The 72,089-nt window shown below is 33.5% G+C and overlaps 4 protein-coding genes across 4 annotated transcripts; 2 read left to right on the forward strand and 2 right to left on the reverse strand.

Moving 5' to 3' along the window:
- The first annotated feature begins 3,335 nt into the window (after nt 1–3,335).
- Nucleotides 3,336–4,957, forward strand: LOC149943799 (uncharacterized). The gene is made up of 3 exons (XM_090176202.1): nt 3,336–3,421; nt 4,569–4,725; nt 4,810–4,957. The coding sequence occupies exons 1-3, from the start codon at nt 3,373–3,375 to the stop codon at nt 4,955–4,957; spliced, it is 354 nt and encodes a 117-aa protein (XP_090032328.1). The 5' UTR covers nt 3,336–3,372.
- Nucleotides 4,958–10,793: 5,836 nt separating this feature from the next.
- On the forward strand, nt 10,794–11,377 carry LOC149943800 (uncharacterized). The gene is made up of 2 exons (XM_090176203.1): nt 10,794–10,983; nt 11,037–11,377. Exons 1-2 carry the CDS (start codon nt 10,794–10,796, stop codon nt 11,375–11,377), a joined length of 531 nt encoding a protein of 176 aa, XP_090032329.1.
- A 105-nt stretch (nt 11,378–11,482) lies between these two features.
- LOC149943801 (uncharacterized) lies at nt 11,483–12,980 on the reverse strand. The gene is made up of 2 exons (XM_090176204.1): nt 12,886–12,980; nt 11,483–11,741 (listed from the first exon to the last, which is right to left on the reverse strand). Exons 1-2 carry the CDS (start codon nt 12,978–12,980, stop codon nt 11,483–11,485), a joined length of 354 nt encoding a protein of 117 aa, XP_090032330.1.
- Nucleotides 12,981–30,577: 17,597 nt separating this feature from the next.
- On the reverse strand, nt 30,578–32,942 carry LOC149943802 (uncharacterized). The gene is made up of 2 exons (XM_090175131.1): nt 32,442–32,942; nt 30,578–31,594 (listed from the first exon to the last, which is right to left on the reverse strand). Exons 1-2 carry the CDS (start codon nt 32,463–32,465, stop codon nt 30,722–30,724), a joined length of 897 nt encoding a protein of 298 aa, XP_090031257.1. The 5' UTR covers nt 32,466–32,942; the 3' UTR covers nt 30,578–30,721.
- Between the last annotated feature and the right edge of the window lie 39,147 nt (nt 32,943–72,089).

A 72,089-nucleotide genomic window follows, 5' to 3' on the forward strand; every position in this document is an offset into this window, starting at 1 on the left:
GTTTTTACTATCCAAATTTCGACTACTATGTACATATATGATAACATTTTTATGGGACAAATTTGGGCTACTTTGTCCCTTTTCGTACAAGCAATTTGGTGGTGCAAATTCGGAGTACTAAGTCAATTTTTGTACACTTTTTTAATAAGGAAATTTTGGGACATCTTTTTGTATGGTGCAAATTTGGTCTACTTTAAGACATCTTTTTTGATATGCTCCAAATTTGGTCTACTTTAAGACATCTTTTTTGATATGCTCCAAATTTGGACTACTTTGTTCATTTTTAGACATTTCTTTTGGTATGATCTAAATTTGGAATACTTGATCTAGTTTTGGACACTTTTTTTTCTGTGGTCCAAATGTGGACTCCTTTGTACAAAGTTGGACACGCTTTGGCCATATTTTTCTAACAGTGTGACTCATAAGTTAAAATCCACTGCATACACTACCAGCAAATAAGGATCTATAAATAAACCAAGGTTTAAAAGATAAGATTCCCTATTACAATTTATTTTCTAAGAGTGAATGGCTTATTTAGTAATACGTAATTTGTAACGTAAAGCGTGATTGTGGTTCGGCCTTACCTCTGACAATAATTTGACAAAAACATTTTTTAGAAAGCGATATTGAGCTAGAAACTCAAATTTTTATAATTTAAAAGATTCTAACCTATCATGTTGTATTATTTCTCTTATTAAAGTTGGTAAAAGCGTTTACTTTTCAATTTATTTCCGAGCTCTTTGCGTACTACAATCCACCATTTTTTTGCAAGCTTTTCGGCGGCTATCGACTGCCGTAGACCTCTCACAAAATAAACAGAACGCTGTCCTGTTATTTTTGCGATCGTTATGTTTCTGGACACCGATTGGCGCGAAGTTCGCAATATTACGAAAAGACGCCTCCTTTCTGTTAATTTAGCGAGAAATCGCTATTTTGAGGTTCTTAAAAACGTCTCTGCACCGGGCCCTTAATTTGTTTATAAATCCCAAATTTTAGGTGAAATATTAAAAACGCAACATTTTAATTTTTTACAGCCAACTTTGTCACTGGTATAAAACTTATTTATTTTCTTCAATTTATTTTTGAAAAAGATCAAGATGAATTCCATTTACCATTTAGGCTTTCAATATTTTTTATTAAATCTATTAACTAGCTATCTTTTTAACGCGAATATCATTTGAAAAACAAGTTTGCAAGCCAAAATATACCTCTCCTCGGAAGAATTGTCCCTAGTGGTATTAATTTATCGAGATGACCCTTAAGGATATATTTCCGCAATTCAGAGTTATTAACTAGAAACGTAATCCTGGTTCTATCCCGCCCGGTATAAAATTTTAATTATAATTAAAATAATTGAGACGAAACAACCGATTTTAGTTATTCAGAATATTATAAATTAAGTAGTTACAACAGTGAGTTAGACTAAAACAATGCACAATTGAAATTAACCCTATTAACATTAACACTACAAGTTCATCAGATAAATATAATACGAAGCCAATTTCAATGAAAGAAATATCTACAGAAGGTATTTGTTATTATTTTTCTCGCTTACGAAATACTTGCCGCAACTTTAACGCTCATTTTATTTCAACACTCTCCCTTGATGAAGATACCGTAGAATAGCTATATTCGACATCTGGTAGTGGACGACTCGTAGACTTCCAGTTGACGTTGTGACACATACCGCATGAAAAGACCAATGCCGTCCAATTTCCAATATCATACACTGACTCGCACACCCAGGAAATCAATGACTGCATTAGGAATCGTAGATATCCAAATATCAACACCAAATGTATTAACAAGAAGCAAAAACCTTACCACCAACAAAGCACAGAGAGCCCCTTGACTAAATGACAGCTCGTATATCAATAAACGTTAAATAAACGCCTTTGCATTAATACAACTATATTTAAGTCGATAATAAAACCCGTAAATAAATAAATAAATTTTCAAGCGTAAAAAATGTAGGCTTTAAAAACTATTAATATACTCTTCCACTATGCTGAGTTTATAATTTTCTAAGAAGTGTTCGTGGAAACCCTACACACTGTAGTAATTTTCCAAATGTTTCTATCTAAATCGTATTTCTTTACTTATTAAATCAATTAACTGTTAAAAAAAACTTTTTTCAAATTGCAATCGATCCTTATCGAAACTTCAAAATTTTATTTTTTATTAAAAAGTTTAACTATGCGAAGCAAAGAGCTAAAATTTCTTTAACTTTTTCTTCATGTAATTTTTTATTGTCTCAACTAATATCGTAAAATTAAAATCTAAAATGTGAGTTATCTCAATAACGTTTGGTTATCAAGGTTATTAAAAAATTCGTAGGTTTAAAATCTATCATATTCGGAGAAAAAAGCTAAAACCTACGAAAATTAAGAGATACTAACATATGTAGGTTAAAGTTTGTTAGATTTGATTTCAAACAACATGTATGATTCTAATATTCGCAAAAGGTGTTTGTTTTAATATACCAGGGATCACATGCAACATTAATCACAGTTATCATTAAAAATTATTTTTTCCCCGACATTTGAAACCGCATTTTGAGCATTATTAGTGAAATTTGAACGATTGAAATTCGCACAGAAGCCTAACCCCAATATAATTAGAAAATCCACCTCAACATGGTCTCATGTTGATTAAAAATAAAATGCTAACAGAAGTATTTAATAACGCACTTCAGAATGGAAAAATCAATCTATACCATGATAATGGAACCTGTCTTCGCAGTCTTGAGGTCATTTTCTATGGACGCCATCTTCCTGGCAAAGCAACGAAGAATACACCGCCTCGTGGCTCAAAATTTACCGAGTACATCGGAAAATGTAAAAATTACGCTAAGAATTAATTTTTATTTATTTTTCTGAATAATAGTTTTATAAAGTTATTATATACCGTATTTTGCAAGACAAAATTTTTCGCCGGAAATATTAACAAGAAGATGCGAACGTGTTTAAAATGAATAAAATTAGCTGTATACGGAGATATTTGGTAAAATATTTATTTTATACCTCTAATAAATAAATTGTTTCGTTAATAATTTATGTAGATTAATAAATAGAAAATGGGAATTTACGTTTAAAATTACAATTACCCGTTGCGAAATGAACCAAATAGATAACCCGCATTTTCTTTGAAATGGAAATTTGATACTATCATTGCGTTACGCCCACAGTATTGTCTTAATATCTTACGTAAAACTTCAAATACAAAATTATCTTAATCTGAAGATATGCTTTAGTAAATGAAATTATAGCGCGCAGTTTCAGATAAGCGAATAAGTTCATTTTATTTTAATCATCGAAAGTATTTATAGACTTATTTAAGCTTTGGTACTGTTTTATACTTTGAAAGGGCATCATGAAAGAGAACATGAAGTTTTTCGTCACCGGGTATTTTCTTTTGAGCGGTAAGTTGCTCGTTTAATCGGGTTCCTGCTAGTAGAACTAATCAGTAGCGGCGCTAAGGCTTTTTCACAGGTGGGCTAATTATTTTGTGGCCCCTAAGAATTTTGTGGCCCTTACAACATTAGTGACCCCTTATAAATTTTCTAGGAAGCGAGAAGAGCAAGGTCGTTTTATTGTTGCGGCTCTCGTCGCGTTTACTGGACCCCTACTGAGTACTGACCTTGTATCCGATTTGGAGGGGAACTGTGCGTGCCCGGGTTATTTCCCTTATTCCCTTCAGCCCTTTTCATTTCTTTCTATTGTCCATTCAACCTTCTCTCAATTTCTGCTCCTTTCCTCCCCAATCTGTTTGTTTATGGTCTACTATCTTCTTGAGTAAACGAATTGATTTTCAAAGATTTGTTTTTCAGAAAATCGTTTCTTGGCAATAAAACAAATTTCTAGAGATAAAGAAAATTTATAAATTCAAATATGTGGCCTCTTAATTATAAATAGGTGGCCCTTTTAATATAAATATGTGACCCCTCTCAGAAATGCAGGGGGGCTAAAGCCCACTTCAGCCCACCCTTAGCGCCACTATTGGAACTAATGCGGGGAATCGCAGCAAAACAATACCTAGCCATTGGTCGGCTACCTGTGGCTCTACTATAGTGCTGTGACATAACAGATCATGTCTAATCAGAATAATTTGGTTTAGTTTTTGGAAAGGTTAGCGCTAGTTCACTTACTAAGAAAAATACTTATTTTGACTCCATTTTATAATCGAAGGAAAATAATTTGAAAATATGATAAGAAATACACATAATATCCGTAGTAATATGCGAAATCAGTAATGTAACGTAAGTAGCTTGGCTATGGTAACGCCAAAGGTTACAATTATGAGGTAGTTTAAATAACTTTATTCGAAGCAGCCATTAAGCAATTTGCGTTTAAATGGTTATACATTGTACCTTACTTCAAGATGGGGTCAATATAATATATGTTTCCACTGCAAATGCAGTGAAATTGATCTACCGAAGAAATATATAAGACTCCGCTTTACTATAGTAATGAATAAACTATAAAAATGCGTTCTTACCTAAAAGTAGATAACTAACCCAATGTTTGTATCATTTAACTGAGTACATTTTTCAATTTTGAAAAAATCAGTTTTTACTGTCGTACTGTCGCAAGAAGGACGTAACTGTCCGGAGAAGATTGGCTTGTGCTACGTCGAGGCAATAGCCGTCAGCGGAGTCAAACCAGAACAAATTGGGGAAATCATCGCCAGTAGGAACGAGAAAGCGATCCAAGATACGGTTTGCAAGTAGGTCTCGTAAATCCATCTAACTAGCTTCATTTCTCATTTTGCGCCTTAATTACGACTAATAATTTCCTAAAATCCTGGCAGGTACGTGGCGGTTCTCATCGACTGTTCAGAGAAAATTGTCGACGCATGCGCCAGTGACGTTAACTTTGAAAGAAATCGGGAGGCTCTAAAACACAATTTCGCTAAACTGAAATGTGTTCGCTACGAAGACCACTTTTTTTCTATTTAGTAGTCTACTAAATAGAAAAAAATATCCTTCACAAAAATAATTAATTAAATGATCCTTTAATCAAATGAATTATTTCATCACACACATGAATAAATAGAAAATAAAAAATAAAACCCAAATTGAAAAATAAATATTAACGTTTGATTATCTGTTTGGTTTGTAACCTTCGATAAAATTTAAAACGTTATGAAATGAATGTTTTTAATCAAAACAATACATCAGGTTATACACAAGTATATATTTTTTTAAAGTTACAAAATAACAACATAACTTTCGGGATATAGAATCCATCACTTGGAAATTTCCTTATTTTAATGAAATGCTTTTTCAGATCGCTTATTTAGAATCATTAAAATATTTAGCATACGGGACTTTCAAACATATCTCAACATTCTAGCTATAATAATATTACTTTTAGTGTCAGCAAGCTGATACCCTAATTATATAAATATATTAAAAGCTACATAATAAGAAACACTATATAAGCGTTATTCATACTATCCCTTGAAAATGTTTTACTTTTTACAATTAGTTAATAAAAATACAGAATGTACGAAAGCTATCAGAAATAGCTTGTATAAATAAATAAAATATGAAACATAAGGGATAAACAAATATATATCCCCAATTTTTTATGGTAAATAATATAAATACATTATTAGTTAGCATTTACATTTTTAATATATTAAACAAAATTATATTATTAATTGTTTTTTTTTTCGATTTAAAGGATTTTAAAAGCTTTTTCCAGTTTTAAACGGATTGCTCTTTCTTATTGATACACGCCGATTAATTGGTGAGAGTAGGTCAGGGCACATTTTATGAAATAATTTGTCTAAATATTTTAGGTAACTTTGTTCCCGAGATGCAGAAAATGTAATCATAAAGAGCTAGGGTAATACCAAAGGCACGACCTTAGGCCTAAGTAATCGAGCGACTTTTAAGGTAGCCGGGTAACCGGTTATAATGCGTAGGAAGGTGGTGGCAAGCCCTTCATGCTAAGCGAACCACCACCTGCCTTCAGTAACTATTACCATTAACCTCAAAAAGTTTTTATGGAAAGGGTAAACCGAAGATCTCGCGAGAGAGCTCTCTAGTATCAAAGATTTCTAGTTTTGTGACATTTTTTATTGCGATATACATTTATATATACTTTTTACGAAAAATGTTTTTCTGACAATAAAATAATATTTTGTCGAATAAAATGAAAATATTGCTGGATAAATAAAAGGTTTGTGAATATTCTTGATGAAAAATTGTTGGATTAAAAAATATAAATATGTCACTTAGGGGGATACCTTTAGCTACGATTTCAGCAAGTGCACAGTGTAATAACTTTCAAAGTTAAAAGATTTCTGTTTTACAACAGCGTCGTGTATTTGACGTAGCCCGGTAGGGGTCATCTTTAAATAACAAATTCTTAAAATTATTTTAAGAATAAACTGTTTTAAAATGTCCTTTTTTAGCGAGACACGTATAGATCGTTTATCCTGACCGAAATATTTACTTCTATTAGTTTGTATTTCGTGCGTCAAAATAAAAAACCTAAAGTAGAGCTTTCACAATAGTCTAAGGATAAGATTGATTTATATCAGTTGACCGTTTTATTGGCTTATAGTTTTTGTCTGCTGTATAGATGTTGGTAGCGCATAGCGTCGCCGATTTAACGCCGCCGTCGCCGACATTTTTTCTGACACCGAACTGCTGAAGCCGAGTCATTTATTTTTCGGCGCGCCCCGACTCCGAATAATATTTAATATTTCTACGTAACTTTATTTTCTTCTTTCAAATATGTTTTTGCAAAATTTTCCCTCCTTTGCGCCACTGCGAGGTGTTTTTTGCTAAACGTCGCCACCGACCCTAATGAAATCGGCACTATGCTTTAGATGTCGATAAACAAACTGTGGTAGGGCCAGACTGAAGAAGAACGAAGTGGGCAACTGGCCCTGAGCGCCAAAGAAATCTAATTATGCCCAATCAAATTCCAAAATCTAAAATATTTTTTTAACATTTAGTTCAAAATAAGCAAAACTTTTGAAACACAACTCATTAAGATGCGAGACTCAGCAATATAATTAATAATTTATATCAAAAGCCCCTTCAACGGTGCCACTCTTTTTTTTTAGTGTACGCGCTCATGTGAGTGGCAAGAAGGATGCTCTTCACAAGTTATCACTTACGAGGAGGTTGGACCCTCGGTTAATATTAACTATGCATGTGCGGAGTTTCGAGACTTACTGATATAATATTGCTAAAGGATGATAATGGTTTTGTTGTATTTCTTCATATATTTTTTGTATAAATAATTTTCTTTTATCATGAACACTGACGACGTGAGTTCTTATTCGTTCTAATTAATCACCGCACTTTCCATAGTATGCTGTGTTTGAGACGTAGAAATAACGATAAGTTTGTAAGTATTGAATAACCTTGAAGACATGATTGAAGGTCAACAGAACTCCATAGTAAATGACCCCTTACCAGGGTGACTTTTTCTGGAAGTACTTTCTAAATTATTAACACCTAAGCGTACGTGATATCTTGAAAAATTTAACTTAATGACCTTGGAGTTTTTATGTTAATTTTCTTAATTTCCTATTGGTCAATTCACATATTGTTCAGCCAAATAGACGGTGCACATTTATCTTATTTGAACAAAGTCGCTAAACTCAACGTTTCGTGAGATAAATTTTGGAGGACATGATTCAAGCTCATGAATTTTTCCTCATCAAATGACACCCGGTGCTAGCTATGTGATCTGAAAATATTAAACTCTAAAAAAATATATTTTGAATTATAAACAGTGAATTCTTTTTGGGGATACCCTGTATACCAACCCTTCTTAGCTAGATAAATTGCCAATACTTCTTTGAACTGAAAGAATTAAATTTTGGCTACCTAAAAAAGTCAATAACCCTAGGAAACAAAATTATAAATCAATTCCGAAAATAACCATGTTTAAAAATTATTAAAATTTAAGAAAAATCATGTTGCTCTATAGAGATGACCTCAGTTTGATTTGATAAATTAGCTAAAATATTAAATATTTAAAAAAATTTAATAAATAGTTGATTTTATGAAATAAAAATTGGTCTTGCATAACTTGTTAAAATGTTGCTCTTACACAAGATTCAACTTTATTAGTATATTCTTTACACGAGCGATTTGCATGCGCGCTAGACAAATCTATATTCCTCGTGACTGTAGCGCGCCCTCTAATGAACTTGTAAAAGTAAGAGACTTTGACGTAAGAACATCATTTAAACAAGAAGGCCACGTTACTTTATAAAAAGAACTATTGAATGTAACATGTTGTACTTAATAAATGACCACTACTCTGTGAAGTAGTCAACAATTTAATCACCTCCGTGAACTGAAATAAATAATGTCTAAAAATTTAAAATTATGTGTTTGATATTAGAAGGACGGCGGACAAATACTAAAAACCCAAAGGCAATTTTCGGTAGTTGATATTGTGATGCGGACTATTTAACCCCGAAAAAGCAAAACCCCCGACTTTCGATGGCAAATAGTGTATATCACCAAAAATCGGTAGTAAATAGCAACGGTCGGTAATGTCGTGAGTTCCTGTTACCTCCGGCCGGATTCTTAACAACGGGATGCTACATATCCCGAATTATACCCCAGTGTCCTTTACAACGAATTTACTGACCTGACTCACAGTGGTCAAATGTATGTGTAAGTAAATGAACGGAAATAGTGGATATTCAGATGTAAATATTAAATAAAACGTTATACACGCTTGCAGAAGTGTTTCAGCCGACTAACTGCATTAAATCGGTCATCTCTTACGCCTTCCTTCTTACAATTGTTAGACTATTTTAATAAACTTTTATTTATTTTAAAATTTAAAGATTTGTCTGAATGTCTTTTAAATAATTACAATATTTATTAAGAGACACGCAAGGATTTTAAATTATATATATATATATATATATATATATACGAGGGGGTGGATAATTTTGAAAGTTCCCGGCTGTCAAGGCCATATAACTCGTCACGTGATCAACAAAACGCACCGTTTGAAATCACGGTTTACATTTTTCGCCTTCGGATTTCATCAAATTAATTTTAGTTAGGAGGTTATTTTATCTGAACGTGTCGGTGTCAAATAGACTTATGGACTAAATATCAGTTCTTTAGGTAATACAGCCGGCTATGGTAATACGGTACGATTTTAAAAGCATTATGGTTAAAAGACAGTGCGAATATTTTTGTGTAGGAATAGACTAAAGGCAAGGGGGAAATGTGAAACGTCATAGGGGAGCTAAATTTCGAGGGGGGGGGGGGGCAAAAAATTGCGATCGTACGGCCATTTATGATAGATTCGGTAAACTATTATTCATTTATTTTAGCCATCTAGACCGCCATTTTGGTCGCTGAGTATAATTCACTTCGGATCGCCGATTTTGATTTGTTTCTTGAAATGGGTAAAAAACGAAAGAGATGTTGCGTTAACGGTTGTTTGGGAGAAAGAGTGTCATCAGAAAACATAGGTTTTTATCGAATCCCGAAAGTTATGGAAGGCCAGGGCGATAAAACAAAACTGCTTTCTGCGGATAGACAACGTCAATGGATCAGTAAGCTAAGGCTTAATTGCTACGATGAAAACATTCGTATATGTTCAAAACATTTTTCATCAGGTAATCTAATATTAGAACCAATTACCATGTAAAACAATGATTAATATAATTAATTTTAGGGAAACCATCACAGCTGTGTGATGAGACACAAGTCATCCTGACTGGATTCCCAGTCGCTATCTTGAAAGCGATCAATCTAGCTTTGGTCAAGACAACTCTAGCGGAATTGAAGATGATACACGCATAAACCGCTATGAAAGAAGGGTAAAAAGAGCAAAGCTTGAATACTGCAATACGCCAAAAACTCCAAAGGCTGGAAAGGTTTTAAAGCCTAATTTCCAGTTGCATTATCAACACCAATAACAAAAGACTCGTGCAACAAAGTTGAATACGGAAATGCATCATTTGATATTAATGTTTCCATTATTAATGAAAATGAATTATCTACCAGTGAAAATGTTTCTTCTATTGAAAACGATCTACGAACATTACCAGAGCATCATACATTTGAAATACAAACTGATATGCGTGAATACATAAATGCAGATATGTGAACGCAAACTACCCCTAGCACCAAATGTTTCGCTATGCAAACCCAACCATGTATGACAGACAGGTACGTCCAAACCAAAACCAACCTCGTTGAATGTTCAACTCAAACTGGAATGAGCTTCGTAGAACATTCAAGCCAAACAGACAGGAACATCGCAAATGGATATTCACAAACAGTGCTAAGAGTTTGTCCAATATTTGAACTTGAAGGAGCCCAAATTGAAATAGAAGAACTCCAGAAGTCCATTGAAAACCTAAATTTACAGCTGGAACATGCAAATGAAATGTTATGCATCAGCCGAAATTAAATTTTGCAGTTGTCATTGGAAATAGAATCTAAAGCTGAGGAAATTGTAAAGTACCAATTCAGTCCATCATATTTTTCAGGGGATAACGAAAAAGTTCTTTTCTTCACGGGTCTTGAACGCTTAGAACTCTTAAACATTTTAGTTGAAGAAATTAGCCCTTTCTTATTCAAGAACTCCAAACTAACACCGTTCCAACAGTTTATTTTGACTGTTACTAAACTTCGACTGGCCTCATCAAATAGAGAATTAGCTTAAAGGTTCTTTATTTCGGAAAGAACTGTAGGCAGAATTTTTGACAATTGTTTAAACGCGTTATATAACCGCCTTATTAGATTCATCAAGTGGCCAGAAAGAGACGAATTACAAGCAACAATGCCAATGTGCTTTAGGGAGAAATTTGGGTCAAAGTGCGCTGTGATCATAGATTGTTTTGAGGTTTTCACTGACAAACCATCCAGCGTTATATCTCGAGCTAATACTTGGTCCAGCTATAAGCACAATAACACAGTAAAATTTTTAATTGGAATCACACCTCAAGGGTCCATAAGCTTTGTCTCTAAGGGTTGGGGGGTAGGGTGTCAGACAAACATTTAACGGAACATTGTGGGTTCTTAGAGAAACTAAGTCCGGGAGATTTAATTCTTGCCGATAGAGGGTTTGATATTGAAGATTCCGTCGGTTTTTACTGTGCAACTATAAAATACCCTACCTTCACCCATGGTAAAAAACAATTATCACCCAATGATGTAGAAAGTACACGTCAATTAGCAAATGTCAGAATTCACGTCGAAAGGGTAATTGGGCAACTACGGCAGAAGTATAAAATACTTCATACTAAAGTTCCCGTTGAACTACTACACAGGGCCCCAGATGAAAATTTTTCCACAATTGACAAAATTGCTACCGTGTGCTGTGCATTAACAAATCTTACACCATCAGTAGTTTCAATTGAATAAATAAAAAGTTTAAAACCTTATTTTTTTAATGTATCTTGAATGTTTTTTAAAAACAATAATTTTTGAAATAGCATTGGAACATTCAACTTTTAAATTGCAGTACAATCACATTTTCATCCTCCTTCTTTTCGACCTGGTTTCTCTATTAACTTTTGCACATTCTGGGCAAAACCATTTGTCTTTTGGTATTAATTTTATCTTTAAGCATTCGATGTGAAACCATTCAATAGAACAATTTGGATTATCACAACATAGCATGTAACCAGATTCTGGTAATTTGCAGTAACACCAGGTTTCACATTTGTTATCTTTGCTAAACCCGATACCCTTTTGGGGACTAGAATTGGAATCAACAATTTTTTGGCTAGGCAATATAAAATTGTCAGTGACTCTTAATTTGCTGTTTTTGGTTCATTCGGAACTTTTGATGGGGTGATAGAATAATTGAAGCTGGAAGTCGATGGTGCATTGACATTTTTAGATGATGATGAAAAACTAAGTGCAAAGACAATATTCGGTGTTTTAGTTGGCATTCGGTTTTTATCATATTTCTTAGTTGGAGATTAAATATCTGTGGTGGTTGACTTCACCACTTTACTCCCACGTTTCTTTCTGCCCGGGTTTTCTTTAATGGATGTATCTTTGGTGAAAAAATGTCCAGACAATTCAGGAAGAATTGCATTAAAAAAAACTCCTTGGCTTTGTTGTTAGCTTTTTTCCAAAAACTTTCGTCTTGATATATTATCTCAATGTGCAAATCCTTTTTGGTCCATACGCAAAAATCAACATACACTCTTTCAGTCACAAACAGCTGTGTTTGAATTTGGAAGTAGTACGTATGATTTTGTTTTAGTTTCAATCCAGTTGTACTCTTTTGAAGGTAAAATTTGTTGTCACCTTCGTTTAAAGCTTTGTCCTTCATGGTAAAAGGGCCGAGAGAAGCGCTAGTTTTTTAACATTGGAATTTCTCATCTCACTGAACGACGGGGTTGACTGTTTCCCGGAATTCGCTCAAAGCGCTGTGAGAAAAAAGTTTCATTTCTTATAAATTATTTCATAAAAAAGTGCATTGAATAAAAAAATCGACAATAAAATATTATTTGTATATTTTTTTCTCACCGGGCTGTGAGCGAATTCCGGAAAAAAGACTATCCCGTCGCTCAGTGCGTTAAGAAATTCCAATGTTAAAAAACTACCGCTTCTCTCGGCGCGATATCACTCAGCCCGCCGTCAGCCCTTTTTAGTGAACGAATTATGCCGCCGCTGGAGGACGTGGCGCTTAAAATTGAGCAGGCTAGCGTGTCGATCAGCCGATTTCGCTCAACGCACCGTGAACGATCAGTGACCGAGAGAATTTCACGGCGCTCGGCCTGAGCTGGTTCAGTTTAAGAGAGAGAAAATAGCATCGCCAGTATTGAGCACTAGCCTACTTGATCACTCAAATTAAAAAGGTCTGAGCGTTCATTTCAGAATTCACTCACAATTTTTGCCCACCTCTGAATTCTTACCACATAATCCACATAGAATTAAAGTCCGGCAATATGCGAACATGACTCATCGAGCCCAGCCATTCAAGTGCAATGACTAGATTCAATTGTCCCATCCTTCTGTGTTATTACCCAAGGTTTTAAAGGCGTTTCTCTTAGCCTTTGGGAATGCATTACCTTAAATACAAACATTTTGTTAGGATTGTTACCTGTGTAAGATACTGGGCAAAATACTTACAGTGGCTTTAACGAGAACGTAGTCACTACCATCAAAAATTCTTCACCATGACATCTCTTACGAATCCACATACAAAAAGGTTATACGCGTTCCAACTTTTATAATTTTTTAATTTCTTCTTCATGAATGGTGACAAACCCTCAATTAAATAGAGATAAATATCTGCAAAGTTTATGGATGGCAAATAGCTAAAACTTTCAATAGCATTTGGTTTAATTAACTTGCAATCTTTAGCTTTGACTAGATATGGGTCGTTATAAAAAATAAATGATATTTATTCTCTGTATCTACATTTCACGTTAAACTCTAAGCTTTCATAATATTCAGAATTAGAAGGATTTACATTAACTACTTTATCCGACATATTTGCGACCAAGATGGGTGCCTCAACTGGCTAGCAAAAAAAAAGGCACAACGACAATATAGTTAGAATACCTGCCAGTCCAATGTGACTATATAGATTCTTTGCTTTTAGCCATGGACCAACAGTTAGCAATCCCGATCCTATACCTTTTAAAGAAACTGAGGAAACACTTCAATAAATGGTAAGTTTTGAAGTTAAGTCTTACATTTTTATGATTCAATATCTAATAATTCGTGTCAATTATTATCAAAATGGGGATACCACTTCTGGTCAGAAATTAACAGAAGTATCAACTTTCAAAGGACTTTCCTTTGATATGCCAGAAATGTTGCTGATTCCCAATGATACTCAAGAAATATTGTTTACAGTATGCAATTTATAATTTAAAACAATTGGTAAATAAAGTCATTTCACACTATAAAAATTTTACTTATTACTTAGAGTGAAATTGTGACTTGTACCCCTTTGATTCAGGAACCGCAAACATGTAAATATCTGCAATGAAATATTGTGTATTAATTTTTTAGACGTATTTTGTAATAATAAAAATATAAAGCTACTTACTGGTCGAGCTATCGAGGTTATGTTTTGAATTCCATCCAACAGCAAGCTTTCATCTGAATGAATGGATTGCCCTATTTCCCAAAATGATTTGGATGGTTTAATTTCTGATAGATAGGAATACATTATGTCAAGGCCAGACCCCCACACCATTGCTTTTTTAGTAATGAAAATTGCAATAAGTTCCTCCATGATTTCAGTGTGTTAATGTCCCTTCCTTTTGGAATACCCAAAGTTTGTAATTGCTCCAAACTTAGGTTGATCATGTGTCGGAAGTTATTCAAATCTGCACAAATTTAAATTAATTATAACATTTAAATGTTAAATCCCAAATTTTCTAACAAAATTCCATGAGATTGCACCCTCACCTTCTTTTTTGGAGGAGCAGTAACAACATTACGAATAATTGGAAAAATAATGAGACTAGCTGCGGTGGAGTCTGATTCAATGGAATTTGTTACATCATTATCAACGTATTATTCTACAATTATTGCACAGTTTTTTTCCTCCTCCATCAATTCCTTGATTCCATCGAAAATTTCATCCAACTGTTCAAGTTTTTTCCCCAATGTAGATTTTCTAAATGGTTCAAAACAGTAGTACACAGACAAGGCTTAGCATAAAATTAATCTAAAGTAATTTTTTTATGTTTTTAAAAGCCATAATTAATTTTATTAAATTTAAAAATTAAAAGTACTTACTTTCCATTGTAAGAATGCTCCATTTGAAATACGTTTTTCTTTAAAATTAAAATTTCACCTAAATTTTCCGATAATCCCGTGGCCCGCGCCATTTTAAACAGATAGCGGATGCATACACTTCCGAATGACCTTGACGGCCCTGAGAATCGAGTACGGCCGACTATTTGAGCTAACACGAAGTAGGACGCAAACGGACAGTGGGGGGATACCTTTTTTAAGCTGCTTTTCCCGCCCGGTTAGAGATACAGTGTCCATGGATAAATAAAGATAATAATAAAACTACTACGTTTTGTCACAAGAAAATAAGAATTGTTTAACAATAACACCCCAAGGTCATAATTTAAATTCGTTAATTTATTGCTATTATTAGACGAAATATTTGTAAATTATCTTCAGATAATCTGCGTTTAAACACATCCATTATTATATAGATCTACAAATAGATTTCTTTTAGAATTTTAAAGAATTTTCGACGTAGTTTTTGAGAAATTTGGCCTGGCTAAAATAAAATGAAATTACTTAAACGGTCTAAACCAACGAAAAATGAATGGTTTTTAATTTGTTATTTGATGCTGAACAAATAAACTATGTCCGAAATAAAAGTGGTTCTATCCAAATGAGTGATACAAATACAACTCAAGCGCATCTCAACACTTTTAAAACAGTCAAGTAATTTTATCAAAGTGTCACGTTGTCTAGTCCCAATAGTGGGCTTGCTGATAGCTTAAATCATTGCTGAACTCATTTTTGCTTTTTGAGATATTTCCGCCATGCAGGAAAACATAAGAGATCACGCCATCGCGCTGGCCACCGACATTAAAAACTGAGAAGTACCACACCTCAAATCAAACTCACGAATTTGAACAGAGGAATAATTTTTTCCCTTTCTTAATAGTTCATTACAAAAATAACCTTAAAAGAACACTTTACACCGTGCTTAACACCAATTAGAAATTTGTCTGGGGAAATAAACAAAAGCAATGATATTGTTACAATAAACGCAATGTCCACAACAACAATATTCCATGAAAAATCATTTAATACTAAATCGCCCGATATGTACGCCTCTATATTGGATCTACCCAAAATCAATTAAATTCATCAAAGCATACTTAACCCATTTGTTCCTTTACGCAATCACGAAACAACGAATGGGACTGATCTTGTATATACAGATGTAGAAAATTACGCTAACAAAAACAAAAACAAAAAAACATGTTTTTTGCTGTATAGATTACTGTATTGTATAATGTGTAACTAAAATTGTATTTCATTTAATTGATGTGTATATTTTTATTTTATTTGATATTGTTTGTAAACTCATTGAAAAATTTTGTATCTCGTATTGTATTTGTGATTTATGTGACAAGTTCGGTTTTTTTTTTGTAAATATTTCTTTATTTTTAAACCGTTGTATTCCGTTGTAGTAAAATCGGGGAAAGCCCACGAAAATTTCCAGAATCCTGGGACGGAGAGTTTAGGCGCCTGACACCGTAGGTGTCCGAAAACTTTCCGTCCAAAGGATGGTTATTTCGAAGGGAGAAAACAAAATTTGAAAGAGATTTCCTGTTTCGGACACGTATCTTTCGTTTTGGACATTAGAAAAAAAAAGAGAACCCGAACGGATAATCCATGTAGTAGTCGTTGACAAAATCAGCGTTATAGCATAGTAAAAAAGAAGGTTATAGAATTAAAGAATAGTTTGAAACTAAAAACCAAATTGAGTGTTGTTCAATAAATTAAGACGCGACCATCGATAGGTTAAAAGTTTCCCAAAACAGCAGTCTAGTGAGCGTTAAAAGAATAATTAAGCTCTCCCGGTTTTGTAGACCCCGGATTAAGAAATTCTACAACGGAGGCTCTACTTTCTCTCCATATTAACTTAGTCCCGCTTTCTTCAAGTATTTAATCCGTAACGGAAACAATAGTTTGTGAAAGGCAGGATGATGAAGTTAAAAAGTACTCGTGGACGTAAATCTTTATTGGTCATATTTAATAATAACAATTAATCATTATGGGCGGTGTCCGATCAACAGACTGATTTATTATTTTTAACATCAAATTACAGAAATAACAACGAGGGAATATACTTAGTCACCCTGGGGAGGCGCCAGGAGATTTTTCTCAATTATGGGCCCCTATATATTGACTTAAAAATTAAATTTGGCAAAGTTTAATGCACAAATAAAATAAAGCGAATTAAACGTAGGCTATTGCCAGTCTCGCCTACGCCTACGCCTAACGCCGCCCCTGAAGTCACCATTTAGCAACACCTCGAAATAAATGATTAGTTTTCGTCGAGGGGTAATCACACGTAAAATCTTTGTACACCTTATTACTGATTTTAGAAAATCATTCGTTGATTTCCATGATTTATCGGTGATATCAGTGATTTATCATAAATTCTCCATGAATTCCAATGATTTTCTTAAGCGACTTCCCGTGATTACCTACGATTTGTATATACACCTGATTACTAAAGTGACTACGCCCGCGGTTTTCGTTCATTAATTGCTTTTAGCCATATAAACTTTCTCGCGTATTTTAGTCTAGCGTTTTAATCTTATTCCTAAGCGCAAGCTTTTATTTGGTTTCAAATATTTTTTGACATCATTGGTTGTATTTTGCATAATGTATTATGTGGTGGCGCCTTACAATTAATTTTACGAGTGAATGAAAGTGAGGAATTGAATGCCGCTTCGGAATGTTACAAATTTATTTTTATAATAATAATTTTGAACGCCATTTTAAGTCTACCCGAGGTGATAACCACGGATTATGCGTACTCAACGCTGTTAAAGGTACAGACTTTAAAGAGTACGCGTACTCTTATTAGTACAAATCAAATTCAAATTCAAATATTTTATTGTGAAGTCAATATTGATATTAGAAATTCGAGGGCCAAGTCTTCAAGGAACTTATAGCCCTCTTTTACAAATAAATGAGTTCAAAAGATTTTTAGGTTAAGTTAAAAGTTAAGTTAAAAGATTTTTAATTTATAACAAATGTAAATTTTGAATTAAGAACAACTGTTAATAATTTTAATCCAAAAAAAGAACAAAAATGAGAAGGGTACGGGTGTGTACAGCGATTGCGTGGAGTGACTAGCCCCTCGAGCGTACCTAATATCCCTTTGCGCGTTCAATGTCTATTATGACATTCTAGAGGTTGATGTTTTTGTAATTTTTTAAATAACAAGGCTTTTGATACGCAGATATAACTGATTTTACTGAAAACTATTTATAATTGCTGAAGGATTTGAGAAAAGTGTCTTTACCGGAGGTATGTGGATAATGTGGTCGACATTATAGCAAAATTAACTTTAATTTGTAATTTGATACAAGACTAAAGCCATGCTGAATAGATACATAAGGTCCGAAATAAACGTGGTCCTGTCCAACTGAGTGACACCAGCGCAATTCAAACGCATTTCAACACTTTGAAGAGCATCACGTAATTTGAGCAGCTTGTTCCGTTGTCTCGCTTTAATAGTTGGTTTGGAAATAGCTAAAGTTATTGCTGTAATAGTATCACTCTTGTTCATTTTCGCTTTCTGAGACATTTCTGCCATACAGAACAACATAAGAGTCGACGCCAACGCGCTGACCACCAACACTGGAAACTGAGAAGTTTCAAACCTCATCGCGAACGAAAAAACCGGAAGGGCCAAGCTGATTTGTAGAGACGAACTGCAAATTAACACGTAATACAATTGCTTTTTGTTAAATATTTTACATTGTTTTATACAATCTTGGAAATTAATTTTTAGGAGCGTTAAATTAAGCTCGGATTGAGACAAAACGTTTTTCGTTGTTTGATGTAAGATACGCAACAAATTCACCTGACGTTCATAATAGTTTATAAACATAACTAAATTCGTAAAAATTATTGTAATAATAAAGTTTTGGAGAAGTTTAACAGAATAATAAGTCATAATCTTTTTCAATCGAAAATTTTTGTGAGTAGTCGTATTCTGTTCTATGTTAAAATTAAACGTTTTCTCTAGAAACGTATCTGGTATCGAATGACGTCGTAGTATCACGCACAAAGTGGTAACGCAATGAGCTAAAAATGCGACAGCCGTTAGGATGGTCATTCGAATTGTCCATTTACAGTTCGAGAACAAATAAGATTTATTTAGCCTGAGTATTTCATTTTTAGAACTGATGATAAAATTTACTCGAATAGATAATAAAGTTGAACTCAATGCTAGACTTATTTGAATATAATAAACACTGTCGAAAATGTTAGTTCTTAATGTCAAATCATGCTTTCTCAAGTTATAAACCGTTTCTATTATAATATCAATTAAACATAGTGATAAAGCGATGTATTTGTAACACAAGCACAGTCTTTGGAAATTCTTTCCAATCATAGCTTAATTTCTTTACAAACAGTTTTAAGTTTGAGATTGTCAATGTAGAAACTGATTGAAATCTGTTAAAGTTTCAAACCCATTTTAATGATTTTTCTGGTCCACAGCGGTCAAAAGACTGCTACACATTTTTTGATCAGCTTTGAGATTCCTTTTGTAGAAAAAATGAATTACGTATCTGTAAAATATAATTTAACGTTAGGTAAGAATGGAGCCTCAAGAACATAACCAACTTTAATAGCGTGACTATAGCTTTTCAATAAGAACCAATGACGATTCGATGATCATAGCTATAAGAAAAACGTCATCACTTATAGAATAATATACTCATGCTATAAGCAGCTTATTAACATATTCCGTAAGAACCACTTCAATTTCTATTATCTCGATTTTGAAGAAACTCAGTTTACATTGTTTTGTCACTATGTAAAAATGTTAAACAACTGAAAAAAGTTTTTTTGAAAAATTTCAAGCTTCTTTGGAACATTTATTTTAGTGTAAAATGACTTTGAACCATGTCTTCAAGGTCATTCAAAAACTATCTCGAGAACCGTTTGGTTTACGGATTTAGTTGGAATAATAAAGTTGTTGCTCGCCATATTATTAGTTCAAATAACTTTGATTTGACCAAATTTGACCAATCAGAAGCCGAGAAATTGAAGGTTAACGAATTCAGTATTTGATAATAAAATAATTTGAATAGTTTTAATGTGACTAAATCAAATAAATACTGTATAGTTTACAACAGTTCAATTATGCCACCGTCGGCTACTATACATAATTGAGCTCACTTAACGACGGAGTAAATTTTTTCTAAAACTTGTTGTCATGACAACCAATCTTACAGAAAGCAGGTTCAGTTCATTAACCTTCAATTTATCGGTTTATAATTGGTCAAATCAAAGTTATTTGAACTATTAAAATGGCGAGCAATAACTCTCTAATTGAAACCAAACCCGTAAACCCAACGGTTCTCGAGATAATTTTAAATGACCTTGAAGACAGCACGAGTTTTGAATGGTAAAGTCGTTTTCAAGTGGAATAACCGACCATAAAAAAAACTTGGCTTTCTGACCTTAAATGGTACATAACAGAAATTGAAAACTTCAATTATAAGTTTATCGCGATAGAAACATTCATGGACAATAGCTCTCCCTAACATATTTAAGAACAAGAATTTTACGTATTCGAATTGAAAGATTAATTCTTACAAAAGCTAGCATGTTCAGACTGAATTTGTTATTTCTTTTCGAAAAAATAGAGTACGGAAAGGAAGTTATTAAAAAATTACTTAAAATGGTAAAATCGCAAATTTTCAGTTTAGCGCGATTAATTGGCAAATAAGGCAGCCGTTGATCGGGTTATAAATATGTACGATTTTTCTCAAGTCAGGACAGTTATTCCAATTGACGGTCGGCGTTCAGACTCTAAATAGTTGTAATGATAGGACTTATTGATCCGGAGTCGGCTTCTGGTTGTAGAAAGAAAATGGAGCTTTGGAACAGAACGGTTTGCATCTTTTAAATTAAAAACTTAAACACGATCCTTAAAGTTCTTAACAATAAAGCACGATCTTTTAAATTAGTAATTTTTAAAAACTGTCATTTAAGTTCTTAATATTAAAAGACGATCCTTTAAGTTCTTAATATAAAAAAACGATTCTTTAAGTTTTTAACATTAAAACACGATCTTTAAAACTATTAATTTTCAAATCCCGATCTTTAAAGTTTTCAACATTAAACAAAATTAGTACTTTACAAACCTTAAATAAAAATTAGTATTTCAAACACATTTTTTTAAATAATTTAATTTAAAATTTAATATTTTGAATAAGCAAATTTGATAAAATTTCATAAAATTATAAAAATATATGAAACTTAATTGGTATAAATTACATTAGATTATATTATAATAAAATTACAAAGCATTACCTCGAGTGGTCATGAGCTTAATCACTCTTATCACTTTGTCTTTTATTAAATAAAACGCTTGAGGACGTTATAGCACCATTCGTAATCCATCCCTGTTTGCCATGTACACACTAAAGTGTTATTCCAGTTTTGTGCCATTACGCAGACACGAAACGTTTGCCGGGATACATATAAAATCAATTTATTCAAAATAGGTGATCACTGGTCTTACGCGAAAATAGACAAAGGAATTATAGAAAACTTGTGGCAACCAACATGATTATATTTATTTACATACTCTATAATGAAACTTTTACTGGCGTCGTTCGATCAATAGAGGCGTTCCTGCAATAACAGAAAAATTAATCAAATGTTTCGAAAATCAATGATTATCGATGTTATTGGATTTTTTTTAAACTGCTCAGAGCAATAAAACATTTAACAAGAAGTACTTAGCAATATCCAACTGTTATTCATGAAATTGCGGTTATTTGTGATAAAGCACAACAATAAGTTTGTGTAACTTCCTATTTATACAAAGATTTATTATTTATAAGAAACCTCTGTAAAATAAAGATCGATAACATAACAATAAGTATTGAAAAGTGTCCTTATGAGCAGAACAGATGGGCAAAATGCTTTTCACGAATATTTTTACCTCTCCGAGGGGACTATGTCCCCTAGGAGGGGTTTTACAATCACCGTGTCTGTCTGTCTGTCTGTCTGTGGGTCTGCCCACGCTGCGAACGCGTACGCAATTTCGGGGCAAAGTGTAAGTAATCTGGCGACATCTAATGCCTGTAAACTTGCTAACTCAACTCAGAAGGAGTGGTTCCAAGTCATCACCCAGTGTCTTACTGCGAGGTGAAAGTGCTAGCCACTCCGCCACCCCTGACCTTCCTGACGAACGACGGAAACAGCTACTGTAAATTAAATTATAATTATTGTCATGCATCACAAAAATAAAATTTGTTGAAATGAAAATTACGAATACAGAATAAATTCTAATTCAATTGTCTGTAAATTGATGATTTCCATTTTTCTAAAATAAGCAGAAATACCTCAATGTGAGGGACGAAGATTGAATACAGTCAAGGAAACTACACATTAATAAAAAAATTAAGGTTTTAAACGAAACAGTTGTAACTACACGTCTCAACGGTCGGCCAAAACGTATTCGTCACAATTTATTTCGCAACCCAAAGAAATTTTTCGGGTTCTAATGCATTAACAAACGTAAAAAGTGGATTATCGCTAATTTATTGAAAGACGGCTTCTTATGTTTAAGACGAAAATATAAATAAAATTAACACCACTTTATTTACGTAGTAAAATGTTAAGTTAAATCAATAATTAAAATTTCCACCACTAGTTTCGAGCTCTGTTTATAGGTACTATCTGAAATTATAATTGATATACCTTCGTACAAAAGGCGAAAATGATTAATTATATTAATAATTACTCTTCTAATGAGAAATAAATAAGCAATTTACAGATCAGATTGTTTGAACGTGGAAGCTCTTATATTTTAAGGTACAGGTGCTTTGAAATGTTACGTTTCTTTTCAGCAAAAACCAACTGCGAGCCCATCGAAATTTTTCAACACAGTGACCGTTAATGATTGGAGCCAAAGCTTAATAAAAAGAAGTGCAAAATGTACTATGCTCGAAATCATTTTTACCTAAATTTGTATAAATGAATACTAATATAAGATAATAAGTAAACAACTGACCGAGTCATTTCGGTTTTTGGTCGTGAAAACCATGCCAAGAAGGAAGTAACGGATCTATCGCTGCTCAATTTAAAAACATATTTGAAACTATATCAAACCTTTGCCTTAAACGTTGAATTACATTTAATAGAGATAAAGCTAATTTTAATTAAATAAAGTCTTGAATCACGACAATACAATTTAAACTGTCAATATACCAGAAACCTACACACTCAAAAAATCTTTTTAAACTATAAATCTTCCCACCCAAATAACATCAAAATTGGTATTTTAAAAAGTCTGAAACATAAAATTGAAGCAATATCAGATAACCCCATAGAAGATAAAGAAATATATTCAAAACAACTAGAAAAATGCGCGTACCCAAAAAATTTGATTGAAGATATTTTAACTCAAATATTAAATGACCTAAAGGAGATGGAAAATATGTAAACATGTTAATTCTTCCTTATGTAAAAGGAATAACTGAAAAAACAAACAGGCAATTAAAAAATGTTAATATAAATCTAAAAAGTAAAAAATCAGAAACATTAGAATCAATCCTAATTAAAAATAGACCTAAAATAGATAAAAATAATGAAACTGGTATTGTAAATAAAACAACATGTGAACGTGAAAAATCTTACATCGGTCAAACTAAAAGAAAATTTAAAGTAAGAAAAGATGAACATAAAAATGTATAAAATAGAGGATAAATATAACGGTATCGCAAACCATATATGGACAACAAATGAACATAATTTAGACTTCGAAAATGGCGAGATTGTCTATAACGAACCACATTATTATAAAAGAGTTTTTAAAGAAGCAGTGCCTTTAAAAATATAGAATAATTAAATTTAATAATATAGAAATACCAATCGCTAAAGCAAAATTATAGTTTAAATAAATAAAAACAACGTATTTTAGTGCACTATAAATTTTTCTTGTAATTGTAAAAATTAATAGCACGACTCAACTAGTTTCGGCTACTGTATATTACGCTGCCATCATCAGGAGGGCGAAAAATCGTTTTTTCGTCTTAAACGAAAACGTCAAAAAGTCACGTGATATCAATGGAGAAAAAACATACACTTTTTAAAAGAAATCAGTCTATAGGGTACAATATTATCTGTGTCCGGTCCTTTATCGCTTTTTAAGTTATTTTTATTTTTAAAAATCTCAATTGTTTCCAAAAAATTAAGTGCTTTGTAATTGGAATTTTTATGTAGAAGTTTCACTTCTTTACAATCAATAATGTTAGTTTCTTTTTTGTCAGTATTTTTAAGAATATGTTCTAAATGGGGTGAACAGGGATCATTGTTTTTAATTGCCCGTTTATGTCCAATATATACTGCATTACATTCCACTTTTTTGCATGTTGTCAAGGGGTTCTTTAAGACACTGTAAATTATGAATAATTTTATTTAAGCAGCGAAAAGCAAATATTAGAATCGGTGTGTTTACTTATAATGATCGATAATTTGGGGGTTAAGCTTGAATAATATTGTAACGGTAAAAAACATTTTTTGACAGGGGTGTCAGAAATATTGGACAGGTTAGAAGACGGATTCAAAAGGTGTTGAAATTTGTTAACAGCTTTGTCTACAATGTTTAAGTTAAACCCTCGGTCAATAGCAATACCTTTTATATTATTCAATTGCATATTTAGTAATTCTTTGGTGTTACAAATTTTAAACGCACGATATACGAAAGTATAAAAGGAGCATTCTTTTTGTTAGCGCGGATGAGCTGATTTTACATGGGGGATAGAACACACCGATTCTAATATTTGCTTTTCGCTGCTTAAATAAAATTATTCATAATTTACTTAAAGAACCCCTTGACCAGGGCCGGATTAACCAATAGGCTGAATAGGCCTGGGCCTAGGGCACTAAGCCTACCAGGGGCACCAAGAGGGTTCGAAAAAAATAAAAGTACAAAACTTTAATCATTTGCTTTTCACAAAATATTTTCCGGAGTAATTTTAGTAAATGCGTCCACCCCTATATGAACCAAAAACGTTTGATTGTCACATTCTCTGACTGACTGCCATCTAGCCCCTGACGACATACTAAATCTGGCAGCAAAATGAATTTTCCCTCCATTTCTCAATTATAAATTGAGGAAGCGCCTAGCTCGCTTCGCTCGCTATTGGAAGGGGGCACCAAAATTAACTTGGGCCTAGGGCCCCATAAAGTCTTAATCCGGCCCTGCCCTTGACAACATGCAAAAAAGTGGAATTGACTCTATCCCTTGTTCATGTAATGCAGTATATATTGTACAGACTAGGAGGAGATTAGAAACCAGAGTAGTTGAACATAAACGGGCAATTAAAAACAATGACCCTTGTTCACCCCTTGTAGAACATATTCTTAAAAATACTAACAAAAAAAAGAAACTTACATTATTGATTGTAAAGAAGTTAAACTTCTACATAAAAATTCCAATTACAAAGCACTTAATTTTTTGGAAACAATTGAGATTTTTAAGAATAAAAATAACTTAAAAAGCGATAAAGGACCGGACACAGATAATATTGTACCCTAGACTGATTTCTTTTAAAAAGTGTATGTTTTTTCTCCATTGACATCACGTGACTTTTTGACGTTTTCGTTTAAGACGAAAGAACGATTTTTCGCCCTCCTGGTGATGGCAGCGTAATACGCAGTAGCCGAAACTAGTTGAGTAGTGCTTTTAATTTTTACAATTAAAAGAAAAATTTATAGTGCACTAAAATACGTTGTTTTATTTATTTTAACAAGGGGTCTCGAACCCGAAAGCTAGCGAAAACTTAAAATACCATGAAGTATCAGTCGTGATTCAAGACTTTATTTAATTAATATATTTTAAACCATGGTAACAAATTTTAATTTATATGATTAAAGCTAATATTAGTTTTGCGCGTTAGTAAAATTAAACCCCATTAAACGTTTATTTTTTCATCATCTCACCGAATATTTGGAATCAAATTCCACTATAGAAGCGGCACTAAATACACAGAATAATGTACTTGGTTTCTCCGTGTTATTTCACCCTTGATCAGCCTTGAACATTTGATAATTATCACACGCCGTCAAGCATTTGAGGGAAACCCTATATAGTCCAACTTGAAAATTCGCTGATATTCAAGGGCGCCATCGAACCAAGATAACTTAATTAAAAATCATATTATATAAGCACTACCATTCAAGTTAATTGTTTATACAGTTAATTATACAGGTCTATTAAATCGATGCGACTAGCTTGGACGCTCCGATTGATTTCTTTCTTTACGTCTAATTCTGTTATTTTAAATTTTGTGTGAAAGATCTTTAAGGAGAATCTACAGGGTGTTATCTAAAAAACGATACAGAGCCAATTACTCAAAATGTGTTTTATGTAAGAATTTGAAATTTGCAGGTTACATAGAGGGTTCAGGGGGACAAATATCAATGAAAATTTCAATGACCTTGAACCAGGTCTTCAAGGTCATTCAAATTTTATCTCAAGAACCGTTAGGATTAGAAGAATAGTTCCAATTATAAATGTGTTCTACGTTTAATTTTTAGTCTAAAAACCTTTGACTTGATCTAATTTGACCAATGGGAAGCTGATAAATGTTAGACCAAATACCATAAGGTCGTGTGTGGTATTCTAATCAAGACACGACATTTAAGGGCTTATAAATCGAAAACTACCAGATCTTATGGATAAAAATTGTCGTGACACTCTAAACTGAGTGGGGGAGTTCGTCATTTGTAACTTATGATGACCTTGAAACATTAGTTCAAGGTCATTCAATTTATTTTTAGTTTATTTTGTGTTTAAAGGATTTAAAAGTTAATAAAAATACTTGGTACGTCTTAAAAAAATTAATTTACGTTTATTTTTTAGTTTTATTGGTTTATTTACCTCGGGTAAAAGGTAATTTGACTTAAAAAACCTTGGCGAGCATTTTTCTAATGGTTCTCGAGATAAATTTTGAATGACCTTGAAATAATGTTTCAAGCTCATCACAAGTTACAAATTACGAATTCCCCCACTCAGTTAAGAATGTCACGACAATATTTATCCATGTGATCTGGTAGTTGAGGATTTATAAGCCCTTAAATGTCGTGTCTTGATTAGAATACCACACACGACCTTATGGTTTTTGGTCTAACATTTCTCGGCTTCCCATTGGTCAAATTAGATCGGGTCAAAGTTGTTTAGACTAAAAAGTAAACGGTAGAACACATTTCTAATTGGAACTATTCTTCTAATCCTAACGGTTCTTGAGATATAATTTTAATGACCTTGAAGACCTGGTTCAAGGTCATTGAAATTTTCATAGATATTTGTCCCCCTGCACCCTTTATGTAACCTGAAAATTTCAAATTCTTACATAAAACACATTTTGAGTAATTGGCTCTGTATCGTTTTTTAGTTAACTCCCTGTATAATAATGGCTGGTTAAAAACTAGCAAAGTTGTCGCGTCATTTTTGGCACTGTCAAAAGCTTTTCTTTTTAATGGCAGATAGTTGCGCAGCAGATGAGCAGCGGGTTTTCCTGAATAAATATTGGAATAAATAGATACGAAACGGTTGAAAAATTTGTTTCCGGAATAAATTATATGCATTCTCATAATCTTCAAACAAATATCGATATTTTATCATGTTTCATTTTGTGTAATTTGAAATTAACTTCGTTCCAAAATAAATACTGAAAGCCACAGTTAAGAGCCCTAGCCGTTAATGTTAAAATTATAACGGCTTACCTATCTTTGTACAATTGAAAATAAAAAGAAAATGTCGAAACTTTTATATTATTTTTATTTAAAAATGAATAGTAACCTTACACATCAAATTATATTAGCTTAATTTTAAAAAATGTCCAGCAATTTTTAAGTTCGTTTAACACGATTTGAAATAAATTTAGCCTCGAGCATTTTCGGTATCACTTTTTATCATTTTCTAGGGATATATATATCGCGGTATATTTACTTTATACCATGAAAAGAACGCTTTATCTTGACGTAAATTAAAGATATTGAATCTAATGTCTGATGGGATGGTTTTAGTTATCAAAAAAGCGTGCGATTTAAATGTATTTTAATTGTTTTAAAATATAACGTAGTTAATATATTTAAAAGAAACACAATTTTGAATTTAAATATACATGTATCGACGTAATTAAGTTAGAGTTACTGATTAAATTAAAAGGGTAACGTTTTATTTTAGCGCAGAAGAGTTTATTTAACATATAAAAAGAACTGTTGGACGTTTAAACAAAATGGTGGAATTTATTCAGTGTTGAGCACTATAGTTTTTAACATCAAATTCACTTCATACTTTTACTTTGGAAAACGCAGGCTAGATCTTAAACTGTTTTAAATGCAGCTCGAAACTAGAAAATGATGAAGAAATGGCATTGTTTAAAAAGATAATGATCCTAAAAGTATAAACATTTATGTAGCACAAATATTCACAAATTGGTTGGTATTCATTTATTGAATTCAGAACTAAATATCAGCCTGCCCAACTTTTACGTAGTTTTAAAAGACAATTTTGGAGTGTCTTCTTTTTGGTCCATCAAGTTAGCCTTTCACAATTAGCGTTACTAATTTACTCAAGAATGAATTCAAGTTCCTAAGAATATTGGAGCATAGCATTAGCTGTGGTACTATCCTCGCAGCATTTGTTGAGTAAGTTTATCTGCTTTTTTTACTTGCATCACCTCTACAGCGCACTCTGGCGTTTTAAAATTAGTTTAATTCCGTGAAAATGGCCGAGGTTTACCCAAAAGGGATTAAATGCGAATTGTCTTCTATCTCACGCCACGAAGCTCTCAGATTTCAATTATTAATAATTAATTTTTAGCATTTTTTGTACTTTGTATACATTCTTTCCAAAAGGAAGTGACAATGAACTTAAAATATAAATATTCAGTTACATTCTCACCTACACTAAGCCTAGGCGTTTCACGCCATAATTTTTGCAACTCTGCGTGTTGTTTTTGATTTAGGAACTTTTCTTCATTTAAAAAATAAATTACCTGATCTGAAACCTCTGTTTCATTTATACTTTCTAAATAATTAACATTTGTTACGATAGTTTCTTTAGATTTTACGTTTTTTTAACCGTACCGCGTTTCGTGGATGGCTCCATTTTTAAACGGAATATTACGGTAGCAATAGATCATACTAGATGGCGCGCGTGAATGACACGAAAAATGAAAGCAGACGAACTTAAGCTACAAAATCTGCGAGGATGGGGCTCAGAATCCTATCGTCCAATATTCTTAGGAACTTGAATCCATTCTTGATTTACTTTATTAGGAATGTTTGGTCACTTATTCAAGTGCTGATAATGAAATTCGAGTTTCGTAGTATACTTTGGTGTAAGGAATTGAACAATCTGCGCCACCATTTTAAAAGATCATGAAAAATCAACTTTGCCTGTATTCCATTGAAACTTATTTGTTAGTTTAAGGTTTTTTTATATACGCATAATAGCGTATTTTCCAATTATTACCGAAAATGCTCTCAGACTAATTTATTTCAAATCGGGTTAAACGAACTTATTTTTTTTAATTCAAAGAAGAAAGGGCTGATTGAGTCTGAGAAGACCGCGAGCCCGGCGAAGACACCATCTGATTAATCAGGGTGGGATACGTGTAACGGCCACGCCAACGGGGGGATACGTGGGGACAGGGGTAGGGACACCCGTGGCGGAAGTATTACGACCACCCTTTGGGAGATTGGTGGTCGTCCTCACACGGCCATCCACAAACTCTGCCTCCCGGACGCCTGGGATTACAGGAGTGAGCCACTACTCCCGGCTAACAAACTTCAAAATATAATGTTTGCAGGCCATTTTAAAAATACAATTTGATGTGTAAGGGGGTTACTATTCATTTTTAACTAAAAATAATATTAAATTTTTGCAATTTTTTTATTTCATTATTTGAGAATAGTAAGTACAATAGAAATTTGACACTGAAAACGTTCGCAAAAAGAAAAAAGTCATAAATCTCCAAAATTGGAAACTTATTTAATTGGTAGTCGTATTCTTACAAAGCTTACGTTGAAGCTTTTTCAATTTGATTTCTAGAAGAAGTTTTCAGAAATTTCTCTGGTTTGTTTCTATAAAGCTACATAAAATATTAAGAGATAATATTTTAAACTTGCATTTTTTAGTTTGTTTACGGGCGTTTGACCTTGGCTACTGGGGTTTCTAGGATCAATGTTTCTGGCACATGGACGAAAGGTATAAAATGTATTATTATAAAATAAAACGTAAATCTTGGTATACAATAACGCTAGAATCTATATGGACTTAGATTTTACTTATTTATCGTTATTTTTATAAGTAATAATTTAAAATTAACCTAGGTCACACTTCAGCCATCGTGATTTATACTTATATGTTGCTTTAAATAAACCAAAATAAATAAATAATCATCCAAATTTTGTGTTATTTGGGAATAAAATGTTCAGACAGTTCTGATTTGGCGCGGGCTGGAGACAATCAAAACGTAATCCCAAGGAAGGTCTTACCCATTTGACAAATACTTTACCGCTCATATTACTTTGATAAGAAATTTTAAAATTACAAGCAAATGGATTTTCTACTTATTTTTCAATCGTATTTTCTAACTGTAAATACTTTAAGAAAGTTACAGCGATACGTTTTTCGCTCCGCACTAATTTGCCTTCCTTAAAGTCTTTTGGAAAATCAAGGAGCCTATCAAAGTACATGTTTTAAGACATTAACATTAGCTATATTATTCTCAAAGATATATTCATCGTCCCACAAACCTTTTACACACCTAAATATACCTAAAATCCCAATGAGAAACCAATATTCCATTGAAAATATTGAGTATTTTATTTATAATCCCAACTTTTAAATACAACTTTCCATCTTCAAATGCTTTTAAACGATTACTGAACAAAGTGTTTTATTTTTTTTTGGACTAGAAGGTAGAACGTATTGCGGATGAAACATTTTCGACTACGAAGATTTAACGTTATTTAACACGCCGAGATGACGTTAAAAGTTTGAGCCGGAGTTTGATTACAATAATGAGACACTAGTTTGGCTTCGTTGTGATTATGTCCCCACGTCAAATCCAAACATTTGGTGATGTTATGTTTCGGATGGAACCGATAAGCGCTGTCATATTCTTCAATGAACCAAATCTGATGCGGCAAATCAGCGAACTTCTCCGGAATGAGAATGGTGTGATCTTCCGACGAGCCGTCTTTCACCGACCAAACCTTGTCGTCAAAACCCGACACAATTCTGTAGCCTCCGTTCGCGTCTTTGTCGAATCGGACTCTCTGCGATTTTCCGCCGTGCAAAGGATGGATGCAAGCGAACTCTCCGTGGTTGCAGCCGGTCAAAGCCTTGCCATTCCAGTGTACGATCAGGTAATACCATTGGCCACGAGGTGGATCGGAAGAGTAAAATCGAACGGATGTGAGGTCAGAGGATTTGATATCTTCCGGAAACGTTATGTAAACGTCGTGCACGCCATCTTGAGGCAAAAGCTCGAAATTCAAAGAGTTACTCTCTTCTAAATCGTCACCAATCGATCGAATTATTCGAGCGTCCAGTAGGAGTGGGTTAGACGGAGACGTGTCTAAATTGTCGAAATAAAAATTAACCTTTTCCTTGAGATTTTCTAAACACCCTTCGCATTGAAAGCTAAGGGAGACTTTGGAGGCTCCGAAAGGTCCAAAATTCAGGTTTTTTAACCTCGCGAAACCTCTTTCTTCATTGTAAAAGGAAATGGTGTGCTTTTGAAAAGCCCAAACCCCAGTGTCATCTTTTGGAAGGTCAGGACGAAGAGGTTCCGATGTTGAGTTCGGAATATTTGTTACGCACAGAACAAGGAGACATATCTAGAAAAATAAGACACTTATAGAAACGAATGAACAGTAATTTTCAAAATGAACTCGAAATCATAATATTAAAAACATCAGTCCACATGGGTTTTTGACGAGGTTTTTTATGGAAAATCTAATATTAATTTATCTTTTACGCATTTAGGTCACTTACGAATTCCAATTGTATAACCCAATTTATTATTTGTTTGAACACCTATATAACGTTATCAAAGTAAAATATGACTTTCATAATTTTTTCAACTTAAGGAAAATTCTCAAAGTTCTAAAATTTAATTACGTTTTGCAATAATTAATAATCTAAATTTCACGTTTTACTAGGTCAAAAATAGGCGACCAAATGATGAAATCAGTAACTTTTATATTGCTTTGTACTTCATGCTTAATCGGGTGCAGTTTTTTAAACATCGTTAAAACAGGAACAAATCTACCATGAGTGATATATTTTGATTGGCATAAAAACTAGCCAATCAATTAACGGGTCCACAAGCCTTTCTAGAACCTTTAATAATCATATGAAGCCTGTGTATATCGACCTTACTATATTCGATTTTTTAAGTTTTACCCAGCCTCTCTTTCTGGGGAGATAATTGATATCAACCAGGTTTAAAGAGACTTTTCGTTCACGGAATATTATTTAATATTAAAATATTTTTAAGTTTTATGAAATACACATATTTTTCCATGATAATAATTTGTATTGTTATTTAATACGGCATAAAGCCATCTGTTTCCGATTTTTTTGCTTAGGTCTGTACTGCAAACGCTTAGTGCTTTGCAGACGAGAACGCGGCGATTTTAAAAAAACTGTTGATGGTCTGATTAAATATTTAAATGGTCTTACCTGAAAATTTAGATTTGTATTCATTTTTTTCGTATTGTGTATTTCTTCAGTTTTAACGTGAAATAGCTAATAACTTCGTATCGTTACTAGCCATGTGCCACGAGGGCTGAGAATGGAGATAAATTTGGAACTTTTTCTTCTTTTACAGATTGAAAGATTTTGCCACCAGTTGAAGGGCCGGGAATTTCCTGTTGTCGTTGCGAAACCGGTTTTACCTCGCGTATCGCTTGCTATTCCAAGATAAAGAATCTATTTAACAGCGTTGAATTTCGCAAGCAAGTGCCATCATTTAAGGAAAATTTTGTATTATCTTTCTTCAATAACGACAGATTTGGTAACACGGCGCTTTCCGATGAGAGGCGGGGCCTCGGGGGTCATTACAGGGAAAGTTAATTGCCATCTCTCTGTACAATCGAGTTAGCCTACGGAAAACCCTTTAGGCTGGACATATATACGCAGACCACTTCTAACAAAAATGCATACCATATTTATATTTGTATCTCGATGAAGTTGTTCACCTTGAAAGTAAAGGCGAATTTATGTATGTTTAAAAAAAATAATAGCATTATTTCGCATTAGAAAAAACTAACGTGAGTGGTTTCCCATTTGGTGATAAGATAACTTTATCCCGGGGTGTATATCTCATAGACGTCCCCAAAATTGTTTTTTTTTTTATTATGGTGCGTGACTATTGGTTTTACCTTGCCAACCTTCTAGAGAGTTCTATCAAATTTGAATTAACTATTATTTCAAATCATTTAGTTAAAAATTTAACTCGTTTTCCTAAATTGCCCTTTTTGTCTATTAATGAAAAAAAATATTTTATACAAAGTTAAAAAACTATACTCGCGCTAGTTATAATTTAAAACTAAATCACAACTATATTAATAAGTGCCCCAGATAAATTAGTTTTAACCTAACTAGATTGTAATACGTTATCCATCCGTCATCAGAGGCTTGTTACGTTGATAGCACTAGAATTTATAACCTAGGTGTATTTAGTTTAATACCTAAATTTGTATTTATTATACTTAATATAATTTTAACTTTTTCAAAATATTTCTTCCAGTCCTTAATCACGGCATAAACATTTTCTTGTTATCAATAATTTTTTTTATTAACAATTTAGTTAAGAGATCGTTCTTTAAGGGTGGTGAGGTTACTAAATGATTTGTATTTAGATAATTTGCTATTTTGGTGATAATTATTAAGCGTCTATTTCAATATCATCGGTGGTGCTAGAACGATAAACTGGATTCTCTATAGAGCCTTCTTATTTTAATTGCCTATGGTTTTTGGAATTATAGCAAGCTAAGTCATCAATGAAAAACTTATGGTTGGTGTTTCTATTAATGTTGGTGAGTTTAAACGAGCTTTAATTTACAGTGTCCTCAATAGTTTTGGCTATTATTTCCGTCTTAAATTTAGCAGTGTGTTTCTGGCTTTCTTTTTGGCCGAACGTATAACTGCAGTTATCAAGATAAGTCCGATCCAAAAATCAGAGACGCTTTGATAAGTCAAGGTGATGATAAAAAAAATCAGCAAACTGATGTGCGATGTTAGAAAATTTTCTTCAATGACGCAAAAAATGGCAGTTCATTCTGCATGTTCATAAACTCTTTACATTTATAAAAATTGGTATAATGCTATGGACAGATTGTTTTTTTTTTCATCAGCCCATATCTTCGTGAAAAAGTGTTCTTTTCCAATGAAACCATTTCTTTGAACATTTTCGACAGCACTCTACAACTTTCTCATTGAACAGTTTTTTCTGGCACCTACCGGTGAAAAATAAGTTTTACAAAAACCCGAAATTATTTAAGATTTTTCGGAAATTTAGGATTTAAAGCGATCCCACACTAAAAATAATACTCTGAAAATTTCCGCGACTATGTCTCTTGCAGTTTCTGAAAAAAATGCCCAGTGATCACATTGAACAAAATATGTCAAGATTTGATCAAATATATTAAATTTATACATTTTTACCCGATTTAAAACAATAATCAAGTGTAATCTATTTTTATCAAATTAAATAAATTTTGATCAAAATTGATCAATTTTGAAATTTTTTTCAATTTTGAAAAATATTGCTGTTTTACATAAAGTTTAAATATTTTTCAAATTATTGCCCATTTTATAATTATTTTATTTATTTTTTTATTTTTACTCAATTTGATCGTTTTTTTACAAATTTTGATCAATTTAACCAAATTGCATTTAAACTTGATGAAATATAATTTTAAAATCACTGTTTTTAACGTTTTTGAAATTTTAAAAAAATTTCAGATTCCCATGTTATTTTCAAAGGAAAAAATTCCAAATCATGTTGTCAAAAACGTTTTCGCTTGCCGTGGCAAAACGAAAGCCTCTAGTGTTCGTACGGGGACTCCGACCCCGACTTTTGTCCCCGACCCCGACCCCGACTGTCGCTAATCAAGTCGCACACCGTTAAAATCCTAAAAATATAAAATAGATAGGTTCCTCCGACTTGAGTTACATTTAACTCCGACTTGGGTTACATTTAACTCCGACTTCGGTTACATTTAACTCCGACTTGGGTTACATTTAACTCCGACTTGGGTTACGTATAACTTCGACTTGGGTTACATTTAACTCCGACTTGGGTTACATTTAACTCCGACTTGGGTTACATTTAACTCCGACTTGGGTTACATTTAACTCTGACTTGGATTAAATTTAACTCCAGCCTTGGTTGCATTTGACCCCAGCCAAAGTTAATTGTAACCCTTATTTGAGTTGATTGTAACCCTAATTTGAGTTAATTTTAACTCGAATGTTGGTTAAATTTAATATAGTTTTGAAGCTTAGTTTTTGATTGGTTTAAAATTCATTCCTCCTGTGAATTTCCGTCTATTATAAAAAGTACTTTTAAAATTGAAAATGTATTTCTTAAACAATTCCAAAAAAGTTTTCTTGAATGAGCTCCAAATTCTATTAGATTTTTCGTGATAATCCAAATCAAATACCAAATACAATTACTCACTTTACTTGTTAGTAAAGAAGTGCGTGGGAAAAAACGTGATATCCACCAAAATAAAGCATTGAGTTGTAAAAAATCACTAAATATATGCCCTATCGATAAATTAGCTATATTTAATATGGACATATAAAGTTATGCAATCAATTTACCGGACATAAATTACTCAGTAACAGTTATCTACCGTCCTCATAGTGCCAATATCGATTCGTTTATTAAATACTGTAACTTATTATTACTATTGCTTATAACCTTGGTACCCCTAAATCTCACAAAATTATCTTGGGTGATTTTAATATAAATTCTTAAAGAATTATGTGAGATGTTTTAAAGCTATAATTTAAGTCGAAGGGTATTCGAGATAACCAGGATTCAGGGTGCTCATGAATTTGGTATTGATAACGTCTTTTCTAACACCAACGACTCAACACAAGTTCCTTCCTCGATTCACATATCTGATCATTATCCAATCTTAGTGCATATAAATGCTAATACCCCCTCTCCCTCACAATTTAAAATTAGAAGCCTTAGTAAAAAAAATCTAAATAATTTTGCCAATGGTCTCTAAAATTCCATGGTCTGAACTTTATAACTATCAAGACATAAATAAAGCTTTCGAATACTTTGAAAACTCGATCAAGAAGGAATATAATAAAGCTTTCAATTATATAAACATCAATCTAACTTCAAATAATTGGCTATCAGTGGAACTTCGGAATTACATCAAAGAAAAAATAGATTATTAAAACTACATAAAAAACACCCCTCTTCGGAAAACCTGGAAAACTATCACATCTCTAGAAAACTTTGTAACAAAAAATAAGAAATGCTAGAAACTCTTATTTTTTGCATAAGCTACGACAGTCAAACAATAAGAAAAAAACTGGCAAACTATTAACGAAATCTTAAATCGTGCAAAAAAAATAATAAAATACAAATAAATGAAGACAATTTAAATGAGTTTTTCACCAAAGATGCATCTGTAGTTCCACCTAGTGACGATCTTGCGGCTGTGACCAACAATACTAATTCAATAGAGGAAATTGAACTAAAAAATATCATAAAAAATTTACCTAATACGGGACCTGGTCTAGACGACATCAGCCCCAAAGCTATTAAATTCACTGCCAACATCCTATTAGCTCCCCTCGTATTCTTGATAAATCTTTCATTTAATTCGGGAATCTATCCTGAACGGCTAAAAAGAACGTTGATAATTCCGATCTATAAAAAAGGCGATAAAACCGATCCTAAAAATTATAGGCCTATCTCGTTACTGTCCTGTCTAGCTAAAATATTTGATGAAGTCTTTCATATTAGACTTCAAGATTTTTGCAATAAAAATAACTTAATTTCCGATTATCAATTTGGATTTTGAAAATCACTTGGTACAATCAATTCCCTGACAAAAGTTTACAACAAAATTTTAACCGCCCTAAATCAAAACCAAGTTTCTCTATCAGTTTTCCTGGACTTACGTAAAGCCTTTGATACGGTTCCCCATAAGAAACTTCTTAAAAAATTGTACCGCCTTGGAATTAGAGGACCTGCTAATAACTGAATAAAGTCGTATCTCTCGAACCGCCCGTGTGTTACAAAAGTCAACAATCAATTATCTAAGAGAAAATTTCTAGCAGCGGGAACACCCCAGGGATCCATTATTTCACCACTGATATTCAACCTATACCTATTCTCTTCCAAGAGACCTTCTATATCTCTTCGCAGATGACGCCATTCTTATAACTTGTAGCATAAGTAACATAATACCCCTAAGTATGACACTTGTAGCCTTGCTCATGCATTTTTTATTACTACATCCTTTCTTCACCAAAGATAAATCAGAAAAACGACTAGCAACTCTGTAACCCGGAAGTTTAATACTCTTTGGGATTTGTTTTTTTTTATTGGTCATCGAAAAGGAGTCAGAGTTCAAATTTAGCCAATCATATAGCGCTACAAAATATTATGAGGTACGAAATGTAAGAAATAAAATGGCCGTTATGGTAGTCGGCTTATTAGGCCTAACTCTATCGGAAAATTATACCTAAATACTAAATATTATTAGGGTCTTTTTCAAAGTTTGAACTGAAAAAAAATATTTTTATTGCGTAATTAGCAATTGTAAAAGCTATTCCAGAAGTTTGAAAAAGGTTAATTCTTACATTTTAATTCATCAATTCATTTTTATTTTGATCATAGCGGACAAAACCAGGCATTCATCCAGGTACAAAATACAAGTATATTCAAATTATAATAAAATATTCGTTAACTAAATGAGAAACCATTTTACATTAAAAACGTAACAAGCTGAAGGTTTTTTAACGTCTACAGTATTTGGTGCATAACATTGATAAACATCAATGAGATTGATCTTCTCAATATACTACACTAGTGATCCACAAATTTCGAGTTGTTGGTGAATTTCTAATATAATACCATTTGCCCGATATAAAAATTGTTGGGGAAAATACATACAATTTCTTTAATTTCTTCCGTTGTTAAAGTTTCCGTGGCGAAAACAAAATTAGTGCGGCTATACGCCTTAAGCCTAAAAATGACTGTTTTCAAAACCGCGGGAATCACGTTCCCTGAAGTTGGGTTAGATTAGTTTATGCCGCCGCTACCGAGTGGCGCTATTTCGAAAAAAATTGGACGTCACTGTGAAGAAAGGATGTAGTAGAACATTTTCCTAATGTCATACTTAGGGGTATTATGTTACTTATGCTTGTAGCAAATGCCTCAACTCCCTAGTCTATCAAACCAATTTTTTGTTGAATTCCCTGCATCAATCGATTACCTCGAATGGCCTCTCGCTCAATCTAGATAAAACCAGGGTTGTAGAAAGATGGTTCGATTTATTTGAATTCTTGCTTAGCTAAAGATTTTTTTGCCACGGATGGCGCTGCGGATAGTGAGTAGCCCCTAAATTTATTTGTGGGCTTTCTCACAGTACATTCGAGTAGTGGTCAGCGCCTGGATTAAGAATTTATTTTTCGCTCCGTTCGTTTTCGAAATGAACTATCGTGGTCGTGATCATCACAGTGAAGAGCTAGTAATTTTATTTTCGACTATATTTTTAATGAAATTCCATTTAGTTTTTTTATCCGTGGAATAACTCAGTGTATTTTAAGCCTTAGCAAGAAAGCAGTGAAAATTTTAACTGAAAATTGAAAAATGACCACGTGCAACATTCCTAATTGCGAGTTCATTGAAATATCTAAAAAACGAGGGACCAAATTACATTTTTTCCATATTCCCAAAGACCCCAACAAAAAACAATTGGAAAAGAAAAAGTTTTACATGAACTGGGCATCAATTTGGCAGATCGAAACCGTATTTGCGAACTTCATTTTGAGGCAAAGCACGTTTTGAAAGATTTTGTCCATATTATTAATGGGAAAGAAGAGCGCTTACCCCGACAGAAAATTGCTTTAACCGCAGATGCGTATCCCACCATATTTCCATTAAACAACCATAAAGAAAGTCCAAGAAAGTCAGCACTAAGTGACATAACAAATTCTGCAAACCAATTACGAATATCTCCTGGTAAGTGTGAAAATATTTTGAAAACTTAAATTTCTAAGATTAATAAAATATAAAATGCCGGCTATTTGAAAACAGTCCGCAGAAATTAAACATTAACGACACTCCAAGAACAATTATCAATACCCCTGTTAATGATTATTCTAAAGCTACATCTTTATCAACACCAGGGTTGTCAACACCTAGACTTATTTTACCATGTCTTGGTAAGATAAAAACAATAAATTTAACTCTCAATTAAACTTAACAATTTATCTATTTCTTAAATAGCTCAACCTCCAACATCAGTAAATGATATTTTTTTTTGTGAGAAAGAGACCAGCTTCTAATTCAGTTGCTCAGCTAGAGATGGATTTGAATTTAAATATTGATTTAACTCCAAGTATTTCTTTGGGTAAGTTTGTGTCCTTTCTTCGGTACAAGTTTCAATATATTAATATGGAAGTTATCTACAGCCACAAACACGAAAGCACGCACCCCTTCTGATGAGAGAAATTTGTACCAACTGTACAATTTACGTCGGTCTGTCAAAACCAAATGTCTGCGTATAAAGAGACTTCAAATCAAGGTTAAGGAATTGGAAAAGAATATTCAGAAACTAAGGAAGGATGAAGCAATAATAAAAAAATTGCCAAACGTCAACAATTAGTGATTACGGAGTGCCTTTCTAACTCATCTACTGGCTACCGATACTCAAAAGAATGGATTCTGGATAGTCTGCTGTTGAAAATCAAATCTACTTCAACGTACAACTTTCTAAGGGATAACAATTATCTACCGTTGCCATCAATTCCAACTTTGAACCGGGCTGTGAAAAATCTTAAAGCAGAATTTGGATTCGACGACACTCTTTTTGCAAGCCTTAAAGAAAAGTTATCGCACCTTCCAGAGAAAGAAAGAAGAGGAACATTGATGTTCGATGAAATTAAAATTAGTAAACATTTGGATTTTAGGCCTAATGAAGGGAAAGTCATTGGAAAGGTTGACTACGGCGAAGTACATCATGAACCACACTACGATAGAGATGGAGACCATGCTTTAGTTTTTTATTTCCAACTCTTAATGGGCGGATGGGTTCAGGCTATAGGGTCAGTCCCCCTATTATCGGACAACTTATAGAAAATTCATTTTTAAACTAAGGTAAACAGCAGAGAGCCTTTTTTAAACCTCGGAACTATGGAATATGGAACATTATTGACTAGATGCTTTTGAAATTGTTTTTAAAAAAATATGTAAATTAGTGCTAAATTGAAAAATTAATTGGCTAGTACGAGTACCTATTATCGGACATTTGGATAATGAATCGGACACCACTGGTCCTTTTATTGGACGATGTACGTTTGGTTCGGACACTAGGACACATGAACTTAAGTTTCGGACACCGGTGCCTTTCAACCGGACAAAGGGCCCTTAAGACCGGACATTGTCTACATTTCCACTGGTTCTGACTTCATCTAGCGTGTTTCGGGCCCTGATAATAATAGAGCTTCAATACTGGTCCTAGACATCACCGGGTTTCATTGAGGGCATTCTTAATAAATGAGCTTCTTTAAGGCCCTGTGCAACATCGGGCTTCGCTGCGGGCCCTATTAATAACAGCTCTTCATAACTATATCATGGGAACTCGTTACGAGCCCCGGTATCAGCAGAACTTTTTATGGGCCCCTGATATCATCAAACCTCGCTACGGGCCCTAGAAAGCTTTGAGCATCGTTGCAGGCCCCAGATTTCATCGAACCTTGTTATCGGGCCCCAGATATCATCGAGCCTTGTTATCGGGCCCCAGATATCAATTAAATCGTTAAGGGCCCCAGATAGCATTAAACCTCATTACGGGTCCCAGATAGCATAAAACCTAATTACCAACCCCAGATATCAATTAACCTCGTTACGGGCTCTAGAAGGCATTTGTCCTATATTTTGGCCCCTAGACATCATCGAGCCTCGATAATTCACCTCGGATTACAGGTATTTCGATGTAAAATTATCTGGTTCACACTTCTCAGTTGTAACTAATCTAATCGTTCTAGTAATAATTTTTAATGAACTTGACGACTTGGTTCAAGGTCATTGTATTTTCGTTATTCAGTGACCCCCTAAGCGAGCTATGCCACATGAAGAGTTTAGGTTTTTCGTGAATTTCAATATCTCTCGTGGTAGTGTCCTAAAGTTAAACAAAGACCAAATATTCTAGAGGGAGGTCGTTATCTGAGGGGTTTCACACCTCTGACGTCGGAAAATGTCCTCCCCCCTTATTTAACTTTATTTAATGAATCAATTCCCGTTAATTTTCCCTTGTTTTAAATTTTTTTTACGTTAAATCCTTATTTCCCTGAACTAATATTCATGATAGATGTCTGAAGGGCAATCCGAAAATTAGTGTAAGACGTGTCCGATAATAGGGTTTTAATTACAATACGTAATCGAATTGTTTCTTTGCAATAAGAAAACGCAAAGCCATTTTTACTATAAAAATTTATAGTGAAATATTCAGTCTTTTCATTGATACCAAGAATGCATAATTAACAACTACTAAAGCACTTGAAAATAATATCCAAAAACCGGAGGGAAAGTAAATTCCTCTCCCCCTTCTTAATTTATAACAAAGAAAACTTAGTGACCCTGGTTCGATGCTGCTTTTTCCTTGCTACACGGGCCGGCGCCCCTGTTAACTATTCTGAAATATAAATGGAGATACAACCTATAGAAAAATGTATATTGTTTGGTTTTTCTTTCGCGGGATTTTTTTGTATAATATTAAAAGAATTCTGTCCGATAATAGGAGCGTCCGATAATAGGGGGACTGACCCTAGGAGCGTTTTGTTCTGCGGGTGCTACACCAGCTGTGACAGCCTTGGGTTTTGGTGTCAAAGGACCAAATATCACCAATAGTTTCAAACATCCCTGTGATGAATCCCAAGTGATACATATAGTTTGCGACACTCCTCCCATAATAAAATGCATTCGCAACTATCTTGTCAAAGCTACAAGATTCCTGGTAATTTCAAACATTTTGTAATTTGATAAATAATATAACGTAAAATAACTAAATTTTAGGTACCAGATGGTACAGTAGAATTGTCGGATTACTGTCAGCTTCTGGTAGCTGATTTGAATAAGGCTACGTCTTTGAGAGCGGCTCCTATGCTGACGGAAGTGCATTTAAACCCAAACAACTTTCAAAAGCAAATCTGTTAGGCTGGCCACTCAGGTATTTCATTTTTTTATAATAATAATAATAGTATTTTAAAATATAACTTCACATTATCCCATGTTTTTTCTAGTTATTTAGCAATTCTGTAGCGATTGCTATGATCTTTTACAAGGAGCTTGGTTTTCCGGGACTGCAAAATTGCAATACAACTGTTACATTTACTGGAAGATTAAACAGAATGTTTGATTTATTGAATGGCCGAACTCCAGTCAATGGTTTGCGCTTACACAATGGGCAAATAGAGGTATTTTTTACAACCAGTAGTCTCAATTTTATTGTAATTAACATAGATTTAAATACACCCTTTATTTCAAGGAATTAGAGGAGATGCTTGAATGGTTGATTTGTCGTATGGCTCGACTTAATCCGTTCATGAGTATTTTGTTACTATGCTTTTATGTGCTGGGACGTGTATTACCATAGAGTAAAAAGTTATTGAACCCTAAATATATTATTTCAATAAAAATTGTTGAAATAAATCCTTTTAACATACATACATTTACCACATTTTCTGACAAGTCAACGCAAAAACGAATTTTGAGAAGTATAGCAACGATTATAAATAAATGGTTCAATCACTGAGCGGAATTCTCAAAGCAGAATTTGACTAAAGCAAAACTAGTCCATAGAGGGCGCGCGCGACACTGTTTAGCCCCTTCAAATATTTCAGCGCTTCACTACAGTACTTCAGAGTACTGAGATTATGCCTAATATACCGGAGATGGTGGGATATTTAAATTGTATAAGCTGTCTAAAAGAAGACCCGTAACAATAGGTAGACTTCTGGGTCAATTATGTTAAAAATCAACTTATCAATATTTCCAAATGTCTGGTATGGTTGTCATCACTGATAGTATTTACGCTCTTTTAACGCAAAATCGGTTCATTAATATCAATAATCTCCGGAGAATAGCCATTGGAGGGAATCTTCCATAATGCTAAAGATATAATGGAGGGGTCGTCTTCAAAGTCGGAGTACACTGTCATCCCCCACACACGACTCCCGCTAAAACTTGGAACAGTTATGTATAAAGAGCAAATGACGATTCTGGGAGGGTTTCGTTTTGTAACAGCCATGGGTTTGGCGCGTACGACGAGATCAAATATGTAAATAATTGGCCTACGAATACCAAAAATAGATGAAAACGCCTGTAGAAATGTTTAATTTCACGGGCACATCTGCTGTACAACAAAAAAATCTCTAGTGGCTGTGTAAAGACTATAAAGCTATTATACAGCTTCATATGATAATCTTTGCTTTGCGGAAGTTAGTCAAGAAACTAGCAGCAATAATAACGCAGTACACAAATGGAGTGGTATGCTGTTGTTTATTTCAAACAAATATTATATTAATCAATTTATGGTAACAAGTAATTAATAATTTGAGTGACAGATGACGATAAAATATTTAATCAATGTTAGGTAAATCGTCTAATTAGGCGGCATCTTCGCAAACCAGGCGCAATTTAGATTGATACCAGTTGCCACGCTCCTCGTGGCGTCGATAGCCAAGGTACCAATTAAGGATACTAACGTGAGCGCAAGTACCCACAGTTAAGGCACCCCCTTCACAATTGAAATATCATTGCGCGATCGCATCTAATCCAATTCCATGTGGTACGTAACGAATAAGGGTTTGATGAACAGAGGCTGCAGAAAACTGACTTTGGACACGTACACGTAAGAGGTCACGTTCCACCTTACTCAGTTCCACGTCAAACGACCCACACTTTTCAACTGTTAAGGCGACATAGGATTCGGCGCGTCTGTATTTGAAATCACCCCTGACGTCTTCCTCGCTGAGAACCGGAAAGTCTTGGTCAGGCGTAAACCATTGCCCAACATAGGGGTTTGGCTGTTCAGTAAATCAGACAGTCTTGTTTAATCTGCGCGTAAAGGTAACGGTTGCATTGCAATTTTGCAAGCCCTCGAAACCAAGTTCTTTGTAGAAGATCATCGCAGTCGCTACCGAATTGCTAAATAACTACAAAAAACTTGTTATTAAAATAATTTATGTATCAAAGTGGTGACAAAAATCTAAAAATACGTGAGTTGCCAGTCTAACAGATAGTTTTTGAAAATTGTTGGGGTTTCCGTGCGCTTCAGTCAGCTAAGATGAAGTCATATTCAGATCTGCTACTAAAAGTTGGCAGAAATCGAACAATTCTACTTTGACTTCTGGTACCTAAAAATTTAATATGCTATATTATTTAAAAAATTAATTTAAAAGTAATGTGAAAATTTACCAGGAATCTAGTAGCTTTGAGAAGGTTATTACGAATACATTTGACAATGTGAGGAGTGTCGCAAATTATGTATAGAACATTGGATTCATGGTGGATGTTGGAAACTGTTTGTAATATTTGTTCCTTTTGCACTGAAGCCCAAGGTTGTCAACGTTGATCGGTTCGTTGAATCTGCATCAGATACTTATGCATATACAATTGCCCCGCTTTGATGCAAATTAATTATTGTTGAAACCCGCCTATTAAATTTATTCTATTTTATTTTATTTTAAAGTTTTGAGGTTCGCGCTCTTGGGAGAGACTAACGCTAATTAACACCGACTGAAAAAATGTTAATAGCTAATCTTATTTTATTTTATTTTATTTTATTTTATTGAAAACTTATTTTCTAAACATTAAAGAATTGGACTTTCTTTTGCTCTAAACTTATTTTATTTTATTTTTCGTTAAGCTCGGGATGTTTCCTTTATGGGACCCAAAGAATAACTGAAGAGTGAATCTCCAACGGGCCCCTCTCCAAATACAGTTTTCTTTTTGTTTGAAAAGGCTCAGCCAATCATTTGCTTTCTTTGGGGATAGTGAGAACGCCAGCAACGGACAGTAGGTCAGGAATTTATGGCTCCCTGCTTCAAGGCCATCAAGTGCCAGCGGGCAGTTCGGCGTGGTCAATATTTTAGGATGGTACGAACCGTCCCGAAAGATCGAATGATAATCCCTTTCGCCGACTGTCCGGCGCCGGCCTTCTCTCCTTCCAATAGGTACTTTTGAATTTCAACGGTTTGCCGTGAAATTCTTCTTTTGTTACATTTTATTTTGTAGGCATTATTTCAGATAAACTTTTATAAGATATTTTACATTTTGGTTAAATTTATAGTTACTGTTACTTTTATGGTTATTGTTGATTTTATACATGAGCAAGTTTTATTTTATTATTACAACAAGGAAAAGAAGGATTAATTATACAAAAAATTGTTATACTCTATTCTGTGAGTTTTCACAATTATAGCTTGGAGAAGGAGCTTCGTTAGAACAATGGCTGGTGTAGCACCTGCTGAACAAAATGCTTCAATAGCTTGAACCCATCACCCTTTAAAGGCTGGAAATAAAACACAAACGTATGGTCTCCGTCTCTATTAGAGTGTGGTTAGTGTTCTACACCACCATAATCTACCTTTCCAATTGCTTTCCCTTTATATGGCCGAAAATCTAAATGCTTGCTAATTTGAATTTCATCAAACATTAACGTCCCTCTTCTTTCATTTTTGGGAAGGCTTGACAACTTATTTTTGAGGCTTGCAAAAAGAGTTTCATCAATTCCAAATTCAGCTTTAAGGTTTTTCACAGCTAGTTGGGATGGAAGGCAATGGTAGATAGTGGTTGCCTCTCATGATATTGTACGTTGATGTTGATTTTATTTTCAATAGAAGGCTGTCGAGAATCCATTCTTTAGAATATCTGTAACCAGTAGATGATTTTGCGGAGGAATTTGACAGACACTCCTTGATTAAGAGTTGTTGACGTTTTGCTAGTTTTTTTTTATTTTTTTACCATCGTCCCGTCACTTCTGAATATCATTGGTCAAATCCTTAACTCTTAGCTGCATATTTTTAATACGGACACATTGGTTTTTCACAGACTGCCGATAATGGTGAAGCTCATATAAGTTCCTCTCACTTGAAGAGGTACAGGCTTTAGTGTTAGAGGCTATTGGAGTTAAATATAGATTTATATTTGCTTCGAACTCTAGCTAAGCTATAGAAATAGCGGCTGATCTTTTTGTCCGAGAAAAATCATGATTTACAGAAGGAGTACAAGCTTTAGCTGTAGTTGTTCAAGCTTTTGTTAACCCTTCATTTCCCGATGTTGGAGTTAAAGCTATTCAAAAAATTCAGTGATATTATGAAAATTTAATTGAGGTAAAATTAAATCAGGTTTAATCTTACCAAGAGAAAGTGGACTTAAACTGGATCTAGGGAGTGTAGAATAGGTATTTAATGGCCTTTTTGGACTGTCATTACCGTTACGTTTCTGTGGACTGTTTTCATGAAGCTGGTGTGTTTTTTTTTTCACTTAAATGTAGAAATAAATTAAATTTCTAAAACTGAACCCATAATCAGTGCAATTAATTTAATTTTCAATAATATTTATATCACTTACCAGGAGACTTTAACAACTGCTTTCCAGTATTTGTTATATCACTTAGTGCTGCTATTTTTGGGCTTTCTGTACTAGAGATTGATGTAAATACGGTAGGAACAGTATCAGATGCTAAACAAATTTTTTTCTTGGAAAACGCTCTTATTTTCCATTAAGGCCCCTCCATAACTAAAAGTTGCAGATCTGGCACACTAGATGGCGCCACCTATCGAAATTAGCGCTCTCGAATTTTCACTTCTAAATGGGGGATTTATTTCCCCTTTGCACAGAGAGTAAATGTTCAATGGCTTAGGTTTTACGGTTCCCATCCCATTTTGTTTCCTGGTTTGGAATAGAAAACTCGTGAATGTCAGTCAGGGAACTCCCCCCCCCTCCGGGGAAGAGTGTCATTTGACAATAACAATAATGAAGGGAAAAATAATTATGAACAATATTTACAAAATTTGCAATGGCAATTTATACAAAGTGACAAACTTGGCTAACAAAGCCAGGTGAGAACGACTTATGGTTAGGCAACGCTCGTCGTCCAGTGGTGAAAGGAATTAGATAAATATACATGCACGTGTGTTATATATATATATACATATATACTCATGATCGCCCTCTTTTTGTCATTGGATGTTTATAATTATCTTTTGCGAGTTATGATGGTACAAAATATACGACGTTTGGGACGGACCGAGTGCTGAGGGTTACGGTATACGTCTCAACGTCCAAATGGAAGGGTTTCAACCAAATGTTCACGGTATACGTCCTATTATCAATTTGCGTTAGTATCGGGCGGGATTTGAACCCGAAATTTTAAAGGTCAAATCTTGTTTTAGCGCAGTCAGCAGAGCTAAGAGGGTTAAAGGGTAGAACCTTGGGTGGTCCACTTTGTTAGTTTTCTTATCGACTTAAATATAGTTGTATTAATGCAAAGGCGTTTATTTAACGTTTATTGATATACTTGCTGTCATTTAGTCAAGTGGCTCTTTGAGCTTTGTTGATGGTAAGGTTTTTGCTTCTTGTGGATATTTTGGATATCTACGATTCCTAATGCAGTAATTGATTTCCTGGGTGTGCGAGTCATTATGTGATATTTGAAATTGGACGGCATTGGTCTTTTTCATGCGGTATATGTCACAACGTCAACTGGAAGTCTACGAGTCGTCCACTACCAGATGTAGAATATAGCTATTCTACGGTATCTTCATCAAGGGCGAGTGTTGAAATAAAATGAGCGTTCAAGATGCGGCAAGTATTTCGTAAGCAAGAAAAATACAATTACCCTCTGTAGATATTTCTTTCATTAAAATTTGCTTCGTATTATATTCAACTGATAAACTTGTACTGTAAAAAGGGTTAAATTCAATTGTGCATGGTTTTAGTACGTCTAACTCGCTGTTGTAACTACCTAATTTATAATATTCTGAATAAATGAAACTCGGTTGTTTCGTCTCAATTATTTTAATTATAATTAAAATGTTATATCGGCTGGGATAGAACCGGGATGACGTTTTTAGTAAATAACTCTGAATTGCGGAGATATATTTTTAAGGGTCATCTCGAGAAATTAATAACACTAGGGACAATTCTTCCAGGGATAGGTATATTTTGGCTTGCCAACTTGTTTCTTCTTCCGAGTCCTCTTTTAATTTCTCTCATGCATTCTTTACATACAAATGTAAAAACACTGCGTAATCACTCACGATGTTCACTATGAAATTCAAGATTTTCCATTGTGCAAATTTCCCGATGCTCTCGCTCTAGTTACATACTCCAACATATCTATCTTTTGGTTGGTGATATTTACCATTGTTACGAGCGTTCCTTCAGTACGACCTAAAAACATTAAGTCGTTAACTAACCCAAAAAATTCAAATTAAAATAATTCATTGGAATATGAATTACTAACCTATATTAAAGTTGCCCAAAGTCGAATTTAGAGCTTTGTGGGCCACAAGATGTAACTATATCAGCCGATACAATTTCCTCATTCACATTAACTGTGGTTGTAGTTGCGCTGACCACAATAGCCTCGTCAGCAGGTTGAATAAAAGCTTGATCCACAATTGTCTCGACCGCGGTTGGACAGATTAATAATATGTCAGTGAAAATCTTGGACACCGTCGCGCAAGTCCAAGCTAAGTGGGAATTCTGGTGAGGTCTCAGTTTGCGGGACCTAATAATGGCCAACAGGCCCGTCACTCGTTGGGGTGGGTTCCCCCACTACGTCTGCAGGCCTCTTATCAATGTATTGTATTTGGGGAATATTCAAAACTAGTTTTTCATTTTATTTTCTGCTCTGGCGTTTGCCTTAGCATTATGAAGCAAATATAAGATATACAATTATTTGTTTAATTTGAAAATTATTATAGTACCCACCAAGGCTTTTGGATATATTTACGCTATGTAATTGTATTTCTAACAAAATATTATTTTCCCATTTTCGCTACAAAAAGCGCAATTCAAATTAAATAGTACTGTATAAGTTGCTTTATGTTTCAATTTAAGTTTCAAATACTTTTGTATCACGGTGAAGATAAACCATCTGAATTCATAATTTAAAAGAACTTCAAGGATGCGTGTGATATAGGTTTTAAACGGTATCATATAAATTATTTTAAAATACAGCCTTTCGTTACTTTATTCATATTTTGCCCTTATGTTTTGGTTATGCTCCTCTGCGATAAATGGAAGTTACAAATTTGATGCAAGTTATGAAAATAAATGTACGAAATAATATTGTTGAAAAGGCTAAGGCAGGTTGTCTTCGTAAATTCACCAAAGATATATTATGTATAACAAGTCGGCCCAGGCCGTAATATTAGTTCCACATCAGTGTATTAGAGTGGACAAACCTATACACCCTTAGTAGACATAGGGAGGCAAACTAATACAAAAGCTAATGAGGCTACGTGATTTATTATTTTTTTATAAATAAATTGCCACCCTAAGTTAAAGAGTGGATGCCGCCCACCATCAGCTGACCCGGGTGGGCAAACTAATAAAAAATCTGTTGGGCCCATGTGATTTCCTATTGTTTGAAATAAAATTCACCATCCTATGTTAAAGAGTGGCCACCGCCCACCCTCATGAAATCAACTTTTTTCCCCAGTAACTCTCCCTTTAAGGGGGTTGGTCGGAGGGGGCGGAAATTAACGGCACTGCGTGTGCGTTAAAGAGTTCTATCGAATGAGACCAACTGTTTTTTTTCCGGTCACTCTCCCTTTAATAAGAAAGTGCCACACTTATTACTTCTGACCATACACGGTTTCTATAAGAAAGTGCCACACTTATTTATTACTTCTGACCATACACGGTTTCGATAAGAAAGTGCCACACTTATTTATTACTTCTGACCATACACGGTTTCCATAAGAAAGTGCCACACTTATTTATTACTTCTGACCATACACGGTTTCCATAAGAAAGTGCCACACTTATTACTTCTGACCATACACGGTTTCGATAAGAAAGTGACACACTTATTTATTACTTCTGACCATACACGGTTTCGATAAGAAAGTGCCACATTTATTACTTCTGACCAAACACGGTTTCGATAAGAAAGTGCCACACTTATTATTATTATATAATATTATATGCTCTCTGCTGCAATGTCTAACGGATCTATCTCTCCTGCCTTTACGGGCACTACTAGTTAACAATCTACTTGTACCGCTATAGAAAGTGCCACACTTATTTATTACTTCTAACCATACACGGTTTCGATAAGAAAGTGCCACACTTCTTACTTTTGATCAAACACGGTTTCGATAAGAAAGTGCCACACTTATTATCCCCAGTCCGACCCGCAGGCCTCTAACGGATCTATCTATCCTGCCTTTACGGGCACTACTAGTTAACAATCTACTTGTACCGCTATAGAAAGTGCCACACTTATTTATTACTTCTAACCATACACGGTTTCGATAAGAAAGTGCCACACTTCTTACTTTTGACCAAACACGGTTTCGATAAGAAAGTGCCACACTTATTATCCCCAGTCCGACCCGCAGACCGCACCGTCAGCGGGGCCTCGCGATTCAGGGGCGAGGGAGAAAATTGACGGGCGAAAAAGCCTATGTGATACGAAAAGAGAACGGAATATGGTTGTCCGCAAATCCCCAGTCCGACCCGCAGACCGCACCGTCAGCGGGGCCTCGCGATTCAGGGGCGAGGGAGAAAATTGACGGGTGAAAAAGCCTATGTGATACGAAAAGAGAACGGAATATGGTTGTCCGCAAATCCCCAGTCCGACCCGCAGACCGCACCGTCAGCGGGGCCTCGCGATTCAGGGGCGAGGGAGAAAATTGACGGGTGAAAAAGCCTATGTGATACGAAAAGAGAACGGAATATGGTTGTCCGCAAATCCCCAGTCCGACCCGCAGACCGCACCGTGTCGTCGCTTTTCCACAACAAACACACAAACACACAAACACACAAACAACAACACTTAACGACAATCCGTCCATAGCAATAGTCCCACTTCGATATATATATCTCGATGTGGAACTAAAAATATAAAATGCTATATTTATGTTTTAGGGCTATAATTACCCTAATACCCTGAAAGTTTAATCAAATATGACTATGAGCATGTTTTACTGTGTATTACTAAATAATTCTTCTGTTCATTTAGTTTAAAATTAGCACTGAGCTTTCCGTACCGAAAGGTGACTAATCTTACTTTGTTAAAGATAAAAATTTACCATTGCTATTTCAATATCGAACACTGTTATTTTACTTTAAATTTAAAATATAAAAATAAAAACATTTTATTCTAAAAGAAAAAATTCAAAACAATTAAACTTAGTTTTGACAATTCATCGAGACGTGGTGGGTAAACTTACACTGCTTGTGTCGAATCAAATCAATATGTTATAATTATTATACTGTAAAAGTCAAATTTAGTAGTACATAAGTGTTAAAAAATTTTAAATTTACAGCCAGTTATTGCGAAAAATATATTGTATAGCCACGGAAAATATAACCTTGAAGCCTTATTTTGCCATTCTAAGTAATGCTCGTAAAATACAGCTTACAAAATATGACCCGGGGAAAATTAAATTTGACCAGGGGGTAATTTAATTGGATCCGGGGGTTATTTTATTTGACCCGGGGATAATTTAATTTGACCCCTGGGTAATACATTACGACAATAATAAATTTCAAACTAATAAAATAAAATATAATAATATTATTTGAATGTTTTACGTGTAATGTTGATAATAAATATGGAATATTTCTGTAGGTCAACAAATATTGAAATAAAAAGTTAGTTGTGGCGAAGGAAAGAACTTCGTCAAGTGCGGGTCGCTTTCACCCGAGCTTTCACCTTTCTTCGGTCCGGAGAACTAAGAAAAGGGTTATCTCTCCATGGGTCTCCGTCTCGCGGACTCGAGTAGCGCTAGAAAACTTTCACGACCTGATATTCATTCAGATCCTCCAGCGATTCTTCCTTCTTTTGAATATAACTGACCGGCTGAGAACAAATCGGTCTTTAACGGGAAAACGATTTTGTCATTTTGTCTACCTTGTATCCATTTACTGGAGAAGAGCCGAACTATCAAATAACATTATCTCCACGGAAGAATATTTTCGGCCTGTTTCTAGAGACGAGTCAGGTACCCGTGTCCGTTATTTATTTTGGCAATCGTAATGCAATCGACTAATATAAATATTCGAATTTAGTTACAAACCCATAAGGCAAAACGCGCGACTTTATTACTAAGGAGCTAATTTAAAAACAAATAATTATCACCTATTTCGCCATTCAAAAAATGATTTCCTCCTCAAGATGTATCTAAGAACCAAGTCCCTCTACAAAGTTTTACAAACATATTGGTAATACCCCCATTTCGTTAAACAAATAAAAAAATTCATAGAACTAACGAAAACTGATTTTTCCTTTTAATAAAAGATACTTCTGCCACCTACATTGGAGTACCGAGGCTACGAGCAAACGGGTCTCTTAAATTCCATGGAAATCATTTTCCCCGGAGATCATTTTCAATACGGTTAATAAAATACGGGTAAGTAGCCATGTTTTTGGATGTATATTCCACCAGTTGGTCAGATTCGGTAGTTGACCCTAGCGATGAATTACAACAAAACAAGTTTAATGTTTACAAAATAATAAAATTGTGCTAAAACTACAAAACATTTCGTTGCTCTACGCAACTACTGAGCAAGACTATTAGTATCACACGCGCTTTCACATTAGGAGGGGAAACCCTGCCTACATCAAAAGCTAGAAATGTGAAGGGTTCACACAGTTTGTTAGCAGTTTTCCTCAAATCTACCGAGGAATATGATAGCAGAAGGTACTTCGAGCTCGAAACCTTTTACTTAGCTACGAGGAATGCTTCGAAATTGACATATCTGTGGGGCTCATCTGTACTGTGTAGGATTTCTGAAATACATCGGTTTGTTGGCGAGTACATAGACACTAGTACAAAGTTAATGTTTATGGAAAGTCAACTGATCTCTAAATATAAAAGCCGTATAGCGTGATACTTACGTGTAAATTATCGTGAGAGATAAAACAGCTGGATTGTAAATCATTTATTCTTTCTACGCACGTTTTAGTGTAAATAAATAATCCGGAGAATAAATTGATATTCTGGTACTATTAATATAAATAATATCATGTTTACTCCAAGTATACCGTTGTTTTTAAAAAAAAACATTATGTTCTTGTCAATTCTGCTTTCGGTAGCCGCAGGAAACTATTGGTAAAATTATGAAATGGGTGACTCAATTCCACCGCTGGCTTTAATGAATACTTCACGGAAAACCCATAAAGTTGTTCTCTTTCAAGTTTTTGCCTGGTAGAAATATACGAATCAAACTAATTTTTAAGGTATATATCTCTTTATTTTGTCCTAGTAATCACTATTTAATCATTTTAATCACCTTTAATTCATATTTTTATCGCAATTTAATAATTTTAATCATATTTTTATCATTTTAATCATATTTTTATCATTTTAATCATATTTTTATCATTTTAATCATATTTTTATCATTTTAATCATATTTTTATCATTTTAATCATATTCAAATCATTTTTATTACATTGTAATTATTTTAATCTCAATGAAATCTTGTTAAAGAAAACTTAGTTTTTCAATCAAAATCTTTTTATTTAGAAACCAGTTTAGTCATATTTTTATCGTAAAAATCGCCCTAATCACAGGTTAATCCCTCTAATCTCTAATACTTTTAAACACAATAACATTAGTTCAACCAACAAATTATTTTTTACTTATGATTTCATTACATAATATCATTTGAAACCTTTGAAATTGTGTAAGTGATTCAATCTGTACAAACTATAATATTTTATATTTTTTATTTCAGAAAAACATACTACTACTATTGGATTCTACCTAACATGAGTCTCTGCAATTTTACGGCTGTGAGATATTATATAATTTTAATATTTTTAAATAATTATTGAAGTGACGAACATTTCAATTCGTAGGTTTTATGATAAGTTTTTGAAATTTACCTATCTGATCTTAAACTAATAAAAATCGTTATATCCAAGAACAAACATAAAAATCAACTAGTACAGTTGTCCAGTTGTTTCGCTTTATTATTCAGGTCTAGTATTTGATATAATTATAATTATACTTGTAGTCGTACTTAATGAATTCCTTGAGCAAACCCATCATTGAACAAATTCTTGAAAAAATTAAGGATACAATTAATTGCAGGTATGTAAACCAAGGGTCGTAACACTTTGTTTACATTTTTCGCTTTTCAAACCGATTATCAAAACCAGACCAATGGACCCGAATTATTAGCAAACAAAATGCCATCGATATTTTGGCACATGCAAAACCATTGATTTGTTAAGAATATACCATTGGTTTTAACATAAGTAATATAATAACTATATGCTAATGTGTGAACTGAACTTTTTTAACAATAACAGTCTCAGCCATGCAGCTCTGACTTAGACTTGCATCTGAGATTAATAGTATTGTATCGTTCATAGTAGATCCGACAAGAGAGGGAGAAAGCCGGTACGAATTCCCGGGGTCCGTGCCGCTTAGGTGCCCATGTTTAAATAACGAGATATCGTTTTTCTTTTCTCTTCGAAAAAGTATATCCATCCCCCATAGTAACAGCTATCTCATGGATCAGATCTTATATTTTACCGGGGCCCCGGGCCCGCTGTCAGCGGCCCTGATTCTTAGTAGTAATATGTTTAGGTGGCTCTGTGCACCAAAAGGTATTACCTCTTGAAACACCGTGCAAGTGATAAATAAAATATAAATAACCCTAGATACAGCTTACACTTTGTATAGAGGTGAGATAAATCTTACACCTTGTATAATAAAAATAGAGCACCGTAAACGTCGAGCACCTATCGGCTGTAGTGTCATCTTCCTTCGTTTTCTAAACGGTGCGAAAGGCAGATAAAGCCCATTTTTTGCCAGGCAACCACTCCGTTGATTGTAGATCTCATCATTCACAGTTTTATCAAAGAGTATAAAAACTACGTAACCTAGAGATATAATGACGGCCGAAAGCAGTAAAGGAAGTTGTAGCAACCGGGGGGGAAGGCACTCAGTGAATTTGCACTTCAAATTTCGGTACCGCAGCGCCACTACGGCAGTTTTAAGTGGCAATCATTTTGATTTAGTTCAACATTCTTGAAAATTCCTTAAGGACTTGGCAACGTTAGAGAACAAACGCCTTATTCTTCACTTTTTGAAAATAAACACCGAAACAACGAATCCACAAATTCTAACTAAAAAAATCACGAAACAGTAACCAATTACTGTCACTTTTTTGAATTGACAGATATTAGACAATTAAATATCCAAAATGCCAAATTTAGCACCTCCGCAACACCGTAACTGCCATTTTTCTCCGGTATTATTATTTATTGTACTAAAAACTGCCGAAGTGGCGCTGCGGTACCGAAATTTGAAGTGCAAATTCACTGAAAATCCAAAAGTTAGGTACTGGCAGTCAATTGATGTATCATTTACCATTTTACTATATACGGTTTGAGACAAATCGCTAGGGATTTTGTGTAACAAACCGTTTTTTCAGAATGCCCGCTTGTGTTCCCATGGAAAGGTCACGAGGCTTTAAAACCTGAATAAGAAGCACGACCTAAAAAATGATAGATTCCATTTTAAGATATTAGTCTTAACGTGGCTCACCTATAATTTTTGCGTGTCTAATATTTTCGAGAAATAGTTCCATTAACGGTCATCATGACGCTATAAGTGACATTGCTGTAAAAGAACCCAGCGCGCTTTCTACATTCCAGTTTTTCTGTCTAAGCCAAGCTGCTTTGTTAAAAGGTGCGAATTTCTAACTTTAAAATTGGAAAATGGACTACTTCTAAAAGAGGGAAATTTTAGTGGAATCATTGGACTACTTCAAAACAAAGTAAGAAATACTATTGATTGTTAATGTGCAGAGAACAGTTAGATCACGCGACAATTTGGAAATGGAATGTCATGGCGTGGTTTGAAATCGTGTTCGCCAAAAAAAGTAAACTCCCGAATTTAAAAGAAATGAGAGGTCGCATTATTACGCAGTCAAAACCAAGCCATAAACGAAGAATTATTATAACAACGTTCGAGATGGCTACAATTTGTTTCAAGCGCGATCTGGATTACTACGAACCGAATGCACGCTGTTCTAGTTTTTAGTATATATATCAGGCCACGTATGTGTCTCATTCATATTAGGATCTAACATTTGTTCTTAGTCTTTACATCACTGTGATCAAACTGCTCCATAAAATTAACTGACACTATGTTTCTATGGACCACACACCGGAGCCAAATTACACTAAAACTTGATGGATAGCTCCCATTTCTTATAGTTATCTCAACATTTTTAAACTTTTAAACTATAGCAACCCAAGGCCACCCTTTAATTTGGTACTTCGATGGGCCTTTAGGTTGAAAATTAGGAAAACATTTTTACAGTTGTTTTCTATCTTTATAATAATATTGGACATATAAATATGTTATCATAATCTATCAGTGTATGTTCTTTCTTAAATTACTCAGAAAATTTAAAAATACCCTTTTGAAAGCTGCTCATAAAGATTTATTTTGTATTTTATCCTTTTGCAAATGGGCTGATTTATTGTTAAACTAAGAAAAATATCGATTCCTACAAGTTTTTATTAACTAAATTAATCATATTTTATTTTAGGTTTTGGATGCCGCATTTCATTTCTTCACTGTGACGCACGAAAGATATCAGGCAGTTCAGTTTACGCCGTACGTCAAAGAGACGCATCATTCATTCCTTGTCGGCGTCGGACCTTCGGGCACAGAGAACCGATATTTCAATTTTTTATCCAGCTACGATTTTTTCGTAAGTATATAAATCAAAGCATTAATTCTTGGGAAAAGTCACGTGGACAGAGAAAATGGGGTAGAATTGGCTTCAGGCATTTTCGTTGTTCAGTCATTAGTTGGTCCATTTTGTGCATATTTGTTTCGTACGTCAACCCTCACCCGACCTGAGAGAATCTAATGATTAAACTTAAAATATTATCTTTTGGTATATATATATATATAAATAAAAATATATCAATTGCTCTATTCTAAAGTTTTGTTTTATTTGAAGCAGTTAAACACACCAAAGAGTATTCAAGTGACACTCGCTCGCGCTGTCAATAAGTAGTGCGCATATTTCTACTATTCTTACGGTTTCTTTATAGGTATACGCATATCTGGCCTTGTGTTTTGCAATAACGAGTGGCGTCTATTCTTTGCAATGCTATTTACTACGTGATGAAAATGAAATAAAACGGTCTCGTTTCGCGAATGTGTTATTCTTACTGTGGAGTATACTTCTTGGACAATGCAAGTCGGAAATAAACCAAAAGCAGTTGAAAGTTTTGTTGATGATATTATTTTTTTAGCTTGTCTTGTTCCAAACAAAGGAAGATTGTTGTTTTGTGGTTTCATAATTTGTAGCGTCGTCATGTTGAGTGCCTTCTCAGGCGTTCTGATGTCTCACTTGAGCCTTCCCAAAGAAAGTTTATTTATCAGGAAGCTCGACGATTTTCTTAATTTTCCACAAGTGGAAATTTTTTTCAACAAGGGATCCTCTGATGTTGATATTTTTCAAGTAAAGACAATACGTATCTGTCGATGTTGACCGCAAAACAATATTTTTTTAATCGTAAATCAATACACTACGAGCTTAGGCCGATACACATATTTGAAAAGGGACTAGAATGTATTACGGACATGACTCCTTTAGAGATTAATTTTGCTTGACGGTGCCAACCGTCTGAAGCGTTTAACTTTAAAATTATTGAAAAACAGCGAAAATTATTTATTTTTTCATGATACCTGAGCTGGAAACAAAAAAATTGCACCACAGTCTCGTCTCCATAGCGTTCTTAACTCATACGGGTTTGGTTTCAAGGAACGTCATTTTAAATATTTTTTTTAAATCATAAACTTTTAAGAGCCACACTAAGTATTTCTTTTGGAAACTTGTTTAGTTCAAGTTCTTTCACAGTTCCACCTTGGTTGAAGAAACTAAGATAATTTATACGCGGAGCCGTGCAAACCTATTTGTCGTCCTGGCAATGAACTAAAAGTGTGACTTTAAATGTCTCTGATAAACTTTGTTTTGTGAGCAACACTTTTACAGTTATTCCAATTTTCTACTTATTTGGTAAAATATAGTCCAAATTTATATTTGTTGAAGTTAATGTAGACTTCGTTCTACCCGATAAAAACCACACGCGTTTCGCACATGTTGGGAGATAGTGAATCTCCGATTTTTTTTATTTTTAAATATTGTATAAAGCTAGATGTTTTTCAACTTTGAGTCTATATACATTAACTCCTTTTTAAATATCAGTTCGCACAATTTAGTAACCCTATAAAATATATAGTTGTCTAAATAAACGGTTTTATTTTTAAATACTCTCTCATCTTTACATCAACTTTGCTGGTGTTGAATCAAATACTTAAACAATATTTCAAACACGTATTAAATTATTAAAAAAAAAATGTTTCTTTGTTTGCTTTAATTGTTATTAGCAATAGGAAAGCCCACCATCTGAACCAATTGGTCCTCACTGATCTATCACTAGATATTTAATCTTAGCAATCTTCTGCGAGGCTGTTAAAAATTACAGCTAAACAGTATTTCAAGTTTTGCACCAATAATTATTTGGCGCTCTGGGCAAGTGCTCCGCTTACAGGCGTCTGCTATGTCACTGTTGATATGCTATATATTTTACAGACTTTATCAGAACAGGATAACCTCATTAGACACGTGTACAAAATAAACAGCAGAGGTGGACAAGTAATCAACAAAAAGGACAGGACACAGAAATGGTTTCTAGATGGTGTGGAAGACAGGCGATTTGCGCTCAGCTACAAGAGATTAAGTATTATTGAGAAGGTTCTAATCGAGAGATTTCAACGCAGAGAGAGTTGCAAATTCAGAATAACAGACAATTACTTACCTACGTATTTCAAAGCATTTGCTTTTCAAATGAACTCTGATTTTGCATTACTTGAGAGTATAAACCAAATGTAAGTAAAACATTTTATTATGGAAGTTAATGATTTCAAAACTTTTCCAAAAATTTATTAACTATAAAGCGCTTTGCTAAAGCCTAGTTTAAGTAAACCCCAATCGCTGGGTTAGAAAAAATTTCTCGAAATCCAAACTCCAAACCACAAGTTTTAATTGCTTAAACAAGGTTATAACTTAAATACTGGATTAAATTAAATTAAACCAAAAGTAAATGAACCGAAATTATCAAACTGCTATACTCCCCATGTTTGCGGCATTTTCCTTATGAAGTTACATTTTGACCTCAAATTTGAAATTTTGCGCGCTCCTAGGCCGAAAATAAAACGTTTTGGTTTATATGAACCAGTTTTTATTCATAAAAATAGCTATATCCACAATTCCCAAGTTAAATTTATTGCGTCAAAAGAAGGGGAGATAAATTAGCTTTTATTTGATTCGATTTTCTCATCATTTTCATAAGGAAAACGCCCTCGGAAAATGAGTGCTATTTCGATAACTTCGGTTCATTTACTTCTGATTAAAGCTATTCTTACTTCTATTACTTCTGTTAAGTAATTATGAAAACGTTATTGCTATAAAAAAAACTATCGTTATTTTCAGTGTAAATGTTTTTTCGGGCACTAGCAACGGTTTTTGTAATACAGTAGCGTCGGTATAATTTTTAAGCTAGAGGGCTAAAAAAGAAGGCTAAAGGGAAACGGAAGTTAAATACCGTTTCGTGGTATTGGATAATCCTGTAGTGGGAGGTCCTTGAAAACCCTTCTCAAGATGGGGAAAACACTTCGTCACTTTCCATATCACAAAGGTTAAATCAGATCTAATTAATCCGCGAAACAATTTAGTCTTCTGCTTGTGCAGTGGGCTCTATTCTGAATTTTTATTTACCACCGACTCAACTCCAAGACTAAATATATATACCAAATTGCTAAGGCTATCTATTGCTTAGCCAAATAAAAAGATTTACAAATGAAATCCAACAAAGTGCAAATAAACGGCTAGAATAAATTTATAATTTAATTATTTATATTTTCAAAATTATATTTTGATAATTATAAATATTTAATTTTATTACCATGGTTAATTAATATTGTATATACTAATGAACAAATGGATCTGCTACTCCATGTTTTTTATTTTTTAAAACTCGGAAACCTAAATTTTGAATTTGGATAATTATAATATAGTATCTAAAACCCAGTTTTTATTTAAATTGTTTTAAATTACCACATTAATTTTTCTTCAAGAGTTTTATTGCAAGGTTTGTAATTTCCGAAGTATTTAATTGTTGTTGTCTTATTAAATTTAGAGCCAATGAAACGAAGGAAGATCACTATTTCCTATAACGACTTAAAGTTCGGCTTAATTGTTTAAAAATTAATGATCACTTTGGTCTAAAGCCAGAAAAATATCAAATTTAAAAATCGAAAATTCTAATCTCACGGTTTAGTTTTAGTATTTTTTTTTTCAGAATTCGATAATAACGTATAGTAATTTATGAACCTGTAGCGATTCTTTTTCAGAATTTTGGGATTTCACTCTGGAAGAATTCGAAATCGAGTAAATGATTTTCAAAATGAGAGAGTAGAACGATATTGCCTGAAAACGGAGCCAGAAATAACAATAAAGAAAATGAATTTTGACCAGATTATCGGTCCACTCTGTGTGTTATTAATTGGTTGCTCAATAGCGTTATTGAAATTGTTATTTGAACTTTTTTCCAATTGAAACCAAAATTTAAGTTATTAAATCATTTAAGGTTATAATAATATTTAATATTTTTAAAGAACTACAGATATGCAAGTAAAGTTTTGTCAATTAGTTATAAATTAAAATTTGTCTGGCATTTTTTCTAGATTATTATTGTCTTATTATTATTACATATGAAAATATGTTACTCTTGTCGGCGATATCCCGACGTTTTTATTAATTTTTCATATATCGTATAAAACCTTATCAATGTGACCTAAAAAGAAACCAAATATAAAACTCAATACACCGATTCGGAATTATCTTCTGCGCATGCGCAAAATACACGAGCGCCATCTGTAACCTATAAAGTGAAGCTATAGTACGGGAATTTGCTATTAATTTTTTTCCCTCATTTGTGCGTGTTGCTCTCTAGAGTAAACGTCGACTTCAGAAAATTTAATTTGACCAAGGCTTAGTTATTTAAAGAAATTAAAGTTTAGTTTAAACCTATTTTTCTATGGCGAGTACCAGTTTTACAGATTGTGTATTAGACACAAACAAATGGAGGACTTCAGGTTTCAATTATAAAAAGAATAAATCGAGGGTTAAATGTTTAAACGGTTTCCCTCCTCGTTTTGCTGGAACTTGTGAAGATTCTTTTAGCAAATTATTCGATGTAAACAGAAAAGCTAAAGGGCTTAGGTTCTTTGAAGTAGGCTATATTCAAAAACTCTAGTACAATGACCAGCCTCTTAAAGAAAGTAATAGGGTATGTGCAATTCGTTCAAATTACTTTCCGTCAATGAAGAAGGGCAACTACAATATTGTAATCGGATTGTCCAAGCCAAAAAGGCAAATGCTGCTTAGCTACTGCGAATGTCCTGCTGGGTAAGACAATTACAACATTTCTAAAATTTGTGAGACTAATAATCAAAATTTATTACAACATTACAGGCAAATTCCATCATGCGGTTGCCACCTTCTATGCGTTAAGAGAGTAAATGAGCTTAAAGGAGTTGCCTGAGGACGTAACTTGTACTGGGAGGCTCTGTAAATGGATAAACCCTGGAGGGAACAGTGTTTCATACCCCAAGTCAATAAAAGACTTAATTATAACTAAACGTGTGCCAGGAAAACCTACAAAAGTAAAGAACTCGCTCAAGATTCGGTTCGACCCAAGACCAATAAACCGTAGATCTCTCGATGAGGGCAAAAGAGCTCAGTTATTTAAAACTTTAGCGATTCATAATAACACATGTGCCTATTATACAACTTTTGAAAGCCCTTGATTTTTCCGTGTACACTGGAAATCAAAAATATTAACAAATATGTATCAGAATAGTGAAAAATGACATTTTTTTGTGAGTGCATGGTTCAAAGTTCAACATATTTATTCATGAATGCATTTATACCCGAGATAATTTTAAAATGAGTTAAAAAGAACGAACCACTGTATGGGAATGAAGTATTTATACCGTATAAGAAGGTTAGCAAAACGGACTACTTAAATGTATTTTTATCAAGATATGAATGTTGACAAGTAATCAAAATAAATATATTTCAATGGTTTTTAAATTTTTACACAACTATCTTGTTGATTTAATTATCGATAACCCGAAAGTTAAAACTCTTCTTCAAGAAGAAATAAATCTCTCCCCTTATTACCAGTAGTTCTTGAGAATTAGGGGTGAGTGTCAGTGGTGGAGCAGATTAACTGATTAGTTGCGTACCAAAACTACCAATGGTAGCGGAACAGTCTTCTAACTAATATGAGTCAAAAAGTTAACGGTTTGTTTACATTACAAGATATAATTATAAATAACTTACATTGGTATTCAAAGAAAATAAACAAGGTACAGAACCAATTTTTAGAAACCTTTTCTTGACATTTATTATTTCCAGAAAATATTATGAACATACCCTAGTATGCTTCGTTATATTGATATTAACATTGAATTTTCCTTTTACTTTACTCAACCAAATATCTCTTAATGGACGATCGTTTGGAAAGGAATGCCACGCTAAGCTTTTGTTTAATTTTATTATATTTCTACAAATACAGTAGGCACACAACAAGAATAACCGCCTGATACAGCGGTTGCCATACCAAGCATATTAATGATATTATTAATCCAAGGCCATACTAACGAACTTTGTTTTCTAAGCCTTGGGAGTTGGTGGTTGTCTAAGGCCCCTAAATGTTTTCTTTCACGTCAGGCATTTTTTTTTAAAAAAACAAAATGGTGTCGGCATAAAGCCTTAGACACCAACCTTACGTCAGGCATCGCCTGCTAATTAAGCTTCCCGCAATACACATTCCCATACTAGAGTTTCTCGAACTTGCCGCCGCGAGCGCTGCACGTAAAGCCTAAGTGGTGTATTGCCTATATCCCACTGAAATGGACAGTGTTTTACGTATTTTCATTATATTCTCAATACATATATTTTCCATTATAAACCTCAAATATCCTCATTAAAGGCCGAGAACAGAGATTCCATTTTCTCAGGCGCAAATTTTGACCTCGAACAGCTTGACCGACGGCTCGGACGGTTTTTGAATAGATAATATATAATGAACATCAATAAAGAGATGATCAGTAACAATATATAGAATTGTCCAGGCGGTCACTCAAGCTATCAGAGCTGATAATCAAGTTGTCAAAGATGCCAATCAGTTGTCACTCGTCAAAATATTATAAAAGAGAGGTGGAAATCTGTTATCGGTCTTTAATGTGGTTTCCAAGTGTTTTTGGAGGTTGACAGGGTTTATTTGTTTTGTGACAGTGTTTTTACTTTTGTGTTTATATTTTTTTGTGTTAAGTACGATAACCTTTACAGATTTTCTTCCCTATTATGGAAAGGTTTAAAGCTCATTCAAATGTGATGCAAATAAATCATAACCTTCTATAACTGAACCCCTTCTAATAATGTGACCATATTGATATTTGGTATTCCTAAAATTTTCTACAGAACAATTATAAAATTGAAGTTAAAGCTATTAATTAGACCGGGGATTTACATTAAATATCCGAGTTAAGTATTTATCCAGGTAAGGCTTAATTAGTTAAAGAGACCCAACCCACTATTTATCCATTTCACACCTCCTCTGAAAAGATATGAAACATAATCGATATAAAAATTAATTTTTAAACGTGCTTAACGTTTAAAATGAACTTTGTAAATTCGTATAACTTCAACACACTCGTAAATTAAAATAAAGTTCGGTTACATCTCAAGTCAATTTTATGTACGGAAACGGCGATATATAGTGGTAATAATGATAATAACGGAAAAATAAATCTGCTAGAAAAACGCTTCTCGACCATCTCGATATCATTATAAAGGTTAGAAATAGTTGTATTCGTAGATTAAAGCTCAACAAAAACAATGTGCGGTAAAAACGCTATACAGGGGCAAAATTGATCCTCCACTTTTGTTTGTTATAAAGATATTAATCGCGCTAATGTTAAAACGGGAAACTGATTTTGCTTGGAAAACGCTAAGAGATAGCTCGCCCAACCTAATATCATTCTAAAGGGAAGAAGTAGTATTATTCCATATCTTTATCTCAAGTCAGTTTTAGGCGCATAAATAACGCTATAAAAGGGATAAAGCGATTTAACGCTCTTATGTAAAAACCGAGAACTGTTTCTGCTAGGAAAGCGCTATAACGTAACTCAACCAGCTCGATATAATTCTAAAGGGTTTAAATAGTACACTGAGAAAAAAAATCTTGTTAAATTTACAGGAAGGTCTTGGACTCCGGTGAAGCCAAGAGGGCCCCGTAAATTTTACAAGTTATGATGTTATCTGATAATCAGAATTCGTAGGTGTAAATTTTACTGACAATATATTTGTCAATTTAACAAGACCTTGCTTGTATTTTTAATTATAAATCCTGTTAATATAACAATCTAGATTATGTAAAATATACAGGTTGGTGGTAAAATTTATCTATAACCATTTATTAAAATTTCAACTATCTTGAAGTAGTTTTTACAAGAGGCTCAGTAACAGAAACTAATTTTTACGGTTCCCCATGTAAAATTTACATTAGGTATTATGATTAAATTTACACGGTAAAATTATATTAATGACATTCACGCTTTATAAAATAGGTCTTCCGAAACTATTTAATTTCATAAATTAAGCCTATTACAGTAAAAAGCAATTATTTCCCGAGGAAATACGCCTATTTCGGGTACGGGCAGGTTTTCAAAGGGAAATGTGTATTACCGAAATGTGCATTTATTTCCCGGGAAAATGCCTTTTACAAATAAGTACAGTTCTTTAGAGAATTATACACAAAGGCAAATTCTGAAGAAAAGCGCCAGTGTCGAAACCCCACACGTTTAACACGATATTAGAACGCTGGGATAACTCCCTATACCAACTGATTAGTGATAATTTTAACCAATTATACGTTGTTTACATAATAATTTGTCTTTTATTAAACGGCTTAGTGTCTATAGAAGAAGGCTTTTAAAAAATTACTATAATTTAAGCGTTTTTCGTGTGTATGGCCAAAGAATGAAGAAACTCGGTCTTTTGGCTGCTAAGACCAAAGTGTAGTATTTTATATATATAATGCTAGCCCAGTTACATAAACAAGAATTAATCGTTGAAAAAAAGTAATAATCTGTAATAATATGCATTACAGAACTTATGTATAATAAAAATTTAAGTTGTAAAATTTTGTCTTTTGACCTAACCCCCCCCCCCCCACAAGAAATCAAGATAATAATTTTTTAATTCTCTGAATTATTATGTTTAAGGGCCCTTTTATTTGTTATGAAGCATTTGCACCCCCTTCCCCTCGCGCCTATTCAAAGCGTTTTCAATCGTTTAGATTAGCACGCCCCCCCCCTGACCTTCTTCGGTGGGCCCTTAAAACGAAAGGGCCTCCTATTTTTCATGGGCCCCCGGGCGGTCGCGGGCTCTGCGGGTCCTTAGTTACACCACTGTCAACAGACTTAATGTAAAATGAGCTTTACCTTATCAAAATTTAAAAATATTTTTTGGTTTATTTTTTAAAAAGTAATATACCCATTTTACTAGTATTCAGTTAGTATAAAATACGTACTATGAGGTAATATTTAGTGTGAATAAACTTTAATATCTAAATAATGCTAGCCCAGTTACAAAAACAAGAATTAGTCGTTGAAAAAAACAGTAATAATCTGTAATAATGTATTACAGATCTTATGTAAAATCAAAATGAAAGTTGTAAGATTTAGTCTTTGGCTGTGTTAACTTACTAACCATGCCCATGTAAAAATTACTAGTAATTGCATGAAAAAAATACGAATGCTCATTTTTTATTTACAGTTAGTGAAAGTTAAAAACCAATTACAACTGCTTGTTTTAAGAAGTAAGGGATGGACTTGTAAAAACCACAGTAATGTGGAGTAAACTATATAATACGAAAGGATTTGTATATTTTACAATATTGATTACTGTTGAAACTACTTTTTTTTCTCTCAGTGTAGTATTTCTAATTTAAAGTTCAATAGAGGGACGTTCGTAACAATGTTCGTAACTAACAACGGACGTTAATAAAAAAGGACTCCTAACAAGGGATTTTTCTAACAAAGGACATTCGTGACATGGGACGTTCCTAGCAAGGAAAGTTCCAAACAAGAGACGTTCCTAACAAGGGACGATCCTAAATAGGGGCATTCTAAACCAGGGACAATGCTAACACGAAACGATCCCAACAAGGAACTTCTTAACAAGGGACGGTCCTAACCAGGGATGTGCCATACATGGAACGATCATAACAAAGGACTTCCTAACAGAGACGTTCTTAACAACGTACTTTCCTAACCAGGTACGTTCCTAACATGGGACGTCCCTAGCAAGGGAAGTTCTTAGCAAGGGAAGTTCCTGGCAAGGGAAATTCCTGGCAAGGGAAGTTCCTGGCAAGGGAAATTCCTAACAAGGGACGATCCTAGAAAGGGGCTTTATTAGCCATGGACGAGCCTCACACGGAACGATCCTAACAACGCGTCGGAGAGCCTTACATGGGACGATCATAACACGAGACGTTCCTAACAAGGGACGTTTCTAACATGAAGCGTTTCTAACAAGTAAAGTTTCTAGTAAAGGACTTTTTAAAGAGGGACGTTCCTATCAAATGACGTTTCGAACATAGGATGTTCCCAACAACGGACGACTCTAACAAAGGACTTCCTAACAACGTATTTTCGTACATTTCATAAAATATGTTCTTTTACTAAGAAAAATGATTGACATCATCAAAACTAAGTGGAATTCTAAAACGATCTCCTAAAATTAAATTAAATACCTCTTCAAATTTGTCAAGTTCGCATTTGAGAATTGTAAGCGGATCGGCTAAACTACTATGTTGACGCAAGAGAGTTGACTATGCCGACGTGAGGGCTTTGACTATGTCCGAATTCAGAACTCTACGAACATTTAAGATGATTTTAGTTAAAAATCAAAATATATACGTTTTGACAATAATAACCAAAACTAAATTATTATTTAACTATAATTATTGTATGAGGAGTTTCTACCTCTCCAAGGGAAATAGTCCCTAGGAGGGGTAAGTAGTAGGAAACTAAATATGAACATGTAAAATCCAAGATGGCCGCCAAGATGGCCGCCATAACCCCCCCATAACACCCCCAAAATATTTTCCAAAAATTTTTGTCCTTGGAAAAATCGAAAAACATATTTTTGTTTTCAATCTCAAATTTCACCTTGAAGATGATCTTTGACCTCGACGCCTGACACCTGTCCACAACCACTAAGCCTCGGTCTATCACCCCAACAAGTTTGGTCACGATCGGACAAGGTCGAACCGAGATATCGGCGGTAATATGTGACCCCACCAAATACTTATGTTAATTTACTTTTGGTGTCATTTTTTTAGTTTTTTCGTTTTTTAGCGGTTTAAAATGCTAATTAGTTATTTGCGAGATGGGGAAACGAATTCGCGACCTTCGCTTTATACCCTTGGCGGTTTTGGCCCCACCCAAAATACTTTAATCAACTAAACTAATATAAATGAGTTTTCATTTTTTTTCGCAAATATTTTATTATTTTAAAATCAATGCTAGTTTAAGTAATCAAAACAACACAATTAGTTATTATAATATTTAATAACTATGATATTTCAATATATTTTTTAAACACTTAACAACATATGAAACACTACCAATAAAACTAAAAGCTAACAAATTAAATTAATAAATAATAAAGAATTAAAGAAGGTTGTATAAATAATTTGAAGGCTGAAAAATATAAAAACACAATGTTAAAAATATTTTAAGTGTATAATTAAAAATAATTATAATTACATCAATTCGTAGAAGGTATTTTTCCTCTTCGGTACAAAACGAGATGTCGGGTTGGAAATTCGGGCTAGAATTTATAAATATAAATAAATTAACCTATTAAAAACGAATATATCTAAATAAATATTTACCACAAGAATTCTTTTTGTTGCTCTAACATCGCACGAATAAAACACTGGTTTTTGGTCTTGATCGCTTCGGAAGTATACAGTTCGAGAATGTCTGAATTAAAACAGATCGAACGGTATGTTGTACAATGCCAACATGATGAATTTGATCTAACACATGAAGTTCAGACTCAAAATGATTTAAATTCTTGCGATTCCACCACGAAATTTGACGGAGTATTACAAAGATTATACATTCTTACTATTCGAAGAGAGAGAAATTTTAAAGATCGCGGCAAAGAAAGTACAGGCTTTAGATGTAATTCACCAGACATCTTGATTATAGATTTCTCCTGGTAAAATCCTTTACATTGAGATTTTATAGTTTAAGCCTGACATATATTTTTAAAATTTAAAAATATTGTCTTTGGGAATAATTATTAATTTTTAATACAACTAAGGTTAACTAATTATCACTATCCTTCTTAAACCTGTTTTTATAAATTAATAAAAACAATTATATTCAATTTTTAAAAACAACCTAGTACAAAATGTACTTATACATTTTTTCAGTTAATATACTAATCAATTACAAAAACAAACATAAAACATTAAAGTTTAACCGATATTAGTATAAAAAAGTACATAGAATACATGAAAAAAAACCAGAAAGAATAATAAATAATTAATGGGTCGTTTGATATAGGCGGTTAGGCTCAAGGGTATATAGCGCAAGAGATGAAAAACAAAAAAGATAGCGCAAGAGATGAAAAACAAAAAAGATAGCGCAAGAGATGAAAAACAAAAAAGATAGCGCAAGAGATGAAAAACAAAAAAGATAGCGCAAGAGATGGAAAAACAAAAAAGATAATAATAATAATAATAGAAAAACATTAAATCTAGTACAAAGCGTACTAATAAAGTTTCTTGAAAATGCGTTGGATAAAAAAGATGAAAACAAAGGATTTTTAATATAGAGAAAAAAGAACTTTACACCAATCCCAACATTAAATTAATAAAGCTAGTTAAAAAAGAAAAAGTAGATTATGAAATATTAAAAACAACCTCCACCGCCTGAATTAAATTAATAAAGCTAGTTGATTTGGAAAACATATTTAAAAAAGACTTAAACTTTCTAAAATAAAAACATTTAAAATAAAAAATATAAAACATTTTAAAAATTAAAATCTTTCACCAAAATAAACAAATTAAAAAATAAAAACACAAAAAAATCTTTAAATAAAAAAATTAAAATTTTATAAGGTTTGAGTCCTATTTCAAAAAATAAATAGTTTTAGTTTTTTAAAAAAATGAATAAATTATTGTAAATACCTTGAGTCGCAGTTGGAAAAGTTGCCGACGATCGTTTAAATTTTGATTCGGTCGAGATAATTTGCAACTAAATAAAAATATTTATTTTAATTATTGTAATTATTTTTTTAAAATTAGTATTCCTTACTCTAAAGTTGTAACTATTTTAACTTCTTGTCGATCCAAATCATTAATAAAAAATAGAACGATCATGCCTAATTCTAAACGGATGTTATATCGTGTTAGGCGAAAGTCAGTTGTAATAGATAAATGTTTTTTTTCGAAAAAAGGAAACTTGTTGTAATTGAAAGAGTATCAAAAGATCACGTTGAAGGCTCCTACGATTTTTGTGTTGATGGAACCATGGGATCTTATTTAAATTTTTATATAGGCGCATATGTTTTCCAATTAGGCGTAAAATTTCGTAAGAAAACCAGCCTTCAAGAGAGGATTGAGTGTGGAACAATAAGCCGTCAAACTCAAAAGCCTCGTGGGGACAGACAAAATTAACAGAATGAACGTCAAATAGACAAGAATTGTTATTGATTCTTCTAGAAAAAACCGAAGCGAAAACAGCTGGCGATAATTTGAAAGAATTTTTTATAAAGGGACAGGCAAAAACAATTTTTTTAAAGGGTTCTATTAATGCTTTACACTCAAGAAAGACAGTTCTCATACAGTAATTTTCAACTCTAATTGAAATATCGTTAATTTTAAAAAGGTTATAATTCCTAACTTTACGTAAAGCTAAATATTTTAGTGAAAAAGGGTTAATAGCGAGAGGATGAGAAATCTTACCAGAAACAGTCAAAACTTCGCGAGAGCCCATGGTTTATAAAAGGAATACGTTGAAAATCACGCTTTTATAAGAAAGATTTCAGAATATTTAATTTTTACATCCTGATTTTAACCTGTTTTAAAATCAAGTCAAACGACAATTTTTTAGCAAATACACCCTGCAGAAATATAATTTTATCCCTTCGTTTAAATTTTATACCTCGCAGAAATATATTTCTTCCCATAGAATTTTAAAACATCTAACCCTGTAATTACCAAAATTCTTACATCTATAATCGATTTTTAAAGCAAAAATATTAAAACTCTTAGGGCGTTGTCTTTTTGTCACGAAATTAAATATAAAGTCCTTCAAAAAAATAATTAATAATTTTATATTTTTTTACATGTCTACATATTTAAATTGTTATTCACAAACAATTTTAAATACCGTTTACATACTGATAAATTATAACTGTGTTCTATCCTTGTAGTATTAATCACTTTAATATTCAAGGTTTTATATTTTGAAAAAAATTAATGAAAAATACATTTGGTATAAAAGGGCAAAATTTTACTATTGAATCATAACAGGTTAAAATGGCGTCCACAAGTAATAGTCAAATCTCCGCGAGTCAGGTAGTTTCAGTTCTTGATAGGTCCGAACAGGAGATGTTATTAGAGTCGGACGAATCGGATGGGGACTATATTCAAGAGGTTCGTCGCATGTCAAACATCGAAGAAATTGGAATCGAACAATCAGTGAAAGTCAAGAAAGGTGGAGTGTGTTACGAAACTAAAACTCCGAGAAAAAAAGCGAGCGACAAGGGGTTATATCTAGATATCCAGATATATTCATATAAAAACATCAAACATCTTCCCCAAGATGAACTCTGGAAGGGTGATTATAAGAGGGTGAAATTCTTAGCTAACACACTATCCATGGATGTTATTCGAATCATAAACTCAACAAACAGGCTGAAAAAATTAATTGAGCAGACGGAAGGAAAAATTGTTGTTCCACCCACGAAGGCAAGTTAAACTCATTAATTAATTATTCGTAATAGTAATTAGAATAATATTTTAGACCTGGAAACGAAATTAGAACATGGAAGACTCGAGTGATTACGATTCGGACTCTCAATTAGACTTTTCATCGTTAAACAGTTTTAATTATAAAAAGTTTTATAAAATTAAAAAATTAAGCCCTAGAAATGTAAACAACTGGATATTGACCTAGAACTAATATACTTAAACGAAATCCCCACACATTTATTTTTTACAGTATTTGAAAAGATTCTGTCCAAAATTATCAAATACGTAAGACAAGAAGCACCCGGTTTCGATTTCCTCAGATTTGCAATTCAATCGGAAAATTTAGAACATCCAATTAACATTAAGTTTATTAAAATTGATCAGTTAACTGTTTCTCGAATATTTAACCATATAGCTCGCGTTGCTCAATCAAAAAAAGATTTCTTACTAGATGGAGAAATTAAATTTAGTATAATTCTTTTGAAATCCCCACAGAAAATGGGAAAAAAATTTTTAGCTTTAAAAAACAGAGATATTATCGATCTTGATGCTTTTTTCAAAACTAAAACCAAATTTATTTCAAGGGTTTTCCCCCTGCCGAACACAAAATACTACTTGTAAAAATTGGCACGCACGTTCATTTAGCTAAAAATCTACATTCCATTTGGGGCGGTGTAGCTTCGTGTTTAGATTGTGAAAATTTTTT

The sequence above is a fragment of the Leiobunum rupestre genome, chromosome 5 (assembly GCF_980474605.1).
Source record: "Leiobunum rupestre chromosome 5, qqLeiRupe1.1.hap1, whole genome shotgun sequence".
In the NCBI taxonomy this organism is placed as follows: domain Eukaryota; kingdom Metazoa; phylum Arthropoda; class Arachnida; order Opiliones; family Sclerosomatidae; genus Leiobunum; species Leiobunum rupestre.

Excerpts from the sequence above, each read along its gene's own strand:
- LOC149943802 (XM_090175131.1), bottom strand. The coding sequence starts at position 32,465 with ATGAATACAAATCTAAATTTTCAG. Across the intron at positions 31,595-32,441 it reads ATACAAATCTAAATTTTCAG|ATATGTCTCCTTGTTCTGTG; the intron begins GTAAGACCATTT and ends TTATTTTTCTAG.
- LOC149943801 (XM_090176204.1), bottom strand. The coding sequence starts at position 12,980 with ATGGGACAATTGAATCTAGTCATTGCACTTGAATGGCTGGGCTCGATG. Across the intron at positions 11,742-12,885 it reads AATTCTATGTGGATTATGTG|CCAAAAAATTGTTGATTCCA; the intron begins GTAAGAATTCAG and ends TATATTGCCTAG.
- LOC149943800 (XM_090176203.1), top strand. The coding sequence starts at position 10,794 with ATGCCAATGTGCTTTAGGGAGAAATTTGGGTCAAAGTGCGCTGTGATC. Across the intron at positions 10,984-11,036 it reads CATAAGCTTTGTCTCTAAGG|AGAAACTAAGTCCGGGAGAT; the intron begins GTTGGGGGGTAG and ends GTGGGTTCTTAG.
- LOC149943799 (XM_090176202.1), top strand. The coding sequence starts at position 3,373 with ATGAAAGAGAACATGAAGTTTTTCGTCACCGGGTATTTTCTTTTGAGC. Across the intron at positions 3,422-4,568 it reads CGGGTATTTTCTTTTGAGCG|TTTTTACTGTCGTACTGTCG; the intron begins GTAAGTTGCTCG and ends TGAAAAAATCAG. Across the intron at positions 4,726-4,809 it reads ATCCAAGATACGGTTTGCAA|GTACGTGGCGGTTCTCATCG; the intron begins GTAGGTCTCGTA and ends AAATCCTGGCAG.